Genomic DNA, 72,089 nt, shown 5'->3' with positions numbered 1-72,089 from the left:
GAATATTGCCAACTTTGAATACCTGATCGTTCTTGATATCTTTGCTCGTCAAGCATTTACTGATGAGACATTGTTTAATGTGCAGAATGGAGATAATAGTGGTACAATATATGAGGAAGATAGCACTAAGGTCCAGATCGATGCTGCTGGAGATGAAGCTAACTATTATTTCAGTTTTACATGCAAATAGGAGCTGGCTGAGGAAGTGCACATTTCAGGTTTGTTATCTTTCCATGTTTATGGCAAATATTTCTATTTTTTTGTGCGCCTGCCTTTTAGTTGTGCAGTATTCTCCTATTCCTCATGGAGTATTTAGATTACTGCCAAAACATACATAGTCTATCATGATTTAAATTTATTGTGGGAGTATTTCTACGGGTCGTCTACTAAATCCAGATTTGTTACCTCTTGTGCCTAATGTGGGTTGGCTGAGCATATTTAAACACAATACCAAGAAAAGGAAATTATTGGTATTCTTGAGGAAATTCTGTATGTAAAAATCATCTATGGGATAGGTATTGCTATTGATCTGTTTAATCTACAACATTTGGCTTTGTTAGCTTATGGTAGGTTGGCTTTGTAAGGTATTGCTATTGCTATTGCTCCGTTTAATCTACAACGCTTGGCACGTACACATATCATTTAGTAAACTCTTGAACCAAATCACAAATTCTGAAGTTTGGCCTAACTCCATAACGGTATCCTAACAAGAAATGATCGTAAATAGGCTTGTTAATCTATTTGAGTAGCATCTATTTCAAGTTGGTGTGGCAATATGGGTGCATTGGTAACTTTCAAAATTGTTCAGGTTGGAATGGTCACTTCTATTAGGAGATGGGTGGATCAGCAACACTTTCTATACTGTTTTAAAATTGTTAATGTGTTCAATTGATTGCAAAAAACATACTATCAAAATAATAATCTAAATTTGCCAGACAGAGATCAAGGGAGTCGGATGCTTCAAAAATTATATATTGCGGACTTGAGACCCGTGTGGTCCGTTCTCCTTTTAGCAAAAGAACAGTTATTTGATCAATTTACAGACGGCCCTATTTTACTTTTTCTGGTGATAAAGGTTTTAGTGATGGATGAAATTAATTCATGAATCAGGGCCCGAGAGTGAAAAATTCACCTTTGTGCTATGAACAGGCAGTAAGGTAAACCAAATGATGCAAAGGTATCCGTTGAAGAAAAGTATAGGAAACTCGTATGGGGTTCCAAAACTTTTTTCATTATATGACTGTACAAAACCTGGTCAGTGGGTCTGTGGGGTTGATACCTAATACCGAAATATGTAAAGGTACCTCCAGCCCTGCTTGTATATTGTATATTCATTGGTATCTGTTTGTGTAGTAAATACTTATAGGTTTTTGTAGTTTTTTTTAATCATATAAACAGGATGTAACACAAAGGGTGATTAGCCTAGATCCCATACGAACAATAGTCTTCAATTTTGGGAAGACACAATCTTTTGGGTGTGGCATTCATTGATACTGATTATGCTATTACTGTGTGCATTTGCCGGTTCTATTGTAGACAATCATGATTTTATAGCTATTTGTTAGCGTTTACTTTGCTACATCTGAATTTGTATATGATTGCTTACATATCTAAATCGAATATGCCCAAACGGTGTTTAATTGGGTTAGCTTTTTGATTAGCATTTTAGCTTATAGTACTCGGTCAAATCATCAATATAAGTAAGCAAGTGAACTATCAGAATGTGATTGCTATATGGATAAATGAATGAGGTTTTTGTTGTTCTTAATATGTTAAATAGTAAAGATTTAAATCTAGTATCTCTGGTGAGGATATGACTATACGAGGGTAATTAAGATGTTTAGTTTGTTGTTTGTTTAGTAAGACTAGTATGACATAACACAAAAACATGTGGGTGTGAAGGTCTTAATTCAAAATCATTTATACCCATTTCTTAGTTGCTGGAATTTTAATTTCTCTCACTTATCAACAGACGGGATCAGCCTACAAAGTTCGCATTTTGTCTCTTATTCTCAATTTCTCATATGATGTGTCACTTTCTCTTTCCATCAATGTAACTGTTCCCCACCAACACATTTAAAGGTAAAGATTAAGGCTGTCAATTGGGTACTTGTTAAGACCTGTTAAAGTACCTGTTAAGCAAAAAATATACTATGCAACTTTTTCTATTTTTAAAAATAATTGTTTTTAATATTTTAAAGTTCAACATTTAACTTTTTTGATACATAAAACGAATAACTGTCAAACTCAAATCATCAAAGGCAAGTGTTAAATGAGTCATTTTCATGTTTGAAAGCTGAGAATTTTGTACGCACCGAACCTGTTAAGACCTGTTAAAACACGATTTGTCAACCTTAGTAAAGATGCTAGAAAAAGTCCAAAAAGAGGGTTAAGAAAATTAATAACAATAAATATATATTATGTCTAAAATATTGACATAACTCTTTGCCTAAAAATATAAAATATAATACATAATTTCTATTTGTTCTTTTTCTCGTTTTAGTTTTTATATTTGATTTGCAATGTACTCATATCAACATTAGAATTTTAAATACATTTGTTGGTGTGCCAAATTAGTCATTTTATCGATCATATGGGAAAAAAAAACTTTAGATAAATCATTGTTATTGAATGGATATGCTTAGACATAATATATATAATAACTAAATTAGAAAAAGGAAACTCTACTGTAAAATTCTCAATTTAGTTAGCTCAACTTCAAATTTTAACAAGGTAAAATGATAAAATGATACAAGCAGCTGAAAGAGGTAGACGTAAAAGGAGATATAGAAGAAGATGTCCTTGAAAAGATTTGATGTTGTAACAACCCCAATGCAGTGGTCAAACTTGTAAGCTAGCTCACTGCAAAATAAACCTCATTAATGGGCCCATTTCTCTGTGTAGAAAATGGACCCCAGTCACATGAGAAAAGTGGACTATGCCAAATGCAATAAAAATATACTACAAAATTTATCACAATTTATATATCAAAATGGTAAAATATAATATGACTAAGCAAATACTTATTTCACCATGTGATGTACTTTGTTTTTACTTTGAAATTGAGTTTTATAACACTTTAATCGTGTCACATTTATTTGATTGGGCTATAACGTTAATAATCAATGAATAAATGTGAAGGCATATATGTGACAAGAAAGTTTGTCACGTTAAGTTTATCAATCGCATTTAAAGGATTAAGCAATCTAGTACGAGTACATTTTAACAATATATTCTGACTCATTATATCCCAATAGGTAACCAACTATACAAAACTTTTTTATAATATACGACACTTTCACACATATTTTACTATCTTATAAAAAAAATAACTCCGTGTTGGAAGTGTACTTCTCATTATATCTCAGTGGTTGAGCACCCGAGACCTAGGAAAGACATTTAAAGAAATTTCACAATAAAGTCCTCCAGTAAAGCAGGCTTGAGTCCTGCAGAGGGGGCAATGTTTTATCCCAATTAAATGTTGTGCCTTCGGACGGTTTAGTTGGGAGTTTCTCCTCCTACTAGGTATTGAGGGTGAAAGGGCTCTCTAGCGCGGACCCGGTTAAGACAACGTAAACTAGATCCACTTTTGCGAGCAAATGATCCACACATTTCAAAAAAAACTATATGTTGGAAGTTACATGGGGTTATTGTTTAAAATACTCTTAATGATTATATTATATTATCACTCTTTATCTTTTAAAATATTTTCATTAACTCTTTACATCAAATACTTATACATCAATTATCTACAAAACTCGACGCCATCTATATCATCAACCGTCGTCCCCCACCACCACACCGTCGCCGCCACAAACATCGTCACATTGTCCAAATACCGTTCTAGTGAAGCTTATGTTTTTATGTATAGTAACATTCATATGAGAAAAAAAATTCGTACCCACATTAATAATCACAAAGTATAAAAATCTTACCGAAGCCACCAGCCAATTCTCATCTCAAATTATATTCTAGTACAGTCCATTTATGTTTCCTTTGAATGAACACAAATGCTTTGGCCCAAAAAAATAATAATGGTGAATGGCCATTAATTTTAGGATGAATCTCTATTCATAGGTAAGGAATGAATGATTAGGTGTTGGGGCTTTTGTAAGTTTTAAATTATATCTATTGGCATGCATTGTTACTGTCGTGTTTTTGGTGTTAACTATTAACTATTACGAGTAATTTAGCTGTTAAAAAATAAAAACTTTTTAGTAGAAAATAAATGAACATTTTGATGTGACTATACATGATTAGTTACTTAAAATGTATTTATAGTTTTGTCATTTTCTTTCTCACGCTTTTTCTCATAACTTATTCCCAACTAATATTTCATGTCACCTCAATTTTACCTAACTCATACTACATTCGTTATTTTGTTCGTAACTCACCTCACACTCATACCTCACATCATGCCATACTTTATACTCCGTAATAAACTAAAATAACAAAAGACAATAAGAAAAAATCAAATAACATAAAACACCTGCATCTTCCACATTTCCACTCTATTTTTTGTGGTATACTCATTTCTTTGCCACACGGCATAAAAAATGTGTTGGCTGCGGTGTTTCAATGTTGTACCACATTTACACCGCACCTATAATGTGTACATTGTCAAAAATTTTATTCTGTCACAAAAGTATTTATGTTTTCATTTTAATTTGCTTTAAAATAAAGATTACCTTTCAAAATAATATATGAACTTTATTATCTTCAGTTTTTTTTTAATTCTCGTTTGTTGTATTGTTATGTGGGAATATGTTCATATTTGCTAGCATTTTGTTAGTCTTTAATATAAAAATAATGATATTCTCATAACACCAATAAATAAGGTGTTCAAAGTTGTTCAAATATCCAAACTAGGTTAGTATTGCTTCTTAAAAAAAGATGTACTATGGATTAATTTTTGAAAAATACAAAATTATAATTTTTACGTCTGTTGTTAACATGCATATTATATTTTTCATATTAAAAGTTCATATTCTGAATTTAATATAATTATATAAGTATTTTATTCACATTAATTAATGACAGCTTCTAACATTGTCATTAACAAAACACTATTTTTTTATTTTTTTATTTATTTATTTATTTTGCCAATGATGACTAATTTGGTCAGAGGCATCCCAGGTTTTATCCAAGGTCTTGAGTTCGATCTTTAGAGATGGAAAGTCTTGGGTTTTTTTTCCTCCGAATACTTGTAATGGTCCATAGTCAACATCTCGTTGTTTAGGGTACGTGCAACTGTGCAAAACTTCACCATTATACGGTAAGATTTCCCTGATGTCACATACTGATTGAATATTCGGGAAAAAAAATAACACTTACTTTTTATAATGTCCCTGGATTAGAATAATCCAAACGAGCAATAGTTCTTTATAGTAACTATGACGTGTTTGAAGGATCCAATTTAGATTTGGTTGCCATTTCTAGGAGAGGTTCTAGGTTCGAGTCTTTCCAAAAGCAAATTTGAGATAATCAGGTGATTATTAAGTGGTTGAGATTCACCTGGACACTAGCCTAGCTGAGGTTTAGTGAGTACCAAATTGTACATGGGATCATGGGGTTCCCATCTAATTACTGTTTTTATAAATTGTTGAAAACAGTGACATTACTAGAAATAAACACCCGCACGTTGCCGCGGAGCTTTTATAGTAACGTCGTGGACAATGATTCATTAAGCTTAAACACATTGTCGCAGATTATATTACACACCTTGCGGCGAGACTCAAGTAGATTATCTTTTTCATATGACAATGTTTTGGTACAAATTTGATAAAGTCACCAACAAACATTTATTTGACATTGTAACAATAAAGCATTTTATTGATAGGCTAAAATGTAAAAGATAAAAACTTTAGGGGGTTAAATGGTAAAGACGTAAAAGTTGATGGGCTAAACTGTAAAAGGAAAAAACTTTGGGGGTTAAAAAGTAAAGAGAAAACTTTAGGGAGTTAAAATGTAAAGTAGTAAAAGGTGATGGGCTTAAATTTGGGGGTTAAAAAGTAAAGAGAAAACTTTAGGGAGTTAAAATGTGAAGTAGTAAAAGGTGATGAACTTAAATGTAAATGGTAAAATCTTTAAGGGTTTAAAAGGTAAAGAGTTCAAAGTTGCATGTATGTGTAGTTGTATCATGTGTATAGAAACTTGTAAAAACCAGTTGGTTTTTAGTATATATATAAATAGCAAAAGATTTTGCAAACATCCTTATCAATAATTCATTATGACATAAAAATTGATACCTTATATATAAAAATCAAACCTTTGAATTTTGTGACAATATAGTTTTTTTACACGCTAATGAATAATGATAAATCATAAGGCTCATTAGCAAAAACCCATTTTTAAAAAACAAACAAAAATATCACTAATTGTGTTGTGATGGACACTCCCAAATTTGATGTTTCTTAACACCATGGATTTAATCTGCCTAGGATTTAATTTGCCTCATTTGCCAATGTAAGCTTTAATCGTATTGTATCTTAAACGGGAAATGATATTCCTACAACATATTTTTGCCATCTACAACAATACTTACATCATGTAGTTGTATTCTGTGCATAAAAATCTATATATTCGTTATAGATGACAAAATTCTGTTATAGAAATATCACTTCCCATCTTAAACCTGGTATAACCTTAGTGGTAATAATTGTAGCTTTGAAGGTTATAAGTTATAACAAGTCAATAATGCATAATTCGTGATGGTATTTATCTGCAAATTGGTGTACGATAGAAAGGACAATATATGTTGGAATAATAATATAAGAGTATACAGAAACCTGGGCATGATTCATTGATTTGTTTGGAATAATTCCCCACCAATAGTCGACGCTCATCCCCACAATCATTCACACTATAAAGTATGAACATAACACTAACACATACTCCTTTTATAAAAATCTACGTATCTAAGACCGCTCGTAGTAGAGATAGGAAGAGCTCGTCCTAAAGGCCTTCGATGACGACGTTAATGCCACAACCCCCGTCTATCTCATCCATTTCCTTCCCCTTCCTAAATAAGAAGTGCTTTGACGACCAAAGTGAGACCCGATGAGCATGCATGAGTCCCAAAAAAAATAACATAGAATAAAAAATTGTGAGGGAGAGGATAAAATTGTGAGGAGTAATTCTTGGAGAGAAAAAGCTGACGCAGCAGTGAGTAAGAAGTAAGTAAGATGTTCATTAGTAAGAGAGATCTAAGAAGAAGCAATTAGGCCCTTCCCAAAATGTCGTCGATGGCCTCATCGAAAATGAACCTATTGGCAACACCTCGTCGAAGCTCACCTTCATCGACTACCATTGTTGGAACAATGGGCATGGACGAGGGAAAAAAGAGAGAGAGATTGGAGCGGAAGTAAATAATCAACAATTATGCTGGTAGCAACTAATTACCCGAGTGGAAGGACAATGACATTAGCTAACCAACTATCGCTAACACAGTCAAGGTCAAAGAGATTCACTTTGTCAAGGGAAAAAAACAAATTTTAATTCAAAATTTTGAACTTAACGGTTACTTTTGACCCTTTTTTATTTTTATTTTTTCCTTTATACCTTTATATAAACAACCAACTACCCAACCCATTTTCACACAACAAAACTCATACTCTTTCAAAACACTTTCTCAAAACATAAAGTAAAATCATGTCTCGAAACAACGAAAACCAAAAACAATCCACCGATATGTGGCAATACTTTCTCGAAAATCCGATCTCGGCTATGTCATCAACTAATCAAAGCCAAACAAGCCAAGTGTCGAGCTCCTGCAACATGCCCCCAATGGGTTCTCAGCCAACTTGTCCCGTTAACCCATTTTCACAACCGTATTATAATACAACTAACTACAACCCAATTGTGGGTCACAGTTGAACGTGACTCAATGAATGGCATTAGCTTAATCACAAAATACAAACTCAAATGGCGTTTGATCTTCAACAACAACCAAAAAAACAACAAACCCACAACCGCCATTGATCATTAATGAAAATGTTGTGTCTGTGTTATATATATATATATACACACACTAGCACGTTACCCGCGCAATGCGGCGGTGATCATGGCGACGACGATGTGGTGGCAGGTGCGACGGTTGGTGACAGATGAGGCGTCGATTGGTGTAGATTATTGATATAAAGGGTTAATGGAGATATTTTAAAAGATAAAGGATTAATAGAGTAACGTAATCATTAATGTTAAGGAGTGTGTAACTGAAAATATCTGAGTGCTAAGTGAAAATATTATATATTATAAGGGTAGTAGATTAAAATATAACATGGAAGGGCATTTTAGACATTTCCCCCCATGTAACTTTCAACATGGGGGTATATTCTTTAATAAGTAGTATAGATATATTTGCATATAATTATACATAATAGACACATTATTACTTAAGGGAATAATCTCGATCAAAAAATCGCTCTAAGACCATCTGAGCATTTACAAAGATCGTCAAATTTTGTATTACTAAAAGTACATAATTGCTTGCAATCTTTGACGATCCCGCCTTTTTCGATATGAGATTGCACACAAAAGGACGCATGCATTTGTAGACGTGTCACAAATTGAATGGTAACATATTTTTAAAACTTTTTTTATTTTTTTTATATAATTGATTATAAAAATTATGGGTTTTTTATTTAATATCTTATATATCATAACTGTTTATATAAATACAAAAACATGATGTATTTTATTTTTCTTTGATGAACATTTTGACTTAAATTTAATTAAAAATGAAGCTATCTAAAACTTATATATTTTTTAAATAATTTACTAATTTTGTATTTTATTTATTTGTTATTTTATATTTATACGATAATAATAAAAAGTAATCATTTATCTAAAGTAAAATAATTATTTTTAATATGATGAAAATACATATGAATTATAATATAATTAAAAAATGATTTAGACTGGGTTGTAAATGTAAGTGAAATTTTGAGTTAGATTAAATTATATAGACGGAAAAAAGATAAATTAATTTTTAATTAGATATTGGATTGAAAGACTAACATGGATATTCTAAGTATTAACTCTATACAACAAATGGTAAAATCAACGTTAGGTATAGTCAAGTTAAGTCTTCATAAAAGGTCTTAATTCATATGTCTTTTTCAAGGCTTGAACACAAGACCTCGTACAAAGGAGATGGTCATTCAACCATTAAACTAAAGCTTAAGGACTATCTACTATTACTTAGTTGATGATATCTGTTTTTCAAAAAGAATGTCGTGAATAATAAATATGTGGTTATATTATATATATTGATATAATATAGGGTTAGGTTTATGTAACAAACGTTCACATATGAATATAAGTAGTATTAAGTATAACTTGATTTATTCATACGCGAATGAAATTGTTTACATATATCATGCACATATAAACATCATGTTACAATTTAGAGATTTTCATGATTTTTCCAACTCAAGTGGTTCTCAGATAAATTTTTTCCTATATATATATACTAAATTAATAATAAAAAAATAACATAACTACAAATTATTGATATCTTATTTACACATACATACTTTATAATAAGATAGTAATAAGTTTACAATAAATCTAAGTCATTTATCAAGCACATATATTTTGGTGTGTAGTATATAACTGTTTAATATATATATATATATATATATATATATATATATATATATATATTATTGTGATAATTAGATATTTATTGTAAATTTAGCACAATCTTAATATATAGGAAAAGACAATTGATCTAACCTCAATTGACCAATTACAGTCTTTAACTTATCAAAATTAGTTAAATTAGCACATGTCTAAATTAATTATCATTTTTTGGTTTTTCACCATCAATTTACACTTTAACCCAATTTAAAAAGATTAATTTACACTTTTTGATTTTTCATTACCAATTTACACTTTTACCCGATTTAAAAATAATTAATTTATATTTTTTGGTTTATATCATCAAGTTACACTTTAACCCAATTTAAAAAGATTAATTTACACTTTTTGATTTTTCATTACCAATTTACACTTTTACCCGATTTAAAAATAATTAATTTATATTTTTTGGTTTATATCATCAAGTTACACTTTAACCCATTTTAAAAATAACTAATTTACATTTTTTTTTGTTTTCCATCGGACCATCACCAATTTATACTTTTAATTAATTTACACTTTTTAGTTTTCTATCATCAATTTACGCTTTCACCGAATTTAAAAATAACTAATTTACACTTTTTGGGTTTATTGGTAATATAAAAATATAAGAAAATAATGGACCAAGATATATGCAGAAACGCACAAACACTCCAAAAAAATCCTATACAAACATTTAAACCAAATAATCATTAAAACTAATCTCCTTTCGTATATCCAGTAACGATTGTCTACATAAACACAAGAAAGTACAAACTCTCAATATTTTATCTAATTGTAATCAAACTATATTGTTATTAGTAATTTTAGTTGGACTATAATTAAAATAATTATTGTTGTTATTAGTAATTGAAATCAAACAATATCTAAGATATAAAGATTCTTCTTATATAAAACCGTACCAATAAAATCACAACACACGAAATCATTGAAAACCCATGAACCAACTGTTACTTTTATGTTTCTTATAAGCTATAGCTAACGAAAAAAATACTTTTTTTTGCAAAATATCAATGAGAACCCGATCAAATGTGAAATCAAGGTTAATATATTGTTTTTCTGAAAGAGTTTGTATAAAAGAAATCATGCAATACCATCCAACCAGGGGAGGTACTAAAGGGGGGCAAGGGGGTCCAATGCCCCCCTCCAAATTTAAATTTTGTCATGTATTTTTAAATTTTTCATAAATTTTTTAAAAATTTCAATAGATTTTTAACATTTTGCCCCCTTTTAGATTTTTTATTTTTTTCTAAATTTGCCCTATTTAAAATTTTTTCTTGGTACCGCCTCTGCATCAAACTTTGATATGATTTAACATTTAATATTTACATTTGAATATATATTAATTATTTTGAAGTATATTTTTACATGTTAATGTATAAGTATTTTTTTTCCATATATTAATTCTAATATTTATAATATTATAAAACTCATATATTTAACCCGAATCTAAAATTTAGTTTTTGTAATAAAGTGATCCTTTATGTAAAACTTTCATCAATACGAAGTAAAAACATATTTCAGTTGAAAGACAAAGGTTGAGAAGAATAAGATGACAAATTAAATTAAAGTTGTAAGTGAGTAAATATTTTTTGGTATCTCGAAGTTTGGTTTGGGGTAAGATGCGTGGCCCAGGCTGTTTGTCTGTCTGTCTTGTGAATTTCTTGGATAATGTGTGCGCCACCATTCTGACCCTCTCTCTGTCTCACGTGACATATCATTACATTTACATTACATTTGGGGTCTTTTTTGTAATTTCCTCCTCACTAAAAAAGTCCGACACTAGTCTACTACTCTCGATCTCTATTATTTTTCAACATGTTTTCTAAGAAGTTACCGACGTCGGTGATTTCATCTTTGACAGTACAAAACTTAAAAATATTTTAAACTTTGAATTATAACTAATGGTTAAAATTTAAAATTTTATTTAAATCTCAACTTTTAATTTTTAATCAATATTTAATATTATCAACTTGAAGTTAATGTTATGTTTTTATACCATGAAAAATGAATTGGTTGGTTAACTTAATATTTAGAGAAAATTACATTTTTATACCTCAATTTGGTAATTTTTGCACTTTTAGTCTCTAACTCAAAAAATTACAGTTTTCATACTTAAAATTTTGTGTTTTTTTTAGTTTTGGTATCACGTTCATACGGCGTTAAATTTTGCCGTTAACGCCCTCAGGTGACAAGCACGTGAGGGGTATTTTAGTCTTTTGACCCCCTCTTTTTATAGAAAAATTACAGTTTTGATACCTCAAGTTGTCAATATTTTCACTTTTGATACCTCAAGTAGACAACATTTTTTTTATAACACATTAACACTTTATAATTTTCATATCACACATTAGCATCTATCAAATAATAACATTTAAAAAAAAAGCAAAAAAGTCATGTAGCGTAATTTAATAAATTAAACCAAATGTCATTTATACTTATGAAATTAAGTTTGTTTTGACCCCGGTAAATGTTTAGAACTTTTTACTCTTTTTACGTAATGAAAAACTATTATATTGTAACTTCCACACATTGTTACAGTTTTGTCCTGTGTACTTTGTGTTACCAACAAATTATTTAATAATTATAAAAAAAAAAGTATTTAATATTTATAATACCTTATAAAATAGATTACTCCCACCCAGCTTCCTTAAAAAATGATATAAAGTATGTATAGTGCTCCTTATTCTTTAAACATCTCCCGTCAATATATATAAATAATTTACTATGTAGTTTATTTGATCTGTAAAATAAATACATTATCGTTTTTATATTAATAATTTTTACATTCATTCTTTCGTCGCCGACCACACAACTTGTCGCCGCCTTCGGCCACCACCACTCGTTGCCACCATCCGACATCACCGCGACTATCGCCACTTGTTGCACCTACACTAGCCACCGTCTCACCATTCTCACTATCACCGTCGTATCACGCTGATATATATCTACTTTGTCTTTGAATATATTCTACTGAATACAATACCAAATATATATCTGTTTGTGTGGATCAAATATTACAAGAAAAAAAAATCGCGTCCACGCTAGAGGGTCCTCTTAACCGATACCTAGTAGGAGGAAAACCTCTATTAATTCTTCTGAAAACACGACTATTAATAGGAGTAAAAACATTACCTTTAAAACTCGATCTACTTCTCATCCACTAAGCTATTAATTGGTGTTTAGGCCGGATATAACAGGGTCATTGATCGCCCATCGATGGGCTCGTTGACGTCGACCCTATGGGTAGGACCTCGTCGATGGGGCTCTTCGTTGGCTGGAGTCGATGTATTAAAGTGGGTTGACGAAAAAGAGAGGAGAGAGGTGGGTCAGGCTTCACTTATTATTATTATTATTATTATTATTATTATTATTATTATTATTATTATTATTATTATTATTATTATTATTATTACTCGTATTATTTGGTTTATTTATATTATGTATATGTATATAGTTGCAAAGATTTCAATAAAGAAGACAATTAATGACAACTAAAATATTTATATTTTATATATTTTCATTTTAGCCCTTAGACTTGTAGTGGTTTATAGAATAGGATTATTTTTTAAACCTTAAATATCTTTTTTGTTTAAATTCATACGAGAGCAAGTACTCGCGTGTTGCAGCGGTAAGATGGTGGGGTGATACCTAGGTCATAGAGTATGATAGGTTATAGGAGTTGATATGTTATAGAGTATGATAGTAAAATGCCTTAGCCGTACGGGCTCTGCCCTCGGATTTAAAAATTTGTCGAAAGTATATCGAATGACATCTCTAATGAAAGACCATGAAATTTTATGAACACCCGTACAATTTTTATAATTTATCGATGTACGGTTTTTGAGATAAAAGATTTTGAATGAATCGGAGAAATAAATGATTTATGGAGGAGAGAGAAAAAAGATAATTGTTGAGATTTGAGGAGAGAGAAAAGGTACTATAGTTATTTTATAATATAGAATAAATAGGAGGTGGATGAGGAGATCGAAAATCTAATGTGACGGTGTGAAAGAGGTGTGAAAGAGATGCCTATTATATAAGACCGGCTTAATAACTCTTTTTTGAACGTTAAGTTTCGTCGTGGTATCAAGTATGAGTTATCCGTCCCATTAAATATGTCCAGGTTTGAATATTCAAAGTCTATTTTTTATAAGTTTAATATTTAAATATCTTTTATTGGATTATATAATACTTAGAGAAAGTTATACACGATGAAAACATATCTAAACCTCGATCTATTTATATAATTTTCATTAAGTATTATGTAATATAAATAAAAATATTTTTAGTAAAAATCTAAAAACAAAGACCTTGGAAATTTAAAACTAGACACTATTAATGGGACTATTAATGGGATCATGGCTTGTAAATTTCATAATCATTTATCCGAAACTAACTTTTTAACCTAACAATAAATTTCTTGATGTTTTCAACGTTTGGGAATCAAAATTTAGAGAGTTTATTATTAAAAATAATTGGAAAACCCCTATAAACCCTAACTTGGAAGTGTGCCACCCTCTTTCATCTTACCATCACCAGCTGCATATATAGCCAAAGATTGTACTCCACACTGTGTAAAAGCCTGCAACCTTTTCTCTCAAATTTTTTCTTTTCTTTTTAACCTTCATGATCTATCTATCCATCGATATTTTTTATTATTATTTTTTTTCCTGCTATTAATCTCCGTGCATCAATAAAACATCCCCCCGTATCCACATTCATTCAGACGTGTCTTTTACAAGGACAAACTAGCTAGCTAGCTAGCTAGAACAACCAAAGTGAACCTTATTCACAGTTTTAACCCACAAACAAAGTTAAACTAGTGGAGCCCCATTTCTCTTTTCATTTTGCAGTAGTCCTATAATATATACATATAGACAGAGATACACACATAATCTCAATATATATATAGTGAGAGAAACTGAGAAAAATATCTAGCTAGTATCTAACATATATATTTATATACATATACACATAAAAAAGAAAAAAATAATAATATGCAGCAGCACCTGATGCAGATGCAGCCCATGATGGCAGCCTATTATCCCACAAACAACGTCACTACTGATCATATTCAACAGGTTGATTTCATCAATTCCTTCCTTCCTAGCTAATTATTATTAAGATGTTTATTTTTATTTTTGACCTTTATATATTATATATACACATGGATTTCGCTTTCACACACTAGCTAGAATCCACTTTCTCTCTGTGTGTGTGTGTAGGTCTCTCTCTATATATATATATTTGTGGCCGGTTGGGTGGGGATGGATTTTGTTCAACTTTATTGATGTTATTTAATGTTTGCTTCTTTTGGCTTTTGCCTGCCTGTGTTTTCCCTGCTTGTTTCTTCATCTGCAACAAGTTTTTATATCTACCTAGCTCTTACATATAAATACATAGTTATTTCATGTATATATATACATGTTACTTATTGTTGTACTACTATACTAAAGTTTTTGGTCTTGAGTGATCTACTCATAAATGATAAGTATCCCTTTTTTATATAGCGTATTTTCTGAAAGCAGTCTCCCTTTTTATACTACATCTTAGTTTATTTAGTTTGGCTTAATATGACTCTCTATATCTCACCTCGACACTATCTCTGTCATATATGTTCTCACGAGATTGAATACTGTTGTTGTTGTAGTAGTACTTATTATTCATCAGCTCCCTATATAGGAATATGTTTTTATAACTTGTTTACGAGAAAAAATAAAGTTTTGAGCTTTGCAAAATGCAAACCCTTTGGATATATTTTTTTATTAAGTGGCACAGAAAACAATTTAATCTCCAAACCAAAGGTTTTTTGAACAGACCAAGATATATTACCATTTAGGTAAAATTAATGTTTAATGATATATACTTTGATAGATATTACTGTATAATATTTTTTTAGTTCTTTTTCAGAAAGGTGATAAATCTTGGTTCAAAAGTTCTATTTTTTTTCTAGGGTTCTTTAGGGAAAAAAAAAAATAATATAATGTTACATACATTGCAAAAATGTGTTTACTCTTTTCACCTGACCTGTTTGCAATCATTGAGATTCAGGTAAACTGATTTCATGTTCATAAAATAAGAAAAAACCTTTCTTCATATATTTATATAAATAGGCTGATGGGTCGTTTTTAAATGATTAAATCTGTCCAAACACCCATAAAGTTGCATTTATATTCCGGTCAGTGAAATCTTTTTGTGACTGTACAAAGTATCTGACTTAATTTCTTTCTAGTGTAAAATATATTTTCTCTTGAAAGCATAAGTCTAGAATATATATACTCCCTATGTATGTATATATAGTTTATAGTTTATTTGGGAATTTAATCTGCATGTGCAGTTTTTGGGATATGAGTGTTTAATTAATTAATTAATAACGTCATCTTGGTAATAGGTTAACCAAGAATATTATCTTTGTTTTGTGCTTTGTGTATAATTCATTTAATTTGGCTGTCTTTTGTGGTCTAGGCATCTTATTAGTTGATTTTATTATACTAAACAATAGTATAATTTTCTTGGTTTTTGCATATCATTTATAATGAGTTGGATACCATTTATGCTATTAATAAAAGCCACAATAAACTTATATTTGAACTTAGATTTATACCCACGAGCAACAACGCAAAAGTAAAGTGGCGAGTTCGGCTTTAAAAGGCATTATAATAATAAGTTGTTGGTGTATTAGGAAAGCAAAGCACGAAAATATTTTCGATGGAGTGAAAGTGAAGACCAATGGGATTATTCACAGTATAAAGATTCATGGTTTTCTTTGATTTAAAAATAGAATGAAATATAGGAACGTTACTTGGGAAGATTGGTGTAAATTTATTTTCTTTTAAATATATGTAAATATTGGTTTGGCTGCCGGGGCGAGTATGAATAGAAAAGTTACTTTTTAAAAAAAAAGCTATTTTTGATAAATTTACCATACTCAATACTCTACATACAAGTAAATAATGCATATGTATGATAGATTTATTAAGTTAGGTGATACTAAAATCATCTCCTTGTATATTATTGATTATTTTAATTTTGATACCTACAGTTAATTACTTCTATTGGTTTCATTAGTTTTTATTCATGTGTATGTGCAGTTTCTGGATGAAAACAAATCTCTGATTCTCAAGATTGTTGAGAGCCAAAACTCAGGGAAAATGGCTGAATGTGCTGAGTAAGTCACTTTTTGACAATTCAATACAAGTACGACTAATATAAATTCCACAAATTTTTCTCGGTGCTTAATTATTAATGTGAAGTCTTTTTGATAAGTTAATGTTGTTGATACTTATAGTTATAGATGTACATGATGTCATTTTACATTTGTAACTATACATATATGTTAGAACTTAAGAAATTATAACCTTTTTTACACTTGTTATTTAATTTGGTGGCAAATATTGATTTTTTACACTATTATTTAATTGTAAGGTAAGTTTCGCTTGTAAATGTGAAATCTTTTTATCCAATTATTATTAATATTATTGTTATTATTATTATTATTTTGAACTTATTCAATTATAAGTGATCAAGTGTAATTAAATTGTTAATGTCAGTATATTTCTTCATGCTTATACCCGCGTTCATGTGTGGGGACAACTACATTAAAAATTTCACTTTTTTGGACTACTTGGACAAAATTTGAATGAATGATCGACATACTAATTTTATTTTAGTTAGTTCTTGACAAATGTATATATATTTTTGATTGATGATTGTCTTACAAAAAGATGTAGAGTAATGTCTTTAATAAGATAAATTTCAGTCTGAGCAAATAAATGTGCATTTTCTCCAATGTAACAACTAGTTGCAAAGAAATTGATTAACTATATGACGATTGTTTGGGGTCACTTTACATGCAAATCCTGGATGCTCTGAACCTATCAAATGCTTAAAGAACCAATTGTTACAACTTTATTCTGAAAACACTTTTTTTTGCAGTCTGATTAGTTACGGTTGATAATCATGCACTTAATTTGTGGTTTGAAATGTTAATACTAATAATGGCAGGCATCAAGCCAAGCTTCAGAGGAACCTTATGTACCTTGCTGCCATTGCTGATTCCCAACCTCAAGCACCTGCTCTTCATTCTCAGGTAAATTTTATTGGTCCCCATTAATTACGAGTAATAATTACATCAAACATTAACAATAGTACTAATATGATATGGCCTCAGTATCTTCAGGGTGGAATCATGCAGCAACAAGGAGGACACTACTTGCAGCAGCAGCAACAACAACAACAAGCCCAACAAATGTCTCCACAAGCTCTCATGGCTGCACGTTCGTCGATGATGTACAACCAACAACAGTACTCATCACTACAGCAGCAGCAAGCGATGCATAGCCAGCTAGGAATGAACTCTGGTGGTGGACTTCACATGCTACATAGTGACAACAATAACAACTCCTCTGCAAGCGGAACCCACCTAGGTACGGGCTTCCCTGACTTTGGTCGTAAGCAAGATATCGGTGGTTCTGGTTCCAATGAGGGACGCGGAAGTGGTGGCTCGGGTAGTGGAGATGGTGGCGAGACGCTTTACCTGAAATCTCCGGATAAAGGTAACTGATAGTCTTGATGCTGTTTGTGTTAAGCAATGGTTTGCTTAGTTGCTTGTTATAAACCTTATGGTTAGCTTGTAGTTTTAGACGTCGTCTATGGTAGTAGATTATGCGTTACTTTATATTTGAATATTTGGTTTTGGGTTGGATCTTAATGTTCTTTATGTTGTGAGAAGACGGATTATGTCATATTATTATGTAAGTAAATTAGTAAGTGTTCTTGTTGTTGTTCTTTACAAATTACGATTACATTAAATTTAACATTGTTTTCAAAAAAAATAAAATAAACATTGGTCAGAAAGTCAATAACTATAAGACACCACACTAGGGCCTTATGCCTGGTCGAGGCCCAGTTTGTTATGGGCCGCATAGAAGTATAAGACATAAAGTCATAAACAATTGTTTTCAAAATGTTAGTCATAAAGTCTATAACTGTAGGAGTGATGGGCCTTAAGCCTGGTTAGATTGAGCTATATGAGTCCCAATTTGTTATGGGCCGGGTTGCCACTCTTGGGCCTGAACAGGGAACATGCTAAAACAGTGTATGCAGAATTGCAGATGAGTTAATAATTAACTGAAGATAGAAAAGCTCACATATTTACTATTATACAAGCTGGATAACCAAGGTTTTAGAACCTCAATATAGTTCTTGTAAACCTTGTGGAGTTACATACATGCTTCTAATGCCAAAATGATCACACCATTTTTAGGGTGTTTGGTGTAGATGTGATTAGTGCCTACACCTCTAATTTATTTCGTCTAGTAAGCTATTGATATTGATTCCAATTTGCAATATCTTCCCATGAGTAACCATCAATACCAGGTTGTGTAGTCATTTTTGAAGGCTCATAAGCATAGAATTGGCTAGTGTTTTCTCGGGTAGACGTGGCAGTCGTCGTAGGAGTGGGTGGATTAGAACGCATGCGAGGTTTCGTTTCGTTTGGAGTTTGGCCCGTATAATGTTGAACGATTTCTTTGAACTGAGAAGGATTCTTTGCTTCCACCATAACCGGGCTCGAAATGTACTTGACTTTTATGTATTTGTCATCTGGTTTTGGTGATTGGTTCTTGTTTCCATCATTGTTTTTGCCCATTGTCTTAAAGTGGAGAAAATTGAGAATGTTTGTATAGTTGGTAGGAGAAATAATGCCTGTCCGTTAGGCATATAAATACATGTTTTTGGTCCGACGGGTACAACTCTTATTGCATAGGGTATAAACGAATATGAACAGCACTACTTTTGTTTTGTGATTAGAAACTGGTTCACTAAAATGGGATTTCGCTTCTTCGTAAGTAACTGATGTACAAGCTTACATGCTTACTGTACAATGAAACAATGAAGTATTTTTTTTGGTTCATGAATCTAAGTACATAATGATCTTTTTTTAGAAAAGGACAAAACTCTTTTTTTCTCTTGACTGGACATAACTGCTTTCCTGGATGCAACCAGAAAATAGATGTTTATGATAGGTACGTTAACATTAAACTAGTGTTAATTATCTATAAATTATCATGTAACCCATACATCATATATATCGTTAAGTTTATTTGAGGTTATTAGATGACCATCACTACAAGAAAAATGAGCAAATATGACAAAAACTTTTAAGGAGGACAAAATGTCATCGCAAAAAGTCACTAAAAGACAAAAAAATTAATTATTGTGAGGATAAGTCCTTGCGAAAGAGTTATTGCGAGGACAAATAGACATTTTGCGAGGACTTCCGTCCTCCTTAAAAGCCATTTTTGTTGTAGTGCATCTCCTAAAATGGTAGATGTAAAAGCCAGTGTAGCCATTCATATCCACTTTATATGCTAATCTATTATTGGGAACTCAGCTGGTTTGAATCTTATTTTTCACATTTGTAAAGATGAATTATTATAATTTTCTCAAAAATTTTACATTTAGATTTCCGTATAGTTAAAAAAATATGAGTAATATATATTGTTGTTAAAAAAGTAAATAGTGTATATATGTCCTAAACTAGTAAGTGTTACTGTGTTAGTTTAGCCCTAACTAACTTTTATAAAAATTTGTCATAACTAAAGGTAATGTATTGCCGCCCGTAAAGAAAAAGGTTACTAGATTGTTCTAATTGAGATATTGGAAGTTGCTAATATTAAGTGAAGAAAAATACCCATAATATGTTACCTTAGATGATTTTTTTATTTTATGCAAACCATGTAACTTAATTTTAGAATTTAAATGTAGGCTAAACTCCAGAGTGTATATTCCAAATATTTGATTTAGAAATTAACTAAGGCTATTTTCAATGGGGTATTTTTATATATTCTTTCATATTCTTGTTTGTTCTTCCTTGTTTAAGCATTGAAACATATTCGTCTTTGTTGTTCATAAGGTATTTATCTATAGCTAAAAGACAAAGTTTTAGATATCTTTAGCATATTCATAGTACAATTTTGTTGTTTGTATATAGAATAAGGATATATAATGATGTTTGTATAATTGGAGGTAAAGTTTTTAAAATTTATAAAAATTTTAAGGATTTATAAAAAATATACTCGTAATATAACAAGTAAAATTAAGTTGCCTAACATTGGAGATAGTCTAGTCATATATATAGAAATTGTTTTAGTGATCTGAAAATCTCCACCACATGTTATAAATAAAGTAGAGGAAAAGGCCAAGAACTTAATTTGGTCACAATCGCGTGGTCTTCCTCAAAATCTAAAAGTCTATGCAAGAAGCATTGAGGAAGGTGGATAATAACACTTGGCTGCACGTATTCATTTTTAACTCTTAAATTTACTCATGTTTGTTGTAGTTACATCACTTAATTAAGTAGCTAGCACGCTAGCACATTTACCTTGTTTAATTTAGAAACGTATCTAATGAATAATCATCAAGTAAAATTAAATATAGATATAATTAGAAAAAAGATAATGTATTTTAATTATTAGAATGTACCATATATGCACTAATATACGATACCTTTCCAAAAAAAATATATATACGATATCTTATTACCTTATAAATACCTTATAACTTTTACTAAACTAGTATAAGATAAATTCGTAAAAGCAAACTCTCTACCAACAAAAACTTGTAACAATTTGAAAATTCAAAAAACTGTACGAATTGCTATACTTTTAGCTTAAGTAGAAGGAAATATACATCGATACACCTTTAAATTAGAAAAAACCTGAGAATATGTTTGGTTTATAGATTATTTAGATCTAACAGTTGAGATAATCTGAAAGATTTTTTTTACTTCTTATAAATATAATTAAAAGGAAACCGCCTCTCGGACATGTGAGAACATGAGAGAAAATGTAGGAAGCATGTAAAAAAAAACGATAAGCTTTAACTTAAGCTTTACTCTCTTAAAAGAACTTGTCATATAAATATAGAATGTCATAGTTGTGTTCTTAATTTGGACTTTAATTAAATTTTCATGTGTTCTTAAGATGGGCCTGTAATAATTTGCACCAAAGACATGTCTATCTCATGTTCTCTATAGAGATAAGTATTTTGAAATATACAAACTTTAAACGAATGTCTATAGTAGAAAATAACTAAAGTTGTGTGTATTGTATGTAAACATCTTGAAAATAATGTTTATTGTATGTAAGAAAATGTATTCAACCAATTAAAATCACACAAGTTGCAATTCTATATGGTTGTCACGTATGTTTTCTTACATACAATAAACATTTTTTAAAATTGTTTACATACAATACACAAAACTTTGGTTATTTCCTACTATAGACATTCGTCCAAAGTTTATTACATTCCAGGATGTTTATTCCTTCTCGATACGTTGAAATTGTGAAGTGTGAACAGTTAGTACTGAATAAAATTCAACGCAAAAAGGTTGACACACCAAGCATATATTTTTCCAGTTACACTCTTCTAGATGTTTTTGAAATTGTGAATTTAAAAAGGTTGTAGGACTTGTATAGCTGCTCTTTTAACGTTCTTTGAAGAACAAAATGGACAATGTCTTATTACATGCATTTATATATTTATAATTGATGTGATGCATGATCGACTACATATATATATTATATATATTATATATCATATTATATATAATATATTATATATATATAATATGGTCTAATTAATTCGATCCAAAGTATAACACAATATTATATATATATATATATATAAAAGAATACAATTAAATAAAAACAGTTTTAAAATAAGAACAGTGAGAACATTTAAAAAACATCATTTTGATGCATTAAAAGTTCATAAAACTAACATGGTGCTTAACTAATTATCATTATTTAAGTGTTTAATAACACATTGATCCGTCAAAATCGAAAAAATCACGTTTTTTGTGGATGCATTATTTTGAAGAATATGCATCCAAGATGGATGCACAAAACAAAAAACATGATTTTCTTGATTTTGACAGGCCAATATGTTGTTATACACTTAAATGATGATAATTAGTTAAGCACTATGTTAGTTTTATGGACCTTTAATGCATCAAAATGATGTTTTTTAAGTGTTCTCACTGTTCTTATTTTAAAACTGTTCTCACTGTAGTGTTACCCATATAAGGTAGGGTTAACGTGAGAACCACAAGTATGGAGAGAACCGTGATAACCATTAGTTTTCCTCCATTTTTATTTTTTTTAATTTTTATTTTTAATTTTTTTAAAATTTTTTTTATTTTTTATTTACTTTTAACAAAAACCCGTTCCAAAAAAAAAAAAAAATTTTTTTTTTTTGTGGTAAAAAATCATATAGTTACGTGTTAAGAAAACGTATGAATACGGTACGGGCCAGAGGCCCTTATCCGTTCTAAACTTAACCGTCAAGGGACGCATATGGGAATGGTATGGATTTGATGGACGGCGATCCAAGAGATGGTAACAATTGTTATGGTACGGGCGTAGCCCTTAATGCTAAGGGCAAAGACCTTAGAGATGATTTTTCAATGGTTCTCACGGTTCTCACCATATATATGGTTCTCACTTGATCTCTTTACTATATATATATATATATATATATATATATAGATACACGAGGATGGTTATATATAAAGCTCTTAGGTATCTTCTTTTCGAACATTCAGTCGTATGCGACATCAAGAAACCTCATTGTATAATGGTGAAGCCTTGCACGTACCATAAACAACGAGATGTTGACCATGGGCTATTACAAGTATTCGGAGAAAAAAAACCCAAGACTTGCCATCCCTAAAGATCGAACTCAAAACCTTGGGTAAAACCTGGGATACCTCTGACCAGTTGGGCTAGTCATCATTGGCAGCTCTTAGGTATCTAAGCTTAGACTTGGAATACTCACATACTAATTTTTTAACCCATAAGATTCATAGGGCTCAAACATTTATTCATTAAACAAAAAATAATAAAAAAAATTAGTATGTGAGGTATTTCACACCTAAGCTTAAGTATGAGACAACCTTATATTCACGTTGTGCGGTTTTAAAGTTTTTAATATTGAGATTGATAACCAATAAAATTAGTTTAGTTAGCATAAATTTAATGTAATAGATAAATATATGTTAAAAAAAATACAATATGAAAAATATTAAAAAATATAACTAAGATGAATAATATTAAAAAGTAATTTACCTATGAAGTTAGAATAGGGAACCTATCTAAGCACAAGAAACGAATTGTGTAGATGTTTTTGTTTTTATATTTTTTAAATATTATTTAAGTGACAATTCATTTGTAATTATGGATATAAATATAAATGGTCTTCATTTTTGGTTAATACGTGATTTAATATAAGGTTAGATAATTTTCTATAATTTATTTCTTAAAATAAAGTTAAAATTAATTGGGATTAAAATTTTGTTGCCAAATCTTTTAAAATTTATCTAATGTTATTTATTTATGTATTATAAATATTATAAAAAAACATGGAGATGTCACGTAAGCTAAAATTCTATGTGGCAATGTTTGAACATAACTTTGGTTTTGAGGAGTGCTTTAAAAAGCTTGGTTAACTACTCTTTTAATATATATATATATATATATATATATATTGCTATTACTCAAACAAGCATGAAACGTATGCTTGCATATTCGTCCGTATGTTCAATTTTCCTTTCAACAGTGACATCAAAATGTGAGATTGAAACTTTTTTCCTAAGCATTTGCTTGTTAACAACCTTCTGAGGGTTAGGTGATGGTCTCGTTCCAGGACAGCCCATACATAATAAGAGTCTTCTTAACCGTAGTAGCAACAATTATTTATACCGATGCAACCTAACCCAATGTTGATAGTGAAAGTCTCTATCTATATAGGAAGTAATTTCTTTTCTTGTTGTTCCGCTTCTTGCTTTAAAAATTAGGAAAGACTTGTCGGAATTCACCAGTAGTTTTGTTTGGTCTGACCAAGAAAGGCATGGGACTCTTTGGGCATTGCTTGAGATAAGTCAAGACTGACTATCTCTATATACGCAATATTTTGAAAGGCGAAGAGTTAGTACTTCTCCATAGCTAATTTTCCATTTTTTATTATGAAATCAGAAGGTGCTGCCTTTGGTACTACTCTTATTTTACACGATCCAGGAACTTCCATAACCCCACCATACGTCTGTACAAAAACATCATAAACCTTTCATAGATTCGTCTTCCTTTACTGTAAAGTGAGGAGTTCATTGGCCATACATAGTTAAGGAGGATGGGGGCCAACCTCTTTCGCACTAGCTTTCTCGGCGACTAATGCCTTTCCCTTTTACAGCTGCTTCTGCCTCCCACTACATGAAACTAGCATCGCCGAAAACAACCTTCGCCTTGCAAAGAAAGACCTCTCTCCCAGGTCTCGTTGGTGTTGCCTGTAGGTCCTGATGTGCCTTGAGATGGCCGTCTCCCCCCCGCCGGTGGGGAATCCGCTCCCGGGTCGTCGCTCTGCTGCGTCTGGCCCGTCCTCTAGGCACCTTTGGAAGGCAGGGAGTGTGACAACGTACACGCTTCCCTTTACTCCATACCATAGGGCCTTTTCATCAGTTGCAGGGTTTGGTGGCCCGAAATTGACTTGGCTTCTATTGCTACGTAACAATAGAGCAGGATAGCCTTTTGCGCCCACATGTTTGAATTTGAGGGTAAAGAGCTTGCTTGTTCTACAGGATCCAGAACTTTATACGAAAGAAGCCTTAAGTTGTTGGGGTATAGTTATGTTATAGGTGCGGACAAAGCTGGCGCTCGCTGTCTACTAAATGAGCTTTTACTGCCCGCCCAGCCCCTCTCTTTAATCTTAAGTAAAGTGAAGTCAAATCAATGAAGTGAATAGCCCAACCTCTTTGTTTGAAGCTTTGTTTCGGTAATTCCCTAACGAGAACGAGAGAGAGCCAATGCAAAAGTAGCCCTTGACACGAGGGAAGACTTACTTCACATTTGGAATTGCACAAAAAAGATTATTTATCTCAGAGAGGTCTGCGAAAAATTCTTGGAAAACGTCAACGGCTACTGGCTTATTTGTCAAAAAAAAAATACTGGCATGTAGGGATTTGCAACAATTCTCAAATCCCGATCCTGTCCCAGTACCAGGAAGTGGTACCGAATCCCGAGTAGAAATGGTACCGGTACCTACTTTTAATGATTTTTGGGACCGGGACTAATCTGTACCGGTATCAGAATTTTCCTGAAAATCCCGACTAGTCCCAACTATATGATTTGTATTTGTTATTAATCTATGCAATTTTTTGAATGGTAATTAGTAAGTCAAAGGGCAGCATCTATATTTTGGCTATTGCATGTGGTTTTAAAATTTAAAATTTTGTTTTTATTTAGTTTAAAGATTATGTATACTATCAATAACGAAAGTGATATACAGTTAAACCTGGACATATCTGCATGCATTATTTTATATACTAATCTCATCAAGTTATAAGGGGGTATTTGGTATGATAGAATGGAAAGAGAAGAAAAAAAATAAGAAAGACTTCTCTTGTTTGTTAACATTGAAGAAATCAAATAAGAAAGGAGAATGGAGAATCAATTCTATTATCTTCATTCTCTACAAATTAATTTTTTAATTTTCTTTTCAAGATGTTATATGTAATAAATGTATTATTATTTAACTTTTTATTTTTTTATATATTCATTCTCTGTGGGTACCAAACAACGGAATTCATTCTCTTTTCAAATACTCATTCTCTTTCTCACTATTTCCATTCTCTATTACATTTTCATTCTCTATGATTCTCTCCTACTAAACACCCCTAAGCTTCTGAATTTAGTGGTGAATTAAATACGTAACCTATGCTATGTATTATTGGCTTATTGCTGTTTGTTAGTTTAATGGCATGTCTCGATGTCTTAATTAGATTATAGGATATACTTGCATTACAGAATAGATATCAAAGACAAAGCATTAATAGCAGGAGATCATACAATTCTTTACACTTTTAGTACTAAACTTTTATATTTTTTGATTTTCTTTTATTTTCACTAAAACATTTTTATTCTTTTTATTTTCACCATAATACTTTAGCATTTTTCACTTTTTAGTACTAAACTTTATACTTTTAATTTTCTTTCTTTTTATTTTTACCACAACACTTTAACTGTTTATACTTAATTTTTATACCTTTTTATTTTCTTTTATTTTCACCACAAATTTTTTTTCTTTTTATAGCCACCACAATAGTTTAACTCTTTACACTTTTAACACTAAACTTTTATAATTTTTGTTTTTTTTTAAATATTTTTACCACAAAGTTTTTATTCTTTTTTATTTTCATCACAATACTTTAACTCTTTTCACTTTTAACACTAAATTTTATAGTACATTTTGGTTTTCTTTTATTTTACCACAACATTTCAGCCTCTTACACTTTTAACACTAAACATTTATACATTTTGATTTTCTTTTATGTTTATCACAACATTTTAGCGTCTTACACTTTTAGCACTAAATTATTATGCGAACTACTTTCACTTTCACACAAAAAGTTTATTGTTCGTTTTTTAACAGTCGCATGCAAATGATAGTAGTCTTTTTTTTTTTTAATTTTTACCACAACATTTTAAATCCTTACAATTTTAGCACTAAACTTTTATGCGAACTATTTTCACTTTCACACCAAACTTTTAATGTTAATTCATTTTTTAACTGACAAATGTCAACTTTTGTTTTATTCTTAATCATTTAAATAATACATGTTTTCTTCAAACAGTTTGTGGTATGTTAACCTCGATCCATGAACGCATACCTATTTGTAACGCATTATCTCATCGTTATCGAAATGTCGTAACTAATATACTTATTCTATACATTTTGTTATTTCTATCAAAAATTAATTTTAATAAATTTGAATAATTTTTTCTATTAAGTCGTAATAAATATAATGTTTCTCGAGGCAACGCCCGGGTGACATAATCTCGTTTGAATTAAATGTAACAATAGAGGCTTTGGAAGCGTGTTATTGGTGAAATTAATGGATCGAAGTGGCGGACTTAGGAGAAAATGGTCTAGATATATATAAAAGTTGATTAATTAGAAAGAGATATAGATTATTACAAAGTTAATTTTCAGTTAAGTTCTAGGTTTCAATTACATTAAATCGACATACGAGCATTTGTACTCAGTGACGGGGCGGTGTGTACAACGCTCGAGAACGGATTCACCACCTTATGGCAAAACTATATATCTCCGTAAGTTACAAAACACTAAACATAAAATTTTCATTCTAATTAACAATTTCAAACTCAAGTTTCTGTTGTATATATTAAATGCAGTTCAATATAACTCAAAGAGGATCGGAGTTTCATTGTTCAACCACGAACTAATGTACATAATGTAAACCAGCCGAAGTTCTCAACTAGTTGCATATTCAAGATCAAATAATTACAACGTTGTAATTAATTTGATCTGGAATAATTAAGTAGAATGCATCATTTAACAACACTACTAAATACGAGTAATATGTTCAAGCTAGGATATTGCCCTGCTAACATACAAAACGATTTACATCACATAACATGCACCACATCATTTTTGTATATAAGATATATGCACGTGCACGTGCACGTGCACGTCCATGTCCTAGTATATAGTATATATAAATTCAACTTAAGCGCACAAGTTAACTTAGTTTATGCTACAAAAATTCTTATGCGCATGATAACTACTCCCTTGATTAAATGGTTACATTACATATATGTTTACTTTGAACTTTGACCATTAGCTGTGGTCAGCCAGGCTGACTGGAATAAATTAGTTGTGGATGAAATGCATCCATATATAATATTATTCTAAGGTCGTACTTTCTAACAATGGACGATAAAATCTGTACACAAGTCAAGAATGTGTCTTAATTAGTATTATATATAATAGAGATCAATGATAAAATGGTCTACAGATTTGTATCTGCTTAATCAAACATATCATACATATAATTAGATATCTTATCACCATTAATTTCTAGAATCACAATAGTAGTTATACCCATTTTGTCGAGTTTTAATTATCTTTAGCTAATAAATTCGATCACATTTTCGTCCAACTCTAAACTGACTTTTGTGTATATTCGATCTAGAGCTTTGTTGACCACACTTCATTCTTGGTTTAATGTTCAAAAAAGTCTAATTACATTATTACCTAATCTGGAATAACTTGTATGCTATCACAATAAACTACCTATAAGATAATTCTAACTAATTATATTAAGTATCGTTTGCATTGTGGGTGATTTGATATATTTTTTGATCTAGTTAGGAATGGATATATAAGTGGATAACTGATATTATAAGTTTTCCGTGCAATGTATCGACGTCAAACATTTCATGGTCATCGATAAATAGTGGTTGTTTATGTTTCGTGACTTGTTTTATTTGTAGGATTGAAATTGTGTAAGATGCGTGGTTAAGAATAAAAGTAATACTACTATAGAATATATGTTTGAAACATGAATGGTTGTAATCGATACTACTATTAATTACTCATAATTAGTACTAGCTAATTACTAATTACTCGTAATTAGTATACTAGCTAATTGTTGTGGTCAACAAATGTCTCATCTAGTTCTTAAAGTGTAACTAAGTAATGCATACAACTCACAAGAATCGTATAACTTGCCCCAATTAGTATATTCTTATATTTTATACAATCATTATCTATATTATCTAATAAAACAAACTATCCTTTTTTTTTTCTTTAAATATCCAACATTTAAAATAACTACAATACCAAATTTTACATCAGTTACTTTTACATTCACCACCATCATCGTCCCCGTCATCATCCCCACTAGTCCACTACCGCCCCCACCACCGTCATCATCACCACCTCCGTCATTACTACCTCATCACCACTGCATTACGCGGGCATAAGTCTAGTATCATAAATAAAACAAACACATTCCGTTTTAATAGAGGACATGCACCAGTCCATCAACATTGTATTGGCAAATAATGAAATGGGAAAAATTTATAAAAAGGTAATATATTTACACAAAATTTCTAATAAGAGGAACCTATTTAGATTTCGCCTATTAAAAGGATTTCATTTCCAGAAGTTTTTCAATAAAGGTAATGTCGTTAGTTTTTATCGTTAGTTAATCGTTAAATGACATGTCACCATGCCACGTCATTAAAAGAAGTCTAAGTGGACATCTTATGTGGTATTGGATGAGGGTATTTTGGTCCTTTTAACCTCGTATCTTCTTCCTCAAATCATGTAATATCTATATTTTCTGATCTTCGGCATCCTTTTAGAAGTCATCCCATTCTATTAAATGATCGTGGCTAATCTGATCATATGTAATACTCATAACACCTTCTCCTAAATATCGGAAAAGCTAGATAAATTGCCTTCAAAGAACTTGTGACTTCGAAATTTGGAACTAATTCTTCTTCTTTCTTCAGAGATTAACCTCATATCTACTTCCCCAAATCAATCAATATCTATATCTAAATTATCTATAGATCCATCTGTATAAAGCTAAATTAATCAATATCTATTGATACATCCCTCTGTATGAATCTATATCTATTTATAAAGCATAAACATTATCATCAACGTCATCTCAAAATCATAAACATAAATAAATCTGAAGGTGTAGTGGAGATCGACATATCATCAAAAAGTGGGGAACAACTTGGCCACCACATCAACGACGGATGACTGTTCTGCATTTCGACCACTGCTCCGACGGGCCGGCGGCGGCAATGGAAAGTATATATCTAAGTCTATTAAAACGGGAGGCTGCCCATTGAAAGTCTAAGGATTCTGTTGCATCCGTCTCCGAAAAAGGCACGGCCGGCGACGGCGGCGGTGATGGTGGTTGTTAGTAATAACAAGAAGTGAAGAAGTGGTAACTAGTAATAGATTCAAATAGGTATAGATCTTGTTTCAACAACGAGTTATCAACTCGTCAGTCCACAAAACGAGAACCAAATCGATGGTGGGTTTTAAAAGTTTGCTAATAATTTCTTAGTTTTGTTAACTTGTATTCTTTCAAAGTATGGTTTTATGGATTTGAAATGATTTTTGAAGTATGCCTTTATTGGATAGATGATGGGTTCTAAAATTAATGGTGAGGTTTTTGAATCAAAGAAGATCATTTCATTCCATATAAACATGTTTGTATGTCTATGTACATTTCTGTTTGTGTGTGTATAAAATTACAGATTTTGATCGACGATACAGATGGATTTATATAAATATAGATTTGGATATAGATTTTGATTTTGGGAAGAACCTCTGAGGTTAAAAGGACAAATACTCTCATTTAATGCCACATCCACATCAGATATCCACATGTTTTTTCTAATGACGTGACATGGGTGACATGTCATTTAACGATAACAACATACATTTATTGAGAAATTTTTAAAAATGTAATTTTTTTAATTGACGAAACCTAAAAAGGCTCCCTTATTAAGAATTTGGTGTAATGCAAAGTTTAATTTTCATGGATATAGACAAATTAATCAATAATAATAATAAAGGCAGAAAAATACTTGTAATTTGATGAACAGTATATCAATAATTAATTACCCAAAATAGCTATGTACTTAAAACTAATTATTTTTTTAAAAACAAGGTTAAGAAGCGTTGTGAATCATCATACATTTGAATCAATATTACAATACCTAAAATGTTTAGTGTATGTACCGGCCTTCTTGCAATCGACAATCACGATATATGTATTCAAGGTTCTTAAACTCTTAATAGTATAAGCTAGTTAAGTTGCATAAGTAATTAACTACGTATAACAGTATGCATAGGCTATAATATTTGTATATAATAAGTTGATACTCATTCATTATCATCACAAACATAAACCACCATAGTAATCATAACATATACAGATAATAATGTCGTATATCGTATACTGATATATGGTGGATGCATATATGCACGTCTTAATTCTTGGTGACAAGTTACTAATAGCTTTAAACGATAGGAGAAAAACTAATACAACTATATAAAATGTATTATTAGATCTTACTTAATCAATGACTATCAAGTTCATAAAAAGGTATAAGCCAATGGAACATGATGAATCTTATAACTTCAATTTATGAGGTGATCTTCTGGCCGGTTTCCTAAGTGGAAGCAATAGTACGTCTAAAAAGTTTCACGGACATTAACATATGAGACCAATATAAAGTGTAGGCTAGGCTCTCACGCAACAAAACAAAATTGCCTTGAACATCTCTGTTTCTTTTACTGGCGGGCCTCATGGAACTCAATACAAAAGACTAACAATATTTTGTTTCCGTATAAGTTTCAATAATTCGGCTTTAGGTATATCCATATGATCGATCATCTTTGCCTCTTTGGTACGAGCTTAATTGGTTCATCATCATCGCCTTCTCTTTTGTATGCCAATTTCTTTCTATATATGCAATTTCATACAGCCCAAACATTTCACCGCACTACATATTAGCCTCCTTGGCTCCTCAAGTGCCACATATTCTCTTCCCAAATTTTGTATCCTCTGGCGGTACGTCTAATTAGTCTAACAATGCTTCACGTCTTTGTCTTATATGTCTTGGAACAAAATGAAAATCGAATGTATTTCACCCCTATTCATTACAAATTTACAATTTTAGATTCAAGTTGCTCAAAACATATATGAGATTCATATGATAATTAAACCTATGACTGTTGTACCAATTCTTCCAACTCTCTAGGACCAGACTAAAAACGAAATGAACTCGAACATCTCTCATCTGGCCAACACATAGCATTCTATTTCAGATTGCTAGAAAACCGCATTACAACCTTACTTTGATTGACTTGGAACTAATGTGGACGATGATGACAAGATACATAAACAAAGTGGTATTGTAAAGTGATTGATTTGACTAATTAATACACTCTTGTTCAAAGAGGTCATTAACAATCAGATCGAACACTTCCAAGGAGCCTTGGTATTATACTATAGTAACGGGATTTTAGGCCTATGTCAAATAAACGGGTTTTACAACATTATTAGTATAAAAAATAGTATATGGGACAAAAAAAATACTTATGCGTTAAATGTAAAAACATACTTAAAAATGAATTGAGATATTTAAATGTAAATCTCGAATGCTAAATCATATTAATGTTGGACATTGTAGCTTGATTTTTTTTATACAAGCTCTTCCAAAAAAACGATATCTTAACTTTGATTACACAATTGACCGAGTGTTTATTGATGTATTGCAACAAAGTAATTTTATTTTCGTTAGCCATGGTTGTTAAGAACAATAAAAATGGTAATTGGTTCGCGGGATTTTCAATGATTGTGTTTGGTGATTTTATTTGTAGGGTTCGGTTTATATAATAAGAATTTGTATCCTAAATATAGTTTGATTTTAATTATCAATAACAATAATGATTATTCTAATTATAGTCTGATTATAATTAATTAAATAAAATAAAATATTGATATAAATATTTATTCGTATTAATCCAAATCTGTATCGAAAATCAAAAAATAATAAATTAATTATTTTTAAATTGGGTTAAAAGTGTAAATTTGTGATGGAAAAAAAAATAAATTAAATTAGACATGTGTTTGATTTAACTATGAGAAATTATAGTAGTTTTAAAGGGTATATAATTGTCCTTTGCTTTACATTACTTCATTTTACGCAAAAGATATCTTCCTTATAAATCAGCTCCCTAACTTTCCGGCCCAAATTACTTTTGATATGCGTTATAACCATAGATCAATCATTGTTTGGATTTTGTATATTGGGTTTGCATATTGTTGGTAGGAGCCCAATCACTACCCAAATACCCAGTTACAAATGGGTAAATTATACTTTTGGTCTTTAAACTTACACGTTTTTCACTTTTAGTTGCTAAATTTTAAGAATTGCAAATTCTATACTAAACTTGACACCTTTTTTTCACTTTTGGTCACCGCGTCAATTTGTTAATTTTTTTTCGTTAATTTGCCCACATTCGTTAGTTTACTTTCACGTTTCGTCCTTCCCATTATTCCATAATTAAAACTGATAGTTGGCCAAACTTGAGGGATGAAAAATTTAATTTACCTAAATTTTTTTATATGAATACTTCATGTCCCATTTTAAATGTTATACTTTTATTTTATTTTTTTGTATTTTTACTTGTAACTTTGACCGTAATTTTTTTTTGTTTGCATTGTATAGTATTTGTGTAAATTATATCAATCAAAGATACATTTAAAACTCAATCCATTTATATGTTTTATAACAAATTTATATAACACAAACAAAAATATTTACGATTAAATCATAAGGCGTTATCGATTATTCAGAGAAAAAAAATAATAGAATACGTTACACAAGATAACCATTACAATATCCGATTTTTATTTTAGTTTATCAATAGTTAATAAAATGAATTAAGAAAAACTATATAAATTTATATAACACCGACAAAAATATTTATGGTTAAAGTAGGTATAAGAAGACTCAAATAAATAGAACAAAAATTTTACTAAAAATTATAGTTTAGTGTTAAAAATGTAAAGATTGAAACTTATGTGGTGAAAATAAAAGAAATAAAAAATATACTATTCTTTACACGTTAAAAAGTATTATAGTTTAGTGCTAAAAGTATAAAGATTGAAACTTCTGTGGTGAAAGTAAAAAAAATAAAAAAGTTACTATTATTTGCACAAATTACGAGACTTTGTTTGTAATATATATTATAATATAATGTGACATTGAAAAATTGAATTTCAATATATTTTGGGCAAATATGAATTAGTTTAGAAACAGTTTCTCAGCAAATTATTCAAGTGACTGGTATACTTGGATGTATTGATATTGTTGAAAAACTCGCTGAAGCTGGTGAGATGTTCGGTCTATTCACACAAGCACACAGCCAGAGCAGGGATTTCTTTCTTGCAGAAAAAGATCCTGAGGGGCAGTTGGAGATGACTTTAGTGATTACATTTAAAGACAAACATCTGAAAAGTTTAAAACACATGTCTTTATTAGTCACTAATTTAAATATCTTCATTTAATATACCTATAATACTCTTAATGAAATAATTTACAACATAAATTTTTCAACTCCTAAAATAGTTATACAACCCCCTTTAACATCAATTACTTTTATACTAACGAGAGTAAGTACCCGCGCGTTGCGGCGGTGAGATGATGGATGTGATAGATCATAAAGTGTGATAGGTCATAGAGTGTGATAACTAAATGCCTTAATACGGGTTCCGCATTCGGATTTAAAAATTTGTCGAAAGTATATCGAATGACATCTCTAATGAAAGAGCATGAAATTTTAAGAACACCCATATAATTTTTATAATTTATCGATATACGGTTTTTGAGATAAAAGATTTTGAATGAATTGGAAGAATAAATGATTTACGGAGGAGAGAGAAAAAAATGATTGGTTGAGATTTGAGGAGAGATAAATGGTGTTAGGTAAATATATAATTGATATATGAGCATTTTAGGAAAGTAAATATTGAAACTTAAAATATAAACATGAGAGATCTGCTTTATAATATAGTATATATAAGTACACCACCCCCGCCGCCACGCCGCCTCCACTACTCTTTACCGCCACCAACAATTGTTGATATCACCACCTGTCTTTGCTCCCACTAGTTGTCGCCGCCACCATATTACCGTCGTTGTTTTTGCGGTTATTTTTCTAGTCGCTAGTAAAGACATCATTGCATCCATGTTCAAGTACAGTTTTTCTTAAAATATGACGTGGTTCTTAAAGTCAAAAATCAAATGCTTTCTGTATTCTCAATTATGTGAAAAAACAAACAAAAAAAAAGAGTTTTGAGCAGGACTTACAGCTGAGTATTAGTTAAGGGACGAAACGTGTAACTTCTAAGGATGCCCAAAATATCCCTCAAAAAGATAAAACTCCGAAAAAAATCCTTAATTAATAAATTATATTTTGTTTTAAAAAGAAAAAGTAACAAAATGTGAAGGAAATGGAAAAGATATCACTCCAAAACCCCCCAAAACCCTACTCTTGTGTTGTGTAAACCTTACACACAGTACACACTTGGTTTCATTTTCTTCTTCTCACATATACATACACACACATATATATATATAGATACAGATACAGATACACAGTGTGTGTCTGAGCGAGAGGCTGTATGTAGAATTGTATTATAATAATCATCATCAACTATGATTAGTTCCAATTCCCCGCCATTTACTAATTAACCTTTTTTTTTGTTTATAATTTTCTTAAGTTTTGAGATGTCGAAGCGGAGTAATAAGAAGAATAATAAATGTAATAATAATAATAAGAAAAATAAAGTAGTGGTTGCCGGGAAGAGAAAACAGGCGGTGAAGAAATCGAAATTAGGTTTACGATTGATACAGCTGGAAAATGATGGTGGATTGTTGAGTAGTGATTATATTTTGAGCAAAGTTTTTCGGAAAGACGGACCGCCGCTCGGTGTCGATTTCGACACCGTTCCTTCTCATGCTTTTCATTTCTGTATTCCCAAAGGTCATTGTTTGTTCTAATTATATATATATATATATATATATATATATATATATATATATTGTGTTTATGTTTATTGGATAGATTTAGGAATTTAATTGTTTGATCCTGTAAGTTTGGATATAGTTGAAATAATAATAATTTACTGTTTGATCCCCTAAGTTTGTTTTCTTAATAATCGTATTAGATTAGAGCGTTTGGGATGCGGAGGTTACGGATAAATTTAGAAAAGGTGTTAGAAAGATAGTTTTGAAAATATTTAAGTCATTTGAAAAGTCGAAAATTTGAAAAACAAACACACTGGCAGCTGGTGGTGAGCGGCTGTGGGAGTCGGTGGTGGTGGTTTTAGAAAGGTTGATGAATCATTTCTTAGATTTGGAAAGAGGTGATGTGGTAATTTTCTGTTTTTGTCTTAATCGGAAAGTCAGGGGAGGGAGTTCTGTTTTTATGAGTATTATAGTTTAGGGATAATTTGAAGAGAGTTGCTGTTTTGAAGTGTTTACTGTTTTTGCTATAGGATGATAAAGATTATATACTTGTATTTATGTTTGAAGTGAATAAAACTTTTTGGAAATGAGTTTACAAATTAGGGCGTGGTGTTTTTTTTTTCATACTCGGACTGTCGGACATAGGTTAAAAGCTTAAGATTTTGATCATACCCAATTGGTTGGTAGTAACGTAATGAGAAATGAACATTGTGCAGTAGAAGTAAATGCATGTGTGTTTGCGTTATATATTAGCTATATATGATTTTTGTATGAAATATCCTAAGACTTGTGTATATTTTGTGCTACAAAAAGTGTTACTATGTATGATGAAGTTTAAAAGGGTAAAATTAGGGTATGTGTTCTAAAGATGATAAGCAAAAGGACCTTCTTAGTTTGTGAGGGATACGATGTTGGACTAGTATTTTGTAGTTAGTTTTCATAGATTCCCGCTCTGTGTTAATTACTGAAAATGAGAAGCTCAAAGCCCATAGTTTCTCTCTTTAAAATATTGGAGTCCTAACAAAACATAAGGTAAAAATGCTTTGAATGTCAGTAGGAAACAATGACGCTTATGCTATCTACTTATCTAGAATTTGCTGAACCTAGCATTTCCCCCTTTACTTTCAACTTAGTCAAGCAGGGCTAACTTGTGGTAGTTTTTTTTTTTCATCCTTTGTGTACTATGTGCTGACATATATGTAATTTTGATTTTTTTTTTCGTTCTTACTAGATTCACATATTTCTCATCGTGCTTGCCAAGAAAAACAACGAGCACTTAAAAGGCAAAAGGTACAGAGAGTATATCTTTTGTATTCACTTGCCATAGTATTTGTTAAATTATATGTTTTATTTTAGTTGTGACCCTATTTTTTTGTTTGTCTAATCATCATGTAGACTTCCAAGTCTGCCGATGTTGAAGACCAATTTATGCCTTCAGATAGTGCTTCACCTAAACATGGTATGGGAAAAGCTTTAATGTCAGTATGGCGACTTTCAAACAGGGAGAGTAATTTAGTGAATAAACATGGTGTTGGAAAAGGTTTAATGGCAATTCAGCGATTAACAAATCCTGGTGCCACAAACCTTCCAATATGTGCCAACAATGACCTTGGGGCTTGTTCTAAGTTTCCACCTTCTACATCACGCAAAGCACCTACTCAAGGGAAAAATAAGTCAAAAAGACAACAACCTGTGATGGTTTGCTTTCTTTCCTTGCTTTTTTTTTTTAATATCTGTGCTGGCATTCTTACCATACATAGAAAGCTGCAATTTGTTTGATCAAATTGAAAAGATAGGGTTAGAGATAGGGTTGCTTTTAGCTTGGTTACTCACAGTGATTTATTTGCAGAGGAGGATAGCGAACAAATTACAGGAGAAGAAGTCTTCAGCGAGAAGCAAAAAGGTAATTTATCATATATGGAGTATGGACTATTGTAAAGCACTTGATATAGCCTATATGGCTAGGCAGTCATCATTGACTTACTGTCTCTTGGTAACATTTGAAGGTGAGATGTGAACATGTTCCCAAGGAAAAGCAAATCCAGATGGAAATATGTGACATTGCTCTGGTGAGAGGTAGAACTGAAGAAGACCTATTTCAATATTCCATGCTGGTAGATGACGAGGAACTGGAACTAAGAGAACTTCAAGAAACTTCAAGTTCAGTGACATGCTGTGCTTATTGTGCAGAGAACAGGTTGCATGGTTGTTCTCTTTGCAAAGGTATGGCTCATATTGATGCCCTTTTTTGCATTTTGAGCAATTATTCTTGTTTTATGGAGTAAGATGTTGGGATGCATGCTTGCCGAAGGCTTCACGTGAATAACTTTTTCAATTGGTTGTAGATTTGCTGGCAAAGTTCCCTCCAAACGCTGTCAGAATGCGGCAACCCTTACATATGCAACCGTGGGAATCATCTCCACAACTTGTTAAAGAACTCTTCAAGGTACATGTCAGGTTCTTCAGTTTTAATCTCCATTGTGGTCTTCATCATACGCAAGATGCTTAGGATCTGTAAATGCTGCAAGCAGGAGTAGAATTTATTGGAGCTTGTTTTGTGGTATATACACTGAAATATGCTCAACAACCTTTTGATGCAATGCAGTCATCTATCAGTTAGAAATGATTTTGTGACCTTACACTAAACTGTGCAACACCTTCCATAAGTCTTGAATTTACCACAAGGAAGCTTTCTTATAGTGGCATTTGTGTCTAGGATTTTATGCTAGTCTTTATGCTGCTTATTAATCCCAGAATGCTGCAATGTTCTCTTACATGTTTTGCTTGGAGAAACGCCTAGTTAACAAAATTTACCTGGAAAAAGGAGCTTGTGATTCTCATAATTTTGGTTTCCATTATCACAGGGTTTTTTTAGTCTGTATGGAAAAATATGCCAAAAAAGACGCAAGTAACTGGTTGGTCGGAGAAACAAAAAGTAGGAACTAGCTATAAAAGCAACTGAAAAATTAGGTTCTTTCATTTTTGTAGGAGCAACAGTTACTGTAAACAAATTCATAAATAAATTGTTTTCTCACTCTTGCGGCAGATATTTCACTTTATCAGCACTTATGCTGTACTAATTGGCATCCAGGCCTTCACACTTGATGAGCTTGCACAATCCTTTATTGATAAGGTTAGTGATTAGTGTAAATTTTTGAATCCAAGCGTGTAAGCGTTACATAATGTATTGTAAATTACTCAGGTTTAGTTAATCACCATTTTGGCTAAATGATCTTTGCTGTCTAGTAATTATTTATATTTTGTTGTTTTGGCACTTGTGTTTCAGGATTCCCAATTGCTTGGGAAACTCAATATAGCCCTTCTGAAATTACTTCTCACTGGTGTTGAGAAGGAACTTGATAGTGGATTTCTATCTCATATTAACAAAAACTGGAAGTATCGTGAATTGCTTCAGTCAGTAAGTATCATATCATTTCAGTGGTCATAAGTATCCATGATATGTATCCATTGTGCTAGTTCCGTATGCATTTTGTTTTTGACCTTTTAATTTGGTAATTCTACTCTTTCTTGAATTTTATTAAAATCTCTATTTGCAGGTAGAACGCGAAGAATCTGTTCTGAAATTGTGGAAGAAATCATTGAATTCCTTAACGTGGATAGAGATATTACGTGAGGTGTTGGTTGCAGCTGGTTTTGGTTCCAAACATGACACTTCACCTAAAGAACCTCCCACCAAGGTATTGGAACTCAGAAAATTAGTAATACTCTCCAGTTTGTTAGTTTGTATATCTGCCGGGATGGCACCCTTTTCTTACATATGAAACGCCATGTATTTGATTTATAGGAAGCTGCTCTGATGGCTAGTTATGGCTTAAAACGAGGGACCCTGAAGGGTGAATTATTCACCACATTATTAATGCAAGGAAGTAGTGGGATGAAAATTTCAGAATTGGCAACATGTTCATCTGTAAGTAACCAGTATCATCATTTTTGTATTGTTGCAACCTAAAGTTGTATCTAACATTTCATATTTTTGCACGAAGATCGTTGAATTGAAGCTTGCCACTACAGCCAATAAAGTAGAGGAACTAATAAGCTCAATATTGTCGAGCGATATTTCTTTGTTTGAGAAAATTTCTTTTACTACATATCGTCTACGTAGTAGCGCCATCGTTAAGGATGCTGAGGATGATCAATCTGATCTTGAAGATTGTGGAAGTGTTGATGATGATGCCGGAGATATTAACAATCATCACAATATAGATGATTCTGATGATGGTTCACGAGTATCAATTGCTAGTAAACTTGGAAAAAAGAACCTTTCTAAAAGCAAAGATAATACTGTAAACTCTGAAATTGATGAGAGCCACCCTGGGGAAATGTGGTTATTAGGACTGATGGAAGGTGAATATTCAGATCTGAATATTGAAGAGAAATTGAATGCTTTATCGGCTCTGCTTGATCTACTGAGAGCTGGTTCGAGTATCATAGTGGAGGTAGTAAAGACTCTTGATATAGAAAAGTATGCTTATAATCAATATATTGTATTAATATTGTAAAAATCTTTCAGGAACCTGTATCATCGTCTATTCAGTGTGCTCCTAATGTTTTTCATATTGGTTCCGGGGCAAAAATAAAAAGATCAACAGCAAAGCAACAAAGGATGGTCATGCCACTTGAGAGTGGCTGCAGTCAGATAAATGGTGGTGAATCGGATACGCTACAACCTATTGATTCTTCGGCAGTTATCTCAGTAATTCACGAGAAAAGTGGGGACAAGGATACAACAGAATCAGAAGTGGATGATTTACATCCCATGCAATCAATATATCTGGGATCTGATCGTAGGTATAATAGATACTGGATGTTCTTGGGCCCTTGCAACATGTGCGATCCGGGCCATAAAAGGGTTTACTTCGAATCGTCTGAAGATGGCCGATGGGAGGTGATTGAAACAGAAGAGGTAAATATTGATTTTCACAATTTGGTTTGCTGTTTGGTTTAAGATAATATTTATTAATTTTCACTCATATTGTAGGCTTTAGCCAACTTATTATCAGCTTTGGACCAAAGGGGAAGACGGGAGTGTCATCTCCTTTCATCTTTGGGAAAATTTGAGGCTCATCTGCGTAAAGCTATGTCCAGTTTGGACGATGATGTCAGAGTTGGGCGACCAACCGTTTCTGGTGAATCTGAAAGGAGTATTTCCAGAGATGACAGCTCTTCAGCTGTGTCCGACGTAGACAACCTGTTTGGCCTAAGTTCTGTGAATCATGATAATCTGGCTTCCACTAGTGCTTTAGCTACTTCAATTGGAAACAGAGAGCAGGCTAAACAGAAATGGTGTCGCCTTCAACAATTTGATGTTTGGTTGTGGAACTCGTTCCGTTCTGCCTTAAATTCAGTTAAATATGGTAAAAGGTCTTTTATGGATTCACTTGCTAGGTGTGAAAGGTGTCATGATCTATATTGGAGAGATGAGAAACATTGTCAGATTTGCCATACAACATTTGAGCTTGATTTTGATCTAGAAGAAAGATATGCGATTCATGTTGCCACGTGTAGGGATGATTCAGCCCCTGATGGGTTTCCGAAGCATAAAATCTTATCGTCACAGTTACAGTCACTCAAAGCTGCAGCGTACACTCTTGAGGTGTGTAAAAGTTGATATTTTACTTGGTCAAATAAATGTGTTTCTGGTTTGATTTATTAACTTCTCATATGTATATACTCAGTCAGCTATGCCGGAGGGTGCAATGGTGGGTGCATGGACAAAATCTGCACATAACCTTTGGGTCAAGCGTTTAAGACGTACTTCCACATTGGCGGAGTTGCTACAGGTACTATCTTGTTTCTCATCCCTCACACAAGCACACGTACAGATGTTTTAAACCCATGTATATTAATTTTTTTTTTTTGCGAATTTAAGTACAACAAAATTGGCTTAAACTGAAATAGCTTACTGATACTCCATATATTAATATTTCTGTAGGTTCTTGGTGATTTTGTTGCTGCTATTAACAAGGGGTGGTCGCATGAAAGTGAAACAGCTCTTGGTTTTGGTTATGATTTGGATGATATCATTGCAAGCTTTGTGGTGATGCCCCAAACATCATCTGCAGTTGCATTGTGGTTGGTAAAGTTGGATATCTTAGTCGCTCCTTATTTACAGAAGGTTGACCTTGAAAAGACAACCCATGTGTCTACAAGAACTAGATCAAGAGGTGTGTCGTCTTTTTAATATATGTGTTGGATTATTCACCTCATCTTAATGATACTAATCTGAACTGGTCAATATACGTTGTAGGTAAAGGCATGCTAGTTCAGTAGAGATTTATGTGACAGGTAAGACAATACTTGAAACGACCACTTGTAGACATGAATTAAGGATGCAATCGCCATTCATAATCACTGCTTCACCACAATGTAGATTTTTTGATGGGTGAATATCATAATGTTCTTTGATTTCCGAGCAGAAGCATCAAAATGATAATTGTAGGCCTGTAAGGACAACATCAGCTATTACTTAAAGCTGCCTAAGGCTGGGGTTCCATTTTTGTTCATCACGTGGGAGTTAGTTGAGATGTGAAATAATTCTTGTACAGCTTTAGGTATGATACTGCTGCTCATTCACGAGTCTGACTTTTAGCCAGAAAGTATCAACATTTCTTCATTCCTTATAGAGATGTATGCTGTAGTTCCCTTTAAATATCCTTTTGATGGGAAATGAAATAAGATTCTTGATAATACTATATAAAAGAAATGTTAGTAATCAACGTAGATATTGGTTGTAACTCGTGTCTGAAACTATTGTTTTACAAGTGCTCTGTATGATAATGTTGTATCATTGTAATACTGTGAACTACTTCAAAGTTCAAACCAGTTATGGAAGACCAAAATACCAACCAGGATTTCATTGCATTAGTCCCCTCTGCTGAAATTTATGTTTTCTTATCTCTTTGACAAAATGCCAAAGTCCAAAGTCTCGTTTATGCTGATATGATGCAACCAAAATATCAATTGGCAGTCTCATTTATGCTGATATGATGCAACAAATATATCAATTGGCGTGTGCGATAAAGTGACTGTCTCGTGGACTATACGAGTACAGATATTTTCTATTAACAAGGTTTTGTGTCACCCTATTATATAAGGATTGCTTCTTTATACTTTGTAGGCACTCTTGTGACGCTTGGCCAGATGGCCCACCTTCGTTTTAACCCAGAAAACTGCCTGCTTTTTCAGCATTAGGACTTAGGAGGCTAAGACCATTCGTAACCGTTCATCTTTTCACTTATATTTTTTCTTGCCACATAAGTATTACCTTCTCATTTATTTCACCTTTTACTTTCCTCCTTAACCATTCACCTTCAAATTACTACCCCACTATACTCATAATCTAACCAATCAAAATAAAGTGAAGCTAAATAATAAGATAAAGACAATTATTAGGGACCACAAAACCATAGGTGAACATAATCACTTTCTTCTCATCACCTACCTATTTAACTTATACCCCTTAACCATTAACCTATTTCACCTTCTTATTTCACCTTCCTTCTTCACCCACCCTTAAGAATGGTCTAAAAGACTAGTGCATGAGCGAAGTAGGAATATGAATATCTAATCAACTGTAGATTATTTTGATTTTAGAATAAGTGTCGAATACAATGCGTAATGATGGTTGATTTCTTCAAAACATTAAATTTTAGTGTATATATGATTTATAAACTTCATTTAAGTACATGCGTCAAAATGTGATGTTGACTTCATCGACTGCCTTATTTTAGATTGTCTAACACATGAGTTCATGAAAAAAATATGCTTATTGTTTATTGCTAGAATATTTAGAAATGACAATGATTATGTAAATTTATACTCAAAGTATATTGCGAGTTTTAAATTTCGAAAATGTTAAGAACACGAATAATTTTAGTAAATATTTCACACATTTAATAATATAATTCTTTTAATTTGACAAAAAAAATTTAGTATGGGTATGATAGTAATTTTGGTCAATTGTTTTCATTTTAGATACTCAATAAATAAAAACAAAATTTAAAATATAACTATGTCTAGTCAAGTAAGCCGTTGGCCATCATCCTCTCACTAATTGAAGTTCATGAATTAATACAAAAAAAAATATATATTTCAACTCTATGTGGGGTATTATCTTTAGTTTATAAATGATGCAAATATTAAATGATAAGTTAAAATTGGGAAGAGTTAAAACCTTTTAATAAGTAAGACACCCCAAAATAAATAAACGCTCTTATTTTCATTAGTATACTGTATAGTCGTCCCAATCTTGGGTACAATTTTGTAACATAATTCTTCCAGACTTCAAATACTCCGTATATGACACCTCTATCAGCCAAATATATGTAATGGAATGTTGTGGTACATAACATTTACAGAAAAGCAAAAAATGAGAATGAATCATAGGACAGATTATGCCGATCACTGTAAAGAACAGAGAAGAAAAGCATGCTCCAGACTATGATGCGTATAAATAATCCTCTCTTCAATCTTCCTGAACGCACCACAGTCAGTCTTTTACTGCAATATCAACCGTTTCAGCTTCAAAACCAAGTTCAATCATGATCGGCATAAGAAACATTATCATGCATCTGATTAACAAAACATTATCATCTTAAAATATGAACATCAAACTAAGCACTAGCCAGGCATGTATCTTGTATCTGACTCACAAAATGGAAACCTAGACCTCCAAAATGCATCTAGGCAAAAATTGTGGTCAAGCTGTCCTAAAGAAGCATCAAGTGCTTGTTAATTGTTACACAAAAATTGATCCAATCCCATACTTTATAAAACTTATGTAAAAGGACTAAGCATTAAAAAAAAAATACAAAAACAAAATATGACCATTTACATGATATCTGTGGCTATTCTGAGTCAATGTATTCGAAAGCTGGAATTTGGCGAAAACGAGCCGAGGATCTGAGATAAGAGTTCTCTTTGCTGTTTGGGTTGATTGATCTCCTCTTCTTCTTAGTGAAACCTTCCTCACGGGCCAGATCATACAGCATTCCCATGCTGTTTTTCTCTTTAGTGCCGCTATTCTCGTTCACAAGCCTACATTAAATTTTTGACATCGTTTAGCAAAAATGAAGTGACCAAGCCAGATAACATCATGAGCTTATAAAAAGCCAATTTAAAAAATATATAAGCCTTACCGCTCACGAATAATCTTAAAAGCCTCTTTGTTTGCATATGGCAATCCCGTCTTAGGATCACGGTATCTGCCATAAACAATCAGCGTATAAGTTCGTTTGTGAAAGAACGACTAGAAGCAGAAAAGAGCGCTGAAAGCTTACTTTGCAGGTAATCCTGTAACTGCACAGATAGCCTTATCCGGATCTGGAAAGGATATTAAACATTGATTAAATTTGGCATAGGCGAAGAAGAAGAACAGGGAAAGCAAAGCCTTGAGATGATTTCTACAACTAAAGATTCACTTTGAAGGCAGCAAAAGCAGCTCTAGTCCAGATTCAACTATTTTGAACTGTACATTAAGAAATTCTTATGTAGAGAGCCACAAAAATAGCAGATAAACTTACTGCATATCACTACTCATGTAGAGAGCCCACAAAAATAGCATATAAAATTACTGCATATCACTACTCACATGGAGGGGCCGATGTAGGAATTTGAGACTGAAATGTCACTCCATTGATAAATTCAAGATACGAGTAACCTGAAATGGATATTAACATCAACTTAACATAGTAAATAAATGCTGTAATAAATAAGAGCTAGAAAAGACAAGTTTCTATGGCTATAAGAATATTGATGTTATGTTACAAACAGAAGAAAAAACTCTTTACTGTAGAAGATTTAATAGAACTTGCCGTCTTTAGAAAGGTATCGTATCTGAGGGCCAGTGTAGACAGCTTTATGGACAATAGCTTTTTTCTTCACTTCTTCCTCCCGTGCCAATACCCGTTCTAAGTTCCTTAAGTTCATAATTTCTGCAAAATTTATGAACCCTATAAGCACCAATATGTCTTATCGTATAAAAGCATGCAATCGTATAACTCTGAACTATTCTAACAATCCAATCAACATTAATTAATGTTGTAAACCTGTTTGAGCAGCTTCTAAAAGCATCTCTTCTTGGGTCATCTTCTTCTCCTCGCCTTCCTTTTTCCTTTTTATTGGCTAAGATACAGATAATAGTAGAATATTTAACAAAATTTGTAAATACAAAATAGTCACCAGTCACCTTCAACAAAACAAAATGTAAAAGATGATATAATGACAGCAAACCTTCATTGTTGCTTGCAGAGCTGCACGATTCGCATCTCTTTCAGCTTGCCTAACAACAACTGCAGTTCGTGTTGACTTTCTAGTTGTTTTCTCAACTTCCGTATCATCATTTACATCATGATCTTCTTGGGGTGTTGACTTTGACTGTTCGGGATTTGTGTCATCTCCATTAGAGCTATCAGGTTCTGAAAGAACCTTCATTTTCTTCTTTTTTGGCAACTCCTTTCCTGGAAATGACATTCTCTGCTTTACCGGAGGTGCTGATCTCGGCTTTCCTGGATATATCAATCTCTTCCTGGGCCGCTTCCTGCATAGAACTTACGTCTTCAACATCTATATCCACTAAAAAAACTTACATAAATTCAAAATAAATATACACTAGAAGAATTCAACCTGTCGTCCGGCTCATTATCTGTTTCCTCTTCTGCCTCAGGTTCCTGTAGCCAAAGCAAGTAATTTGGTCAAAATATCAGCCAATCTTCATAAAGCTTACATTTTTAGCAAAGCAACTAAACTTTTCACAAAAAAATCAAAATGGGACCATGACACACATACATCTTCATCGAAGTCGCTGTCAAAAACATCTACAGCCTCATTTTCTTCCACATAGTTTGTATCGTCTTCTTCCTGAGATTATAATAAGCAACACATTTATCATGTCAGCAAAATTTCAACAGACCTGCTTGGCAAAACTATCGAGATTTTACAATTTAACAAGAAATCATTATAAACTAACATTACCCTTTTAACCTTACGGTTTACACTTCAATCTCATCATGATAAAGCATATAACTTTTCTAAAAACAACAATGTGATACATTATCTATAACAAATAGTATAAAAATTACCTCTTTTAAAGCCTCTTGGTTCCAAAACTCATTATCTTCTTCAATTTCATCATCAACCAACTTGGTCATCCTATAAATACATATAAAATACCAATAATTATTAAATCCAAACATTACTAAAAAAATGATGTTAACGATACCATGACATGAGAATATAAAAGTTGCAGACTTTACCGTTTGCCTCTAGTAGCCCGAGAAGCTCGATCAAGAAAAACAACACCATCTTCTTTGTCTGACCCCATCGACAAAAAAAAATCCCCAATTCAAACAAACCTTGGAGAATTTATATATATATATGTGTGTGTGTGTGTGTGTGTGTTTTATCAAGTTCTTTACTTTGATCCGGGAATCGATGATTTAACACTTTTTACAGTGAACCCTAAAAGGTAAAATTAAATTATTGTGTTTTTCCATAAGATTTGAGAAGAATTTGCAACGGTGAAAACTGGAAGGGCCTGGAGTTTTTTAGAACTAGGGCTTGAAGTTTGGATTCTTTAATTTCTAGATAGTACAAAAGGAGTCCCTAAGCTATTGCTCATATCCATATTGAGTGACCTATGTTTTTAGTATGGGAGATGATATTTGTTTCACGAATTTTGATTAATGTACCACAATGTACAACTTTTACAGCTGATTGTACAAACTAATAATACACAGTAGTGAAAAAGTATCAAAATAAGTGGTACAAATATCACTTCCCTTTTAGTATCGGCTCATAGGCCATAACTCTTTTCTGATAAAAATAAGTTCGACTTCTTGCCATACAAAAGTGAGAATCTCAGCATGTCGGTTTTTTAGACTAAATTTCATTCATCCAAACTATATTGATAGTCAAGAAAAAAAATTCATTTAGGTTTCCTTTAACCATTTCAAAACAGATAGGGACCAAGTTTACTTCAAACAAAACTTCAATCCCCATAATAAAAACAGGGAGAACCTGAAAGCCTTTAACTAGTTGAGTTGATCTGTATTTGTGCCCATAACTTTTTTACGTTGAAATGAGACCAAGAACGATGTAATCATTTTTAAAAAATTTTTTTAACAGGGAGCTAGTAATTAGTATTTGAAACAGCACAACGACATTCAACTAGATAGATGCGGAGCTCCCTGAGATGAAACTCATGACTCTTAAAAACCTCATAATAACCCTATGTTACAAATGTAGAAAGTGAGATTCAAACACTGTTAGATTTTCCCAAAGGTCTAAAACATACCAATGGGCCACCAACCATTGACTTATTTTCTAAACACCATAACTTGATTAATTTCCTTCTTCAAAGTTTTTATTCTATCTTTGTGTTACATTGTTATTTTTAAATTTTTTTTTTTTTATACATAAAATATATTAAAAACGGATACAAAAGGTATATAAACATTTCGATCAAAAAATTCGAGTAATTAACACGGAGTATATAAGTATATAACTACAACTAGATTAAATTTATGCGATGAACATGTAATTTCTGTCCATAATGAAAACTCAAAAAATAGTATTATTGGATATGATAACCCAAATTACAATAAAACTAACGTGACAAAGTAGAATTGAAATAATCGTGGATCTATATACTTATAGATTTAAATTTCTCATGAAAAAATAATCATATCTTCTTAAAAAATATATTAAAGTAATCATACCTTCTTAAAGAATATCTTAGAAAATTTTGTAAGCCGTACAATATTGAGTTATAATTGATCTCATACTCTTTTTTTATATATAAATAATATAACATAATATAAAATAAATAATAATGATAAATATGGTTAAATTTAAAAGTTAGAATCATACATTAGTAACTTTTTTTTTATATATATTGTATAGCAATATAACTAAAATTTAAATTTAAGATTTACATTAACATGTAGAAGCTCATCATCTAAATTGGCTAAATAAAACAAGAATTATAATTACAAAATTACATGTAGGATAAAAATTTATTTGGCAATTAAAGATTATAGACACTTAAGCCCTAAAACATCATCTCTTAAAGAAATATGCCAAAATGTAATCACAAAGTTCCATGATTGTTTTGCGTGAAAAATGACGTTATCAGTTAAGTTCAACCGTATAGTAATATTGTGTAAATTTATAGCAAGTGTGGGAGATTTATTTCATTTATAGTGGGTACATTTAGGGTTTTTTTTTTCTTACATCTTTGGATGATACGAGTGTCTCATTTTTTAAAAATATTTAAATTGAGTATTTATCATGTGAGAGAACGGGATATTGTATGCTAAATCTTTTATCATTCACAAATAAATTACATCTTTCGAATATAAAATCTAAATGGTAAAACGCTTTTCCTCACCTGAAAAGGGTCAATGAATTGAATTGTAAAAAAACATGTAATCTTATTTTCCGAATAAATAATGGTGTATGTTAGTATGTATATTTAGACTTGCAGTAACTACTTGACGATCAATGTGTATCAAAAACATAATGTGACAACTAAAAACATATATAACTAATAGGGTTGGATTTGAATATGTGCAACTCGTGCAAACGAACAAGGCCCAATGTTTTATAGGGGCCCTAAATTTTGCTGGTTTACCATATATATGAATAAACAAAAAAAGATAATATTACAAAATGGATGTTATATTTAGCCTATTAGTAAAAAAAAATTTCTTCAATTCTTAAGCACATATATTAGAACCTAGCATAACTAGTGTGATTTTTTATTTATTTACATACTATTTTCTTTTTGTTTCTAATAAATGGTCAAGACTAGAGTGTTTATTATTGTAATTTTTTTTATTTATTTTAGTTTATATCATTATTATGAAATGGGTTTTTTTATCACTCTAAATAAACAAAAAAAGTCTGAACAATCATGACTTAAGTTTTAGAGATTGTTAAAATATGAGTCTTATATACCAATATACTAAAACAGGATTGTGTATTTTTTTGATTGACACTTGGCGCATTCCTTGCACTACATGTGTCACTTTTGGTGTAATTAAAAAAAGATTCCTAATTCATAATTACTTAATTGTAATCAAATACTAATCTTTCTTTAGATTTAATATAAAAAAGATTTTTGATCGACACTTGGCGCAGTCCTTGCACGACATGTGTCACTACTTTGGTATAACTAAAAAAAGATTCCTATTTAATAATTACCTAATTGTAATCAAATACTAATCTTTAGATTTAATATATATATATATATATATATATCATTATAGATTTTATTATTATTATTATACTAAGTTTCCATATATATGATTTATAAAAAAACTAATATTGTTAACAACTAATATATTAACACCGAACATAATTATCTTATAAGATAAGATATACGACTCAAAAAATTTGGCTTCACGATCATATATCACAAGGCTATTTGTCCTTATCAACTATGCTTACAAGTTCCGATTTTGATGTGATTGTAAAAATTTAAGGTAAATCCCGAACTCTAACTAAACATATATTATATTTATCATTAATGTTTGTTATAATTTAACTTTGATCATCGGTTTACTTTAACCACAATTTATTTCACACTCTCGAGTCATGTATGGGGCATATACGAATTGAATGTTTTCATAATACAATTTATATAGCTACCGTACATCGTATGGGTACTAGGACTAGTTTTAATATAAAACAAGGTCTTTAAAAACTATGAGACGGCCACGTAACTAACCAACCCATCGAGCTGGTTACGGATATCTTATATTCCACTTATGGTAGGTTCAATTCTTATGAGTTTCTTCCCCTCCACGTCTCAGGTGCAAGCATGAGGATATGATTTAGAGGTATTAATCGAGGATCTATTATGTGAGCGGGAGTTTATAACACAGATCAACCCGATTAAAACAATGTATTTAGACCTCACGACATCAATGAAAAATTCACACTCTTTAACAGGAAAAAAATACATACGTACAACTAAATTAAGTTAGAAAAGATCATATTTACGTTATACTTTTAATGCATGTAGATTGAAACGTAGTTATAACGTAATATACTCGTATCTGAAAAAGTTCAACCCATTGTTTTTTAACGATTTGGCTAAAGGAATACTGTAAAACAAATATAAAAAGAGGATTGCGACTAAAGAGATTTCGAAACAACTTGGAATAGAAAACAATATTACTTATCTTCACCCATCCATACAGATTCTCAGTGATCTGTTTCTAAAAGTTGACTTTGACTATATGTGTGTATCGTATTGTTGACTTTGGACGCCCCTCAATCCTTCTTTGACTTTAGTGAATATGATTATCAACTTTGGCATAAAAAATCAGCATTCATAAATGCTTTTGTCAACGTTTACAAAATGCATCAGAAAATATAAATCTACTAGTATTTTCTATTTTTTAAAGGATAAATTATACTAGAAAACTAAACGATTAAAGTTAAAAGGTGAACGACAACGAAAGTAATTATTAATTAATTAACCTTTTAAGGGATAATTAACAAATAAGGAAGTAAAACACTGTTTAAGGCTTTAAGCATACTGAATTACAGTTTTGGTGGTGGTAAATTAACCGATGGCTCATTTAATAATTATCAATTTCTTTGATGAAAATAATTAAGAATGAAAACTAATACAATCACACTATCAGATTGTATTGAATATGATATCGATTGTACGTAATTTTTTAAACATTGGTTGTTGACATTAATTTATTAGAAAGTATTTATACTTATTTTAATATTAAAAAAGAAGACATGAAGACATGAAAATATTCACGTGATTCGACAACGTAATAACGACGACGAAGACGGTGGTGGCGGTAACATCAATAGTGGTGACGATGATGGCGATGTAACGGAGATGAGGATTGGTGGCGGCGACGACATGTAATGTAGTTTATTGATGTAATATAATTTTAATGGATTGCTATATATTTAAAATTCAATGTAAAGTTTGCTACATTTTTATGTGTATAAAACTATATTTATTTAAAATTGTATAAAAATTTATTCATACCAAAAAATGTCGAGTTTTAAAAATCTACAGTTTTACCTGTAAACTTTCCTATTTAATTTGTTACATTTAGTCAAAATAGTGTTGTATTAAATTGACTAATTATTATTATTATTATTATTACATATTATTATTTTTTAAAGTTAGTTTCGAACAAATCGCTGGACCTCCACCCCTCATGGAAAATACCTTGAGATGAGAAACCCAAGACTCGAATCCAAGACCGTGCAGAAAACTCACATTCGGGACCTACATAGTGAATTTAGAAGATACCCGTGGCCAACCCACTTGAGTGGATATAATTGATATTGATATTTATAATTAGTGTTAAAGTACTCATGACCAGTGGATCCAAATGAGAACAGAAATCACTAGTGAGTAGTGACCAAGACTTAACAGGATTTATCAATTAAATTAAGGAATTTAAAAGTAATAATTTGACATTTTTAGCCTAATGTTAAGGTGGTAAACAGAACCTAGTCGTAAAAAACAAAAAACAGCCCACTCACGTCACAGTCTAGACGCTCTATATAATATTGATATACAGTCAGTTTTGACTTGGTCTTGTGACAGCCTCTTTATATATAGCAACTAAAGTATGACAAAAAAAAAAAAAAAACAAACAACACACACACAACTTAACCATAACAAATTACAAATCCCTGAGCACCTTCAAAAAAAGGTAATGAAAACCAAATGGTTACCATTTTTTCACACACCATTTCTCTTCATTATTTTGGTACACGTAGCATTTTCGTCGCTTGTCCACACGACGGTGGCACAGAACGGCACCAACGTTGTTGTTGGTGATCGTCGGGCATTGCTCGATATCAAGTCCATGATACGAGATGACCCACAAGGTGTCATGACCACATGGAACGCCTCGAGTGCTAACTTTTGCCAATGGCAAGGTGTTACTTGCAGCCCGCGTCACCAAAGGGTTACCCTCTTGGATCTTCAATCTAGTGGTTTACTCGGTTCGTTGTCACCTTCCATTGGAAACCTAAGCTTTCTAAGAGGCATTCGCCTCCAAAACAACTCATTTTCGGGCGATATCCCACCTGAAGTTGGCCGTCTGTTTAGACTAGAAGAACTACGTCTATACAACAATTCTTTCACTGGAACCATTCCATCTACTATAAGTAACTGCACAAATCTACAAGTCCTTCACTTGGGTTACAACAAATTAGTTGGTAATATTCCAGATTGGATCGGTTCGTTAACTATGTTAAACATACTCATTATCCATGGCAACATTTTAAAAGGCGGCATTCCACGGTTCATTGGAAACCTGACATTTCTTGAAGCTCTTTCGCTCGGTGAATGCCAGCTCAGTGGAAGCATTCCAGACGTCTTCCACCGGCTTACTGGCCTCAGAAGGCTAGCATTTCCTGGAAATAACCTTGTTGGTAACATCCCACCTTCTCTGTTTAATGTTACAACTTTAGAGCAAGTATTTCTAGATGGTAATCAACTCACTGGTAGACTACCAGATAACCTAGGTGCAATAAATCCTGGTCTAGAAGTACTTTCTTTGCCCGATAACCGATTAACAGGTCCCCTGCCACCTTCTCTTCTTAGTTCACCACAACTAGCTGTCCTAGATGTAGCCCGGAACAATCTATCTGGAAAATTAGTACTTACTACTTCTCGTGATACTTGTAATTTAAATATAGTGTCTTTAAGTTCGAATAGTTTTGGAAGTGGAGACGATGATGAATTGAAATTCGTAGATGATTTGTCGATATGCAGAGACTTAGGAGCGTTAGATCTTGGTTTCAATCAGTTAAGAGGTTTTCTACCTCAATCTTTAGGGAACTTGTCGAGTACTTTGTACTTTCTAAGAGTGGCGTCGAATGGTTTTACTGGCAGTTTGCCTTCATCCATTGGTAATCTTGCCGGTGTGACATTACTAGACTTGTCTAGTAATCAATTCACGGGTACACTTCCAATGACTATTGGTAATCTTGAAAACATAAGAATGATAGATTTTTCCAACAATTCATTCTCAGGAAGTATTCCTGGCTCATTAGGAAACCTGCCATTAATGATTGAACTTCATTTGAGTTCAAACCAATTGAACGGGTCCATACCATCTAGCTTAGGGAACTGTAAGAGACTAATAAGGTTAAACCTCGACCGAAATAACCTTATTGGATCCATACCTAGGCAACTATTCGAACTCACATCGCTTTCCATAAGCTTGAATTTGGGTAATAACCAATTGTCAGGTCAAATTCCTGTAGAGGTAGGCAACCTTAGGAGCTTAACAGAAATTATCCTGGAAAATAATCGCTTGTCAGGTGAGCTTCCAAGCAGTCTTGGAAGCTGCAGCAGCCTGCAGACTCTAAACATAAGCAACAACTTGTTTTCGGGATCACTTCCACCATCGTTGGGATCTTTACGAGCGCTTGAGAACTTTGACATCTCACATAACAACTTCACTGGGCGGATTCCAGCTTACTTGGAAGTAATCCCTTTGGAGCATCTCAACATATCATTCAACGGTTTTGAGGGCGAGGTGTTGAGAAAAGGAGTTTTTTCTAACACAACTGCAGTTTCTGTTGTTGGCAATGGTGGGCTTTGTGGTGGTGTACCTGAACTCGGGTTACCTAAGTGCAATATTAAAAAGAAAAATAAGTTGAGTCTTGCAGTTATATTAGTGATTTCTATAGTTTCAGGTCTGCTTTGCTTGGCCATAGTAGTGATGTGTTTCGTGTGCTACGGACGAAAAAGGGATGTGGAGGATGATCCATCTGAGCCTACATCCGGGGAGTCCCACGTTCAGGTTTCTTACGAAATGCTCCACAAAGCAACTGATGGGTTTTCCACAAAAAACTTCGTCGGTGACGGTAGTTATTCTTCTGTTTATAGAGGATGTTTCGATGGTGGTGTAGTTGTTGCTATAAAAGTACTAAACCTTCATCGCCGAGGAGGTTCCAAGAGCTTCATATCTGAGTGTGAAGCTTTAAGAAATACCCGACATAGGAACCTAATAAAGGTCATAACTTGTTGCAGTGGCATCGACTTCCAAGGCAATGAATTCAAAGCCATTGTTTACGACTTCATGCCTAATGGAAGTTTAGATCAATGGCTGCATAATGGGGAAAACGAGCTCACTCGACTAAATTTACTTCAAAGAGTGTGTATAGCATTGGATGTGGCTAATGCACTCGATTATCTTCATCATCATGCCGGAAAAACTATTGTTCACTGCGATCTGAAACCAAGCAACATTCTTCTCGACGATGACATGGTTGCACATGTTGGTGATTTTGGGCTCTCAAAGGTTCTTCAACCCGAATACCAAAATAGACATAATAGCAGTTCAGCTGGAGTCAGAGGAACCATTGGGTATGCAGCTCCAGGTATGTTGTGCTCAGTCGCTCACAGTTCAACCAAATTTTTATATATATTTACTTGTATTCTTGTGAGTAAGGGTCACAGTCCTCGTCATGGTTCTAAGTCAACACGAAACTAAACATGTAAGGATTGGGCCTAAACAGGTTTTGTCACAGACCTGTTGACCTGCCTAACCCGTTTAGTGACCTGGCCGTGTTTTAGTTGATTTATGTATAATTGTGTTGACCCGTAACATGTTTAAACCTATATCTAAAGCATATAAAAAATTTAACGACCACACCAACCTGTATACAACCGGCTTAACCCAACAAACCTTTTGGCCCATTTGATAAGCATGCTATTTTTTGGTTGGTTTTTGGACAGACAAATGGGTTTACCTGTAAAACTTACATTAAAAAAGTATAAAAAAGTACATATTGAAGATTTAACCCATCAATCTCTTGGCGGCCTGTTTACAAACCGCTTAAACTGACAATCATTTTGACCCATTTTTACATTAACGGGTTATGCGGGTCTTGTCCTTGTTACTTGGGTTATGATCCTCTAGGTCATGGTTGGATTTTTTCTACAGTACATGAATATAACTAAAATAGTTGTATTCAGGTTGGGTGATAATAACCCACTAGGCCAAACCTGACAGGATTTCCAGCTTTAAATGTGACATATTTAAAGTCCAACGATATGTACTTATTGCAGAATATGGGCTTGGGAGCAAAGTGTCAAGGAGCGGAGATATGTATAGTTTTGGGATAATATTGCTGGAGATGATCATAAGTAAGAAACCTACTGATGCCGTGTTTGGAGATGGGCTCAGCCTGCACAACTATGCCAAGACAGCCATGAGTGACGGCGTACTAGGGGTTGTTGATCCAGTACTTCTGAACGACGATGGGAAGTATGCAGCGGGAGCTAATAAGGAAGAAAATACAGGTAGCATGAATAATGAAACTTGTTTGCGTCTGTTGCTCGAGATAGGGGTGACATGTTCCATGGAGTCACCTCAGTATCGAATGGACACAACCAGCGTCGTCCAAGAGCTGCACTTGATAAAGGATGGACTTTTAGGGAACTCTACCAGTTTTTTGTCCTCAGTTTGAACTTGTGAACGATAAATTTCAACAATGTACATGTTTATTATGGCTGAAATGTGTTATTTTGGAAATCAACTGTATTTAGCATATTTGGCCAGTGAATCTATATCTAAGTTTAACCTAGCGGGATATAATGATTATATATTACATAATTACAATAACGAAGATTTTACCCAATCAACAAACAACATCAACAGTACCCAATCCCGCCATGAGCGTTGTATGGGGAAGGCGGGATGTGAACAGGTTTACTCCTATCCGAGGATAGAGAGACAGCTTTCCACACTTGATCAACGAATACATCAAGTGAGCGTATAATCTCAAAATCCCCTTTATAAACATACTTCAAACTAAATGTAGAAACCATGTTAAACATCAATTTTCTTTTAGAAACACATTACACTTCAAAATTTATGTACATTGCAACTTTGGAGATTCTTTTATCATATGGGCCTGTAGCTAAATTTATGTGATGAAACTGGGCCGGCCCATGAAAAGATCGAGAATCATGAGTGTTCATAAATGTTCGCTTAGGGTTTTGAGAGGAGTTAGATCTCAGCCCAGGTATGGTTTCTTTTTCCATTTCTTTCTTAGCAACGAATTTAATTTAATTTAAGTATTTGTTTTGTATAGATCAGATCAGATCTCCGTTTTTGTTTTTCAGTTTCTTTTTTACTCCTAATTTATATTTGGGGAAGGGAATATGATACTGTTAGACATCTAAGTTGGGTGAAAAACCCTTTACATATTTTTTTTTAAACCATGAAAATCATTGGAGGCAAACATATATTTAAAATATTAAAATATTAGTATGAGAGGGGTTTTTCACCCAAGTTAGGTGCATAACAGCCCCATACTCACTTTTCTCTTTATATTTGTAATATTCTCTAAGAAGGCTTGTAAATAAATTGAGTTTATTTTTTTTGTATTGCAGATGGATTTAAAGAGGACACTAATTCTTTTCTCTTTATTTTTTTTCTCTTTATATTTTTCTTGTTTGTATATAAATATTTGTGATAGTAGTATTTTGCTTAATTACATGTGTAACACCATATTCGAATTCGTCTAGCTACTTGGCTTTTCACCAGGCATAGCTAGCTTTAATTGCACCAAAGGCTCGACGGGACTAGGCTTTTGACTGAAGAAGGCTTAGCCGGGGTGGTTAGAACCAGACCTCATTGGGTTAGTGAGATGTTGGCACGTGGTGGGGTTAGGTTGAGGACCGGGTTCAAGCTAAGCCTGAGTTGCCCATCAATATATGAACCAATCACTGATATGTGTAGTTATTTGTGTTTTTTCCCCCATTAATTTACTATATATTTAAATTTGCAGTGTTCTTGGTTTTGACTAGTTTGTACCAAATATGTGCAGTGGGACACTAAAGCAGAATAGCTACCATAAATATTACAAGGTCAAAGTTCGCCTTCCTTGTGGCATGGATCCAGATAAATGAGAAGACCGTGAAAAGTGATTCAATGTTGTGTTGGATTTTTGGCACGCTGATCGTTCAAAAGTGGAGATACATAAGGTTGACAATGAGTTTATGGTGTTTTCTGCACCTATGGGTGCACATAATGCAAAAGAATTGGGAAAGTTGGATGTATGCGTATCTTCACGAAAAGTGAAACCAACATATGTCATGCATTAATTAGTAAGAGTACTAAATGCGAAAATGACTAATACATAAAAGTTTATTGGTGGTGAAGTATACTCAAAATTGAGTTATATAAGTTAAAAACAATTTTTCTGGTCTCCATTGATTGATGCTTCATAAGACTATGAGGAGTAGGGTGTTGATTGCTCCTCCGCCGCCTGTAGGCCGCCCATCCCACTGCTCCGAGGGGCGGCAAAGGTCAAACAAAGAAAGGAGCCTGGCAAATATTGATCGCCCGCGCCTTCTTTAATTTCCAAGAAAAAGAGTTGTTGGCTTCTATATATATACATATAGATCTCATGGTATTTATAAAAAAAGAAAAAGAAAAGAAAAAAACTAAACTGAACTCCATGAAAACTGGCGAGAAGACAAAAAATTTTTTTTTTTGGAATGCAAATTTTGGTGGTTCCGGTGAGGTGTGGCAATGGTGGGTGATATGAACAAGCGGTGGTTGTTGTTGTGGTATGTGGTCAGGTGGTGGTGGTGGGTGATATGATCAGGAGAGAGATGGAGGAAGGAAGAAGAAGAGCCAAAGGGATATATATATATATATATATATATATATATATATATATATATACAGTTTCTTTATTTTAAGAACTATTTTTTTGGATGGTATATACATTTTCTTTTTATCTTTTTATTTTTTGGGGTACGTTTAATGATTTAAAACAAAAAAAAAAGTATTGAGGGACAACCCCAAAGAGATGCCCTACTCCAAGAAAAAAGAGGGGTAACTCTTTGGGTAAACCTCCGCCACATAGCGAAAATCGCCCTTATGTGGGGAGCCCCAAAATGGCCCCATTCATATTAGTCTAAAGCGGAACATCAGCCTTTATGATCATCCTTTATGTACTTTTCTCTGGTTCCTTCAAATAAAAAATATTCAAAAGCAAATTACAGTAGTATTTTCATTTTCCAAGGCACGTACTTACACTGAACAACTACAACCATCTATTTTTTTGGGTAAAGGGATACCCTGATCAGCTTTTATAACAACATGAACCAAATGCGTACAAGTAATATGACAAAGTACCATATTAGTTCCTATATACATACCGTATTTGCATACATATGTAAACCAAGCTAAACAGCAAAACCAAAACAAAGACAAGCTACATATCTTCTAATGCTAGTTACATGATGTTGACTAACATTAGTCTAATATAAACTTCATGTTGGCCATTCGCTTCCAAGCATCAAGTAGGCGCTAACCTGTTTCATTGTTCTTGAGCTTCATTGTAACTAGCTTCAATCTAACAGTAGATACTATGACATCTTTAAGCTGGAGTGCCGATCTCATATTAGGAGTAAACAAGCGATTATTTCTCTCTTGCCATAAAAAGTAAGAAGTCGCAGCAACTAATAGTCGTCCAATAATGCACTTTGCTGATTTCCAATTAGAATGGGCGTGTAGCCAAGAAACAAGATCATCCCATTTGGCCGAAGTATGTTGCATACCAACAAGATGCTTCACAGAATCCCATACCTGCATAGAAAACGGGCATTCAAAAAATAGATGGTCATGCGAATCTGGGCCCTTTTTGCACAAGGAACGACATAGCAGGTTTAAGTTAGTAGAGCCACTAACGTCCCATTGTTGGAGCTTATCCTGTGTTTTGAGCTTTCTCCGAAATATTAGCCATAAATGAAAAGCATGGCGAGGAATACAATGTGGAAACCAAACAGTCTTCACCCATGAAACATGTGGCTGTTGTAATCAGATTGTGTCCTAAACAATACTTGTCGAGAAGGTGGATGCATTACCTTTCGAATCCTTCCAAGAGAGAGCATCGTGTTTCGATGGTTGCAAAACCGGAAGTTTAATATTTATAAGAACTGGAAATAAGTTGTACCAAGAAACCGGCCATTTCCAAGCACCATTAGATAAAGGGATAAAGGCATGGGAATGTACCCAACTATGACAAAAAAGGCTATGTAATGTACCCTACTACTCGACTTGCTATGTAGTGTAACCAACTTTGTCTTTTAGGTTATGCAATGTATGAAACCGGCTACAACAGGTTTCCATCAGGTCATCATCATCATCCTCACTAGCCAAAGAGTTGCTGGAAAAAATGGTAAGTCGCCGGAAAAAATAAAATCATGATAACTTTGTTGTTTCTTTGAATTAAAACTTGTAACTACCACCAATCGACTCAAAAATTGATCCCGCACAAACCTTGACCAAAAGTTTCGAATCCAACACTCGCCGGAAAAAATGGTGTGTCGCTGGAAAAATGAAAATCGCGATAACTTTGTTGTTTCTTCGAATTAAGACTTGAAACTACCACCAATGGACTCAAAAATTGATCCCGCACAAACCCTAACCAAAAGTTTTCAAATCTAACACTCGCCGAAAAAAATGGTGATTCGTCAGAAAATGGTAAAGATGGTGCATTGCAAAATGGTAGTCGAAAGATACCTTCAGGTGGTGTAATTAGTGTCAAATATGTTCTTTTTAAATTTCATGACTTTGATCATTCGCCACAGATATGCAAATATGCAATTGCAATTTTAATTTTAAAAAAAATGCAAGTGGTAACCTGCTACTTGTTGTGTATCCGGTTTCATACATTGCATAACCCAAAAGACAAAGTTGGTTACACTACATAGCAAGTCGAGTAGTAGGGTACATTACATAGCCTTTTTGTCATAGTTGGGTACATTCCCATGCCTTTATCCCATAGATAAAAGGTCCGCTACAGTAGCATTTAAGGAGAAACCGACATCTTTAATTCGTCTTGGTGTGATAAACTTACAGAGGGGACCAACCGATGCCCAAGTATCATACCATCTTGAAGTTGATCTTCCGTTTCCAAGCTCTGAACATATATGAGGACGGATGTGGTCACACATTTGTAGTAGTTTTCGCCATCCCCATGTCATGGAATCCGAGGGGGCACATCCCATAAATTTCTATCCTTGAGCTTGTATGAATAAATCCACTTCACCCAAAGCGAGTTTCTATTAGTGAGGATACTCCAAATGTGTGAAGACATGAGGGCCTTGTTAACATCACCAATTCTCCTTAAGTGACTGAATTGATAAGTGACTGAATGGATAAATAACGTCCGTATGGATTAAGTCAATACAGTTGTTTTTTTGTTTATTAAGTCAAAAAACAAACACGTTTAATGACTTAATAGATTAAGTATCTTTGATTAAGTCACGACTGAGTATATTAAGTCCGAAACAAACGCCACCTAAGATTGCCTTCATATTTTGGGGAACATATGGATTTCCAATTAACCCTCGCTTTTACTTTGGCCATTGGCCATTGGCACCACAGGTAGCCTCTGATTTTTTTCCTCTAAATCCGAGATTATTCTGGCTGGTAATATAAAAACAGAGGCCCAACATACATGTAAAGAAGATAATACAGAATTTACCAATTGTAGCCTACCGGCAAAAGACAACGATTTGTTCTTCCAATCGCCAATTCTACTTTCCATACGCTCCACAAGAATTTTGCAATCCTTGTAAAGTAGTTTCGATGAGATCAAGGGAACCCATAGATATCAAACTGGCAGCATGCCCTCCTCAAAGGGCATGATATTAAGGATAACTTGTTTTGTGTGATCAGCAACATTTGAGAAGAAAGGAGTGCTCTTGGTAATTTGCTAATACATTGCAAATTAGGAAACATGCGGGTGTTTGTTTATCTATCTATCTTCCATATGGTATAAAAAGGATCCCATGTGTGTTTTGTGATCAACAACTTCAGAAATTGATTTGAAATCACAAAGCAGAAAGTTAAAGAATTAACAAAGCAGAAAATTAAAGAACATTCACTAAACAAAAGTAGTACTCTATATCGATCATGTCCTGGCCTTCTCGAATATATAATTCAAAATCAAGAACACCACTTGATTTATTAAAGTAACCATATGGCTTTCTATAAAGTGAATTAGCTCAGTGGTTGAAAAGATATCTCCTAATTCAAGAGGTCTTGTGTTCAAGCCTTAGCACGGACAATGGAAGTCCCTCTATGAGGGCTTGACTTGGGTATTCCCAAGTTTAACCCGAAATCAATGGCAAACATGTTTAATGCTTTTACAGGTTCCACATGATTATCAAGCGAGTATTTTCCCTTGAATCAAACCATGTTTATTTCAACAAATTCTTGTAACTTCTTATGCAGCAGGAAGAACTTATCCATCGCAAACTCAAAATCCTAAAGGTATGTACGTTATGTTAGACACACTTATAAAATCGTTCACATTAATCATTCATGCTCTATTATACATAATACAAGCATGCATGATATATGATTATATGTATATAATCGAGTTTTTATACCCCCATTAAACTAAAAAAAAATAAAAAATACCACGAAGCCCAATTAGATTAATTAATAGAGTAAAGTTAATACTCAGTTTTCAAGCACATGTATGGGGTGTATTTGCCTAGCTATCAATTAGAGAACGATCAAAAATTTCATTTTGATAAATTATTAGTCCATAAAACTAAAAAAATTTGTAAAACTAATTATTATTATTTAAGTTTTTAATAACACATTGATCTGTCAAAACCGACAATATCACCTGATTGGGCTTTTATCATTTTGATCCCATTCACACGTACTTTGGTTCAAAGTTTATAGCTAGCGATCGAATATATTTTTCAATAGATATTGTAATTACTTGACGTTGATTCCTTTGGTTTACATTAGTTAATTGGAGGACTTCCCTAGCTAAATAAAACCGATATATGTTTACATCCGTATTATATACATGTACGTACGTATGTATATATACTTTTGTTTTAACTGATGATAATCAAATAAATTCTTGTATGTACGTACACTACAGTTGTTGCAGCAAGCAAAGGTCATAGTGCAGGCCCGGGCGACTGGCAGCACAATTAATTTGCAATTAAATTTAGGGATTATGGCATCGGTGTGTCACCAACTATGACTCAATGATTATGTAATGTAGTGACCTTTTAAAATGGCTATGTGATGTAATAACCTTTTCATTTTTGTTCTTTTTATGTAGTGGTTGACCTGTTGTACAGGTAGCCGGTTACAACATTAATTTTATTTTTGGAAACGTCTACATGGCATGATGACTTGATAAATATATTTGATTATAAATCAGAAAACATTTAATTATACTCATAATTTATAAATATATATAGATATATAAACACATATAAGAGGGACGTATATTCAAGGCCATGTGCAATCTTTAATGGCTTTCTCAAACCGGCCAAGCAAGCAGCAAGATTACATAGCAACACAGAGTTCAAACTCACAAATTATTTCAATAATCATTTCATTTTCCAAACACACTCAGTTCAAACTCATACCCAAATCTGTACTAGTATAATTATTATTTTGGGGGATAACAAATCATAGCGGATTTCTTTCGATTTCAAGATTCCAACATATATGGTTCAAAATGGGTAAAAAGACTGATATTAGACACAACAGCAGCATCCACAACAACAACAGCAGCAGATTCCGGCAACCACCACTAGATTCCGACAATATTCATCCAACGATTTCATCATCATCATCATCGTCAATAAAAATAATCCGATTTCAAGATCTGCAAATCTTGGGCAAAAATCAGATCTGTATATAATTAAATGTTTATTCATAAATCATTTTCCCATAATGTAATGGAATGGAATGTCCTCCGTAATGTGTAAAGGTATAAATAAATAAATATGTTAATATATTAAAATTAATATAGAAATATATAAATAAGTCCACATAGGCATTAAGGGTTTTCTTGGCAAGCGACGTGGCATGACAGTGCATTTACCAGTTATAACTTGATGTTACCCGGTAACATACATGAAAAGAACAAAAATGAAAGGTTATTACATCACATAGCCATTTTAAAAAGTCACTACATTACATAACCATTGAGTCATAGTTGGTTACACTCCGATGCCATAATCCCTTAAATTTAATATCACCGTGCATACGTGGTCTGTGCTTCTCTTATATATATATAAATATAAATATAAATAAATAAATTAGTAACAACCAATTCATGTATCGTTTGCCATTGAAATGTGTAATTAATTCAACGGATAGTGTCGTTAATCTTATTTGCTGATTTGTAACTAATTTACATTATATAAACCACGTAATGTGTGCCCCTTATCGTATCAAATAAACCTAATGCAAGTCTTTCTATTATTTCTTGTATAAGGTTGAGAAAAGTGAGTATGGAGCTGTTATGCACCTAATTTCGGTGAAAAACCCTCCACATATCAATATTTTAATATTTTGAATAAATGTTTAGTTTCTCATGATTTTTATGGTTTAAAAAAAGACATGCGAGGGGTTTTTCACCCAACTTAGGTATCTAACAACCTCATATTCTTTTCCCCTTAATATATAATAATATATCAATTTACATATAGGGAATAATCAAATAAGAATACGGTGAGAATACTTAAAACTACATTTTGATGCATTAAAAGTCCATAAACTAACATAGTGTATAAATAATTATCATTTTTTAAGTGTTTGACAACACACTGGTCTATCATGAAAATCATGTTTTTTGTTTTGTGCATCCATCTTAGATGCATATTCATCAAAATGATGCATCCAACAAAAAAACGTGATTTTTTCAATTTTGACGGATCAATGTGTTGTTAAATACTTAAATACTGATAATTAGTTATGTACTATGTTAATTTTATGGACTTTTAATGCATCAAAATGATGTTTTTAAGTATTCTCATCGTTCTTATTTTAAGAGTGTTTTTATTGGAATGTTACCCCTAAATATATAAATGTAATTTTAAAATGTTCTCACTGTGTTCTTATTTTAAAGTTGTTCTTATTTGAATGTCCCCATATATATTTGATTGCTCCCTATATATAAGGGAACAATCAAATAAGAATAACCTTAAAATAAAAACATGGCGTGAACACTTAAAAACTTCATTTTGATGAATTAAAAGTCCGTAAAACTAACATAGTGTATAACTAATTATCATTATTTAAGTGCTTAACAACATATTGATCTATCAAAATCGAGAAAATCATGCTTTTTGTTTTGTGCATCCATCTTAGATGCATATTAATCAAATAATGCATCAAAAAAAAAAAAGTTATATAATCGAATTGTCTAATAGTCTATATGAAGAAGAGCCTTTCAATAATAAATTTGAAGATATCGACCATGATCCCGTCCTTAAGCAGATTAATTCATTAAAGCAATCAAATCAAATTTTAAATGCGTCTGACTTGTCATGAATGAAACATTGGGCTAGTCTTTCGATATTTGATCATACAGGAATATATATAGCGCCTGATATCCTGACCAGTCTTTTAGTAATTCAACCATACTATTTGCAGCGATTATCACTACAAATAGTGGTGTTTTGTCTATATCCTACTATTTGCAGCGATTACTGACAGGGAGCCCGCTATTACTTTGTCAGATTTGCCATTACACACAGGGGCCCACACTATCACTGCAAATAGTAGTTGTGGTCGAGATACCAAAAAACAATGGTTGGGATACGGGCTGTAATATATCTAGGGAAAGAATTGAACATTAAGGTAAACAGTAATCAAAGTTCATAATGATGAGCTACTCTGGGTCTCTGGCACCATTAGAAATTAAATTAATAATTTCTCTAAGAATGTTAAAGCACATATCCAAATGCCACTACTACAAACAGTTTGACGTTAAGCATTGTAAACAAATCATCTATGCGTTCACACTTAAAACTTTAAAAGTATGTATTGAATCTTTATACTTACATGTGTGAGGAAATTAATAATATTTTCACATTCATATATGCAAAAAATAAAAAATAAAAATAAAAATACCATTACAAGTTAACCGTATGCATTAATATATATTAATACTGTTATGATTTATTAAACTTTTTTAATAAATCATAATACTATCTGTATATTATTATATAAACAAATATTTGTCTATAAAAAATTAAAATATAAATATCCACACTCATATAAGTAAATGTTATATATGGAAAGATTAATATAATAGAGTATTGACTTGACTTAGAAAATCGAGCATGGAAGCCAAAATTCAACCACCAATGTCACAAGAGCATGGAAACCAAAAGTCAACCACCAATGTCACAGTTGATGCACCCTTCTAATCACGCAATTATATAAACTAGTTGGTTTATTAGTGCCCTTTACGGGCTTTTTATTATCGTGTTTGTATTTATTGTTGATACAATTATATTAAAATCGTTTAAAAATTTGCAATACCAGATATATATGATAACTTTTGGATTGCGAAAACTACGTTTAAAAGTTTGCAAATGTAATAAGTAAACATCCATTGCCGTCTTTTATGGATTTTGATTTTCAATATTTTAACGGTATATGAAGAGGATGTTATCTTAAACGGTATAATGTATATTTGAAAAAACCAAACTAGCAAGATGTTGGTTAAAGTACAAATAACAAAATGCAAACAACTAGAGTTACAACAAAATGAAAACAAAACTCTAGAAGCATCCCAAAACCTTAACTTTAAGGAGTGTAAAAAAGTTGAAAAACCTCACATCAATTACGACAGGATGCAAGATTGAAAGTTTCAGTTAACAAATTATTTAAGTTTTATTTAGCATTTGTATAAAAATTACACTCCAGATTAATTTAGTTTTGGTATTTACTTAAATATTCCATGTTTAAAAGCTTAATAAAGATAAAAGGAGCTTTATTTTTAACATTATATTATACTGTATTATGTATTAGGGGTAAGTTATTTTAAGAACTCATAGAAAAAAAAAACTCAAGAACAACCACATATATTTTCCATCTTTCTCTTCCTTCAATTAAATAATAAAATTCACCTAAATCATTCAAAATGCTTTATCTCACAAACCGTAAATCGTTAGACGAAACAAAAAGCATGTGTAGTCATAAAATTTCGTTCTCTTTCATTAGAGATCCAATTCGATATACTTTTGATGACTTTTTAATTTTACGTGCAATGTAATTTACGTACAATGTGACGAAATTTAGAGGGAGTATAACTTGGTGTTGAAATTCCGTTCACTATATGTAAAGAACATAATATATACGTGGCACTATATAGACTACTTGTTGTAACTTTTTGACTTCTTGTTACATCTATCTTCATGCCTTGTCGATTTGTTACATCCTTTTTCTATATAAATCGAATATTATCGGACTACTACTGAAGCATTTATAGGCAGTATATTGGAAAAATCCTTACTTGCCGGTATAGGAATATGAAGTACTATGGCTTCATTTTGTGCTTTATTGTTTTCCTTGCAATTCTTGTAACTTCTTATGCTGGAAGAACTTTTCCATCGCAAACTCAAAATACTAAAGGTATGTTATGTTACAACTTACACACACAAATATAAAACCGTTAACATTAATAATTACATACGTTCAGGCGCTGCCATACATGCATTCATGATACATATGTATATGTATATAATTTTTAGAAATGTAGTAAATTTTAATTTATATCTCATTATACTCCCAACCTCACAAGCCCAAATCAAAATAATTGGAAGAGTATAAATAATGGAAAATGATTGTATCTACAACCACTTTTATCCATCTACAACAATGCATGCATTGTACAGTTATACATTGTGCTGTAAAATATATACAATTGTTGTAAATGGCTAAAGAGTGATGTAGATATATCACTCCCCATAAATAATCGAGTTTTCGAGCACATGGGGTGTATTTGTCTAGCTAGCTGTCAGAACATATAGTGAAAACCATATGTTAGATCTTAAAATTTAACTAGTTGGCTCAAATTGGTTTTGAATACGTATAATGGTTTATTTGATCTTAGACTAAAATTAAAACATATACTGTATATAATTTCTCCGAAAAGAAATACGTGTACGTATATATACTTCTATTTTACTGATGATAATAAAATTCTTGTATGTACACTACAGTTGTTGAAGCACAAAAGGATGCATATTATACTAATAGTGCAGGCCCGGGGGACTGGCATCACCGACATTAATTTGCAGTTTAATGTCACCGACTCACCGTGCAAATGTGATATGTGTTCTATATATGCTTCTCCTATCTCTAATATATATATATATAAAATAAATTAGTTATAATACCATAATTGTACGTGATCTATATATTGGTGTGTGTCAACCAAATATTTCTATGTATCATATAGTTCACCACTGAATTATGTCATTCACCGGATAGTGACGTTGATGTTATATGCTGGTTTGTAATTAATTTACATCATATGCCACATAATGTATGCCTCTTATTTTATATCAAATAAATTAATTAGATGCATGGAACTCTTTCTATCTTTTCTTGTATAATGTAACTATAATAAGCAATCTACAGTTTGATCAAAATTGTGTAATAGTCTATACGAGAAAGACCCTTTCAACGACAAAGGTGTCAACTATGATCAAACCATGAACTGTCCTTAATTAAGCAGATTAATTCATTAAAATAATCAAATCGAGTTTTAAATTAATGTCTCATGACTTGTCATGAATGAAAGTATGAAACTAGCTAGTCTTTCAATATTTGATCATTCATGAATACTCAGGGAAATAACAATAAGGCATGTCATCAAAGTTGATGTGATGAGCTCTAACGCTATTAGGGGGAGGGAGCCGGAGGGTTCATCTCCCTCAACCCTCAAATTTATCCAATCATATTACTCCCCTTCATTTCAACCCCCCAACCTTTTTTTAGTAGCATTTGAAACTCTCACTTTTTTTTTCACATTTTAATAATTTATCCTTAACATTATAAACTTTACATAACTAACTCTTTTTTAGTTTATATCTTATATTAATAACAAAATACATTACATAACAATTAAAACACATTACATTTTAAAAATAAAACATTACATAATTAAAAAAAAGTTTATATTATGCCAAAAAAAAATATTGAAAAAAAAACTTATGCTAAAATTGGTTTAGATATTAATTACTTTATATATATATAATAGATAAAAACAAAATATTTATAAAAAAAAACCTTCACAGACTTGCATTTAAGCCCCCTGGAACCTGTAAAGTTACACTGGCAGTCCCTAACGGCCATATGACCGTTTGAATATGTTTCAATTTTGCCCCCCTCCCGCCTAAACCTCGTCTTCAACCTTCCGCGAGCTACAAGCTCGCTCCGCCATCTTGCACCCCCTGCTCGCGCAGGTGGCATCTGCTACTCCCTGAACTCGCTCCAACCCTCTCCATCTTGCCGGCCAACTCGCGATCGGCTCCCTCCCTCCGTAGAAATTAAGTCAATAATTTCTCAAAGAATGTTAAAGCACGCATCCGAGTGCCGATACTACAAAAACATAGTTCACAAACTTTTTTGTATTTAGCACGTACATTTTGTAGGGTGAGAAAAGTTGTTCAAAAGATATAAAAATAAAAGTGCGAAACAATTATCGTAGTCACATTAAAAGTGTACGAAATCTTTACACTTACAAGTTACAAGGGTGTGAGGAAATTTAAGCAATCTTTTTTTCTTAATTAGAAGTGGGTATGTGGGTAAAGTTGCCCGTGGTTTAATTAATGTAAACAAATTAAAAAACTTACCACGATTTTATGTTTGTAAAAATATATATAAATAAAAATGTTTAGAAATTTATCCACACTGAAAGGTGTGTAGAACTAAAAGTTCACACTTTTTAGTGTACACTTTCATAATTATTTTGTAACACATCATTTGTCCACAGTAACTTTTTTAAACACTTTTATTTCTATATATTTTTACACACATAAAAGCGTGACAAAATTTTTAACCAATAACTAGTGTGAATAAATAAAACATTGTTTGTAGTGACTCATCGCGCATCAATATAATCATGTAGTTTTTTTTCTGTTCAATACAAATAATTAAGTAGTTTTTTCCTTTCACTGAATTTTTTTGTTCCAATAGGTTTTACTTGGACATAATCTTTTATGTTAAACATCAAAACGAGATTTATCGATAAATTAAAGAATAGATGTCCATATTCACATAAGTAAATCTTATGAATATATAGCATGATATAATAATTCAAGATATCGACTTCGGTTGAAAATCGAACGCCAAAACTCAACCACCCATGTCACAATCGATGCACCTTTCAAATCACGCAATTATATAAATGCTACATTCAAATCAAAATGTCGATACTTAGTGGTACTCGTAAAATGTATATTATTGTGATGATTACTGATTTATTTTGTAAGAAATTGTGATTACTGATTACATAGTCAAAAGTCAACCACCCACGTCACAATCAATATACCCCTCCAATCCGCCATTATATAGAATTATAGATGCTTGAAACTAAAATGTTGACTACATAGTCGTAAGAGACTTTGTATCTGAAATGCGTTATTTAGTGACACACTAGATTATACTTTTACCAATAGATTTAAAATATAGCTCTATCCGTGCTTTTTAAAATTTCACTAAAACTCGGAAATAGTGATACTTAAGAATAAGTGAATAACATGTTTTACTCAAACATAAATATTGTTATGTATCTAACCTATACCTTTTAAAAAATGTCCATTGCCATTCAATGACATTTTGTTGGTGTAAGTACCACTTAAACTTTGTCTAATAGTAATGAACCAGGTAGTTTGCGCCTCTTCATTAGAGATTAGAGCCAAGTACTCCTGGGCCAGGATCCTACACCTCTCTCCGCACTAAAAATGTTTTGTGCTTAAAAGTTGAAGTCTTGGAAAAAGATCAGGAAGTATATAGAACATGCATAAAGGAATCTAAATCCTAAAGTAGGTCTGCTTTAAAAAAGGCATGACCGCATGAGTGGTGAAGCAGCGCAGGACTAACACACATGCATGATACATCTAGTTTACGGTCTAGTTTGTGTCCAAACAGGTAGTAAACCAACACCTGATAAATATAAAACCAGTAGTTGTCTCGGTTATGCTTAACTTGTCATCGTAAAAAAAAATAATACGAGTAGTAGTTTTCTAGGAACGATGTATTCAGGTCAATACAAACTGATCTATAGCAAAGATCCTTGATCTGGTCTAAATTCATTTTTGATTGTTTATCCACTCTGTTTGACCCATTCATTATACCCTGTCTATTAAGAAGTTAAGCTTTTAAATTTTGTGCTATCAAGCCATTAAAAGTAACCATACAAATTTCAGTCCAAGTGGTAGGTCGTTTTGGATTGTATTTACCCACCCTGCCTGACCCAATCATTATACCACCTCTACAAAAGACTTAAGCATTTGGGTTACCAATGTACAATTGAATGATTGATCAACAAAAGATGAAGGTAGTCAGGAATATTGCAGTTATGAAATTGCAGTTAAAATTAAGAAAAATAAGATATGATAAGTGGTGTAAACTTACCTTTTAATTCCCGTAAACAAATGAGCGTGTTAAAGCACTCTCAAAACATTGTTAAGAAAGGCTTCTTCTGCATCTGGCTCTCCCTTTTCAGCATCAGATACATTTGAGATATCTCCTTTATACTATGTCGTCACCTTGCCTTTCACATTTCTCTCATCCGAAAGTGTAAAAGTAATATATAAATGATAGAATCTTTGGAATTGATGAAGCGATAAGTAGTTACTAGTTAGAGCTGGCAAAAATGCACAGGTTTGAAAACAATCAAAGAGTTTGGGTAAATATTATAAATTTTCAGCTTATCTACCTTAATCAATCAAATAAAACAACATTAAATTCCCCAAAATTAGTATCATGGTCAACATTAAAAATTACCATTCATCATTCTCATCTCATGGTGTGCATATCTTAATTTTGAGAATGTCAGATGTGATAGTTCTTGGCCCGTTTTGCCCAATTACATAGCCCGTTTCCTGTGCACCCAATTTGGCACCATATATTAAACACGGCAGTACTAAATTTGAGAAGACAGCAAAAAATG

At 32.3% G+C, this 72,089-nt stretch overlaps 5 protein-coding genes and 1 long non-coding RNA gene across 11 annotated transcripts in view; 5 read left to right on the top strand and 1 right to left on the bottom strand.

Moving 5' to 3' along the window:
- Positions 1-1,579, top strand: part of LOC122604823 (pentatricopeptide repeat-containing protein At1g63400-like) — a 5,904-nt gene extending 4,325 nt beyond the window's left edge. Inside the window, exons 3-4 of the mRNA XM_043777687.1 lie at positions 86-218; positions 936-1,579. The gene's annotated coding sequence lies outside the window, so the exon portion shown is untranslated. The remainder of the gene's footprint in view (positions 1-85; positions 219-935) is intronic.
- A 12,676-nt stretch (positions 1,580-14,255) lies between these two features.
- LOC122605005 (GRF1-interacting factor 1-like) lies at positions 14,256-18,391 on the top strand. The gene is made up of 4 exons (XM_043777867.1): positions 14,256-14,726; positions 16,737-16,813; positions 17,650-17,734; positions 17,816-18,391. Exons 1-4 carry the CDS (start codon positions 14,643-14,645, stop codon positions 18,206-18,208), a joined length of 639 nt encoding a protein of 212 aa, XP_043633802.1. The 5' UTR covers positions 14,256-14,642; the 3' UTR covers positions 18,209-18,391.
- A 17,167-nt stretch (positions 18,392-35,558) lies between these two features.
- On the top strand, positions 35,559-42,956 carry LOC122606188 (homeobox-DDT domain protein RLT3). Of its 2 annotated transcripts, XM_043779150.1 has the most exons (17): positions 35,559-36,090; positions 37,306-37,364; positions 37,470-37,772; positions 37,924-37,977; positions 38,081-38,297; positions 38,420-38,520; positions 39,121-39,207; positions 39,361-39,492; positions 39,632-39,772; positions 39,880-40,002; positions 40,079-40,531; positions 40,606-40,998; positions 41,074-41,688; positions 41,771-41,875; positions 42,028-42,259; positions 42,343-42,380; positions 42,466-42,956. In XM_043779150.1, the coding sequence occupies exons 1-16, from the start codon at positions 35,835-35,837 to the stop codon at positions 42,363-42,365; spliced, it is 3,294 nt and encodes a 1,097-aa protein (XP_043635085.1). In that variant the 5' UTR covers positions 35,559-35,834; the 3' UTR covers positions 42,366-42,380; positions 42,466-42,956. The 2 variants fall into 2 exon arrangements, with proteins under 2 accessions (XP_043635085.1, XP_043635084.1); XM_043779149.1 differs by having other exon boundaries at positions 42,343-42,956.
- Positions 42,957-44,294: 1,338 nt separating this feature from the next.
- Positions 44,295-47,614, bottom strand: LOC122603707 (SWR1 complex subunit 2). Of its 5 annotated transcripts, none has more exons than XM_043776486.1 (12): positions 47,348-47,614; positions 47,174-47,243; positions 46,881-46,952; positions 46,719-46,762; positions 46,326-46,632; positions 46,142-46,217; positions 45,908-46,027; positions 45,685-45,753; positions 45,374-45,416; positions 45,233-45,298; positions 44,922-45,131; positions 44,295-44,665 (listed from the first exon to the last, which is right to left on the bottom strand). In XM_043776486.1, the coding sequence occupies exons 1-11, from the start codon at positions 47,413-47,415 to the stop codon at positions 44,942-44,944; spliced, it is 1,125 nt and encodes a 374-aa protein (XP_043632421.1). In that variant the 5' UTR covers positions 47,416-47,614; the 3' UTR covers positions 44,295-44,665; positions 44,922-44,941. The 5 variants fall into 5 exon arrangements, with proteins under 5 accessions (XP_043632421.1, XP_043632424.1, XP_043632423.1 ...); XM_043776489.1 differs by having other exon boundaries at positions 44,295-44,594; XM_043776488.1 differs by having other exon boundaries at positions 44,929-45,131.
- Positions 47,615-52,798: 5,184 nt separating this feature from the next.
- LOC122604822 (receptor kinase-like protein Xa21) lies at positions 52,799-56,686 on the top strand. The gene is made up of 2 exons (XM_043777686.1): positions 52,799-55,481; positions 56,173-56,686. The coding sequence occupies exons 1-2, from the start codon at positions 52,799-52,801 to the stop codon at positions 56,571-56,573; spliced, it is 3,084 nt and encodes a 1,027-aa protein (XP_043633621.1). The 3' UTR covers positions 56,574-56,686.
- Positions 56,687-67,295: 10,609 nt separating this feature from the next.
- On the top strand, positions 67,296-68,502 carry LOC122605574. The gene is made up of 2 exons (XR_006324644.1): positions 67,296-67,540; positions 68,131-68,502. It is a non-coding gene; the product is annotated as an uncharacterized LOC122605574 (long non-coding RNA).
- The last annotated feature ends 3,587 nt before the right edge of the window (positions 68,503-72,089 follow it).

This window comes from Erigeron canadensis, chromosome 6 (assembly GCF_010389155.1).
Source record: "Erigeron canadensis isolate Cc75 chromosome 6, C_canadensis_v1, whole genome shotgun sequence".
NCBI classification, from domain to species: domain Eukaryota; kingdom Viridiplantae; phylum Streptophyta; class Magnoliopsida; order Asterales; family Asteraceae; genus Erigeron; species Erigeron canadensis.
This window is presented reverse-complemented; position numbering and strand designations above follow the sequence as displayed.

Coding starts and splice junctions, on each gene's coding strand:
- LOC122605005 (XM_043777867.1), top strand. CDS start 14,643: ATGCAGCAGCACCTGATGCAGATGCAGCCCATGATGGCAGCCTATTAT. Junction 14,727..16,736: donor CTACTGATCATATTCAACAG/GTTGATTTCATC, acceptor GTGTATGTGCAG/TTTCTGGATGAAAACAAATC. Junction 16,814..17,649: donor AAAATGGCTGAATGTGCTGA/GTAAGTCACTTT, acceptor TAATAATGGCAG/GCATCAAGCCAAGCTTCAGA.
- LOC122606188 (XM_043779150.1), top strand. CDS start 35,835: ATGTCGAAGCGGAGTAATAAGAAGAATAATAAATGTAATAATAATAAT. Junction 36,091..37,305: donor TCATTTCTGTATTCCCAAAG/GTCATTGTTTGT, acceptor CGTTCTTACTAG/ATTCACATATTTCTCATCGT. Junction 41,689..41,770: donor CTGCAGCGTACACTCTTGAG/GTGTGTAAAAGT, acceptor GTATATACTCAG/TCAGCTATGCCGGAGGGTGC.
- LOC122603707 (XM_043776486.1), bottom strand. CDS start 47,415: ATGGGGTCAGACAAAGAAGATGGTGTTGTTTTTCTTGATCGAGCTTCT. Junction 45,417..45,684: donor TCCTACATCGGCCCCTCCAT/GTGAGTAGTGAT, acceptor TATCCTTTCCAG/ATCCGGATAAGGCTATCTGT. Junction 45,132..45,232: donor TTTAAGATTATTCGTGAGCG/GTAAGGCTTATA, acceptor AATTTAATGTAG/GCTTGTGAACGAGAATAGCG.
- LOC122604822 (XM_043777686.1), top strand. CDS start 52,799: ATGAAAACCAAATGGTTACCATTTTTTCACACACCATTTCTCTTCATT. Junction 55,482..56,172: donor CATTGGGTATGCAGCTCCAG/GTATGTTGTGCT, acceptor TACTTATTGCAG/AATATGGGCTTGGGAGCAAA.